The sequence below is a fragment of the Argentina silus genome, assembly GCF_951799395.1.
Source record: "Argentina silus genome assembly, chromosome: 6".
NCBI classification, from domain to species: domain Eukaryota; kingdom Metazoa; phylum Chordata; class Actinopteri; order Argentiniformes; family Argentinidae; genus Argentina; species Argentina silus.
Window position 1 is genome coordinate 7,032,351 of NC_139660.1, and position 70,490 is coordinate 7,102,840.

The 70,490-nt window shown below is 41.5% G+C and overlaps 7 protein-coding genes across 13 annotated transcripts in view; 3 read left to right on the forward strand and 4 right to left on the reverse strand.

Annotated features, from left to right (window-relative positions):
• ccl44 (chemokine (C-C motif) ligand 44) overlaps nt 1-889 on the reverse strand; it is a 4,277-nt gene extending 3,388 nt beyond the window's left edge. The window contains exon 1 of the mRNA XM_083671440.1: nt 757-889. Within this exon, the coding sequence (XP_083527566.1) occupies nt 757-817 (61 nt within the window). The 5' untranslated portion in view covers nt 818-889. The remainder of the gene's footprint in view (nt 1-756) is intronic.
• A 3,726-nt stretch (nt 890-4,615) lies between these two features.
• Nucleotides 4,616-6,301, reverse strand: pole4 (polymerase (DNA-directed), epsilon 4, accessory subunit). Its single transcript, XM_083671032.1, has 4 exons — nt 5,929-6,301; nt 5,562-5,646; nt 5,030-5,071; nt 4,616-4,891 (listed from the first exon to the last, which is right to left on the reverse strand). The coding sequence occupies exons 1-4, from the start codon at nt 6,178-6,180 to the stop codon at nt 4,878-4,880; spliced, it is 393 nt and encodes a 130-aa protein (XP_083527158.1). The 5' UTR covers nt 6,181-6,301; the 3' UTR covers nt 4,616-4,877.
• Nucleotides 6,302-9,587: 3,286 nt separating this feature from the next.
• On the forward strand, nt 9,588-12,000 carry LOC310805766 (serine/threonine-protein kinase NIM1; the record flags this gene model as incomplete). The annotated part of the gene is made up of 3 exons (XM_083671567.1): nt 9,588-9,897; nt 10,687-10,955; nt 11,248-12,000. The coding sequence occupies 3 exons, from the start codon at nt 9,588-9,590 to the stop codon at nt 11,998-12,000; spliced, it is 1,332 nt and encodes a 443-aa protein (XP_083527693.1).
• Nucleotides 12,001-17,960: 5,960 nt separating this feature from the next.
• ccl25b (chemokine (C-C motif) ligand 25b) lies at nt 17,961-20,433 on the reverse strand. 2 transcript variants are annotated; one of them, XM_083671762.1, is made up of 5 exons: nt 20,296-20,433; nt 19,741-19,831; nt 19,090-19,207; nt 18,552-18,648; nt 17,961-18,414 (listed from the first exon to the last, which is right to left on the reverse strand). In XM_083671762.1, the coding sequence occupies exons 2-4, from the start codon at nt 19,802-19,804 to the stop codon at nt 18,552-18,554; spliced, it is 279 nt and encodes a 92-aa protein (XP_083527888.1). In that variant the 5' UTR covers nt 19,805-19,831; nt 20,296-20,433; the 3' UTR covers nt 17,961-18,414. The 2 variants fall into 2 exon arrangements, with proteins under 2 accessions (XP_083527888.1, XP_083527889.1); XM_083671763.1 differs by having other exon boundaries at nt 19,741-19,828; nt 20,296-20,360.
• A 2,441-nt stretch (nt 20,434-22,874) lies between these two features.
• ctns (cystinosin, lysosomal cystine transporter) lies at nt 22,875-26,698 on the forward strand. 6 transcript variants are annotated; one of them, XM_083671370.1, is made up of 11 exons: nt 22,875-22,981; nt 23,146-23,281; nt 23,403-23,481; nt 23,670-23,757; nt 24,235-24,338; nt 24,535-24,672; nt 24,778-24,877; nt 25,083-25,202; nt 25,381-25,551; nt 25,840-25,957; nt 26,109-26,698. In XM_083671370.1, exons 2-11 carry the CDS (start codon nt 23,224-23,226, stop codon nt 26,249-26,251), a joined length of 1,119 nt encoding a protein of 372 aa, XP_083527496.1. In that variant the 5' UTR covers nt 22,875-22,981; nt 23,146-23,223; the 3' UTR covers nt 26,252-26,698. The 6 variants fall into 6 exon arrangements, with proteins under 6 accessions (XP_083527496.1, XP_083527494.1, XP_083527497.1 ...); XM_083671368.1 differs by having other exon boundaries at nt 22,936-22,981; nt 23,199-23,281; XM_083671371.1 differs by having other exon boundaries at nt 22,973-23,040; nt 23,199-23,281.
• A 151-nt stretch (nt 26,699-26,849) lies between these two features.
• On the forward strand, nt 26,850-40,336 carry ranbp3a (RAN binding protein 3a). Its single transcript, XM_083672195.1, has 17 exons — nt 26,850-26,892; nt 30,480-30,535; nt 30,922-30,958; nt 31,073-31,156; nt 31,262-31,336; nt 31,551-31,616; nt 31,802-31,882; nt 32,046-32,155; nt 32,275-32,388; nt 32,595-32,701; nt 32,886-32,961; nt 33,174-33,273; nt 33,419-33,543; nt 33,935-34,055; nt 34,337-34,479; nt 34,841-35,042; nt 36,031-40,336. Exons 1-17 carry the CDS (start codon nt 26,871-26,873, stop codon nt 36,090-36,092), a joined length of 1,581 nt encoding a protein of 526 aa, XP_083528321.1. The 5' UTR covers nt 26,850-26,870; the 3' UTR covers nt 36,093-40,336.
• Nucleotides 40,337-53,544: 13,208 nt separating this feature from the next.
• Nucleotides 53,545-67,618, reverse strand: nrtn (neurturin). The gene is made up of 3 exons (XM_083672498.1): nt 67,469-67,618; nt 59,209-59,479; nt 53,545-56,895 (listed from the first exon to the last, which is right to left on the reverse strand). The coding sequence occupies exons 2-3, from the start codon at nt 59,450-59,452 to the stop codon at nt 56,486-56,488; spliced, it is 654 nt and encodes a 217-aa protein (XP_083528624.1). The 5' UTR covers nt 59,453-59,479; nt 67,469-67,618; the 3' UTR covers nt 53,545-56,485.
• Nucleotides 67,619-70,490: the final 2,872 nt, after the last annotated feature.

Genomic DNA, 70,490 nt, shown 5'->3' on the forward strand with positions numbered 1-70,490 from the left:
GGCTGCCTTTGTTGACAGGGTAATGCTATCAGATGAGCAGAGACTGCAAGCTGCTGTACACGCCCACTACGCTCACAAGAATGTCAGAGGAATTAGAACAACATCTCCTAATCCTCCATGATGTGTTGTTATGCCAAAGTCTGCAGGGGGGGAAGACTGATAACATAATGTTGCCTTTTTAGCACACTAGATTGAGTGATGAGAAACATTCACATCGTTTTCATTGAAGTGGCAAGTGGAGGCATAACTAAACCAGTTACATAAACACAGTCGCTAATATTCAGTGAGATGTTGCATGAACATGAAAACTTGTGCCACATGAAAGAACTGTTCCCTCTGAATGTGCTCATTTTTCATCCTTGACATAAACAAACATGTTTCCCCCAGAACAGTGCTGACAGATCTGATGTACAGCACAGTTACAGTAGATTCTAATCAGCATTCGGTAGTGTCAGTTAAAATGCTTCTCTTCCTGCGATGTTACCCTTCTGTTTACATCAATCTCTCTCTCTCTCTCTGTCTCTCGCTCTCTCTCTCTCTCTCTCTCTCTCTCTCTCTCTCTCTCTCTCTCTCTCTCTCTCTCTGCTGCTCCAGTATTGGCTCTCTCCTCCCTTCTCCTCCCTCTCTCCTCTCCTCTCTTCTACTGTAGCTCCAGGCTGCCTTTCTTCGCCATCGCTCTCATGCAGAACCAGGCACCAGCAGGGTGCATGCTAGCGGTAGCCTGGATACAGTACAGTAGGTGTAATCTTGTCTTACCTTCCACTGAGGCCAGGAGGACAGCAGAGAGAGCAATAACAGTCAGTGTCTGGAGAAACATGGTGAGGCTGGCAGGGAAGGAATGGAAGTAATCCGCTCTGTTACCTCTCTCTCTATTGCTCTGTCTCTTATATTTCTCCCTCCCTCCCTCCCTCCTTCCCTTTAACTCTCACTCACTCACTCACCCTCCCTCCCTCCCTCCCTTTTCACTCTCTCTCCCTTCCTCCCTTTTTCTCTCCCTCTCCCCCCCCTCTCACTCTCTCGCTATCCCTCGAGCACACACACACACACACACACACACACACACACACACACACACACACACACAGACACACAGACACACACCCCCACACACTCCCAAACCCTCACTTCCCCTCCCTCTCCAGCTCTCTCTCTCCCTCTCTGTCTACTCTGAGTGCCACACTCGCTCGGTTCATTTTTGTGTCTTTGCCCTCTTCAAAGGTACTTTCCAAAAAACAGCACTTAAAATAATCCTGATTTATGGCAACCTACGACAGTCATGGAAAGTGCACGCTACCTAGTTAACGGCGTAGCCCATTAGTCTTGCAGCTATGTTATGATTGTCTTTAAAAAAAATAAACACCACAAAGCCTATGGCAGTACATTTATTGGACAGATTACAACAATGTAATGACAATGCCATTACAATGTTATAACAATGCAGTATGCAAACCGTCTGTTTTGTATTCCTGTAATGGTCTAAAAGGCATTTTTCATACCAGAATGATTCAAAGAAAAAATATTCAGTTTGTTTCCCAAAAAACAATCACCACAAAAATATGCTGGAGGCTTTATCTGCGGTTCAGGCATCAACAAGTAACATTAAAGGGATACTTCAACAAACAGCAGCAGGATCTGATTACTAGGAGAAAACAACAGTATACTACTACAGTATTGAGCATGATTCCTCCTTCATGATTCGACCCAAGTGGTGCTGAGATGAAAGAGGTACATGACTATTGTTAGGCACGGGCTACCAGCTCTGCACTAGTAGGCTTATCAAAGACACATCATAAGATTATCCTAAATGTTATGGTACAAAAAGAACAACTGCTATCAATGTGATTATACAGTAGTATGACGATACATCATTACTGTGTGTCCTGAGGGCCCTAAGAAGGCGTGGGGGGGGGGGGGGGGGACTGGGCCCAGGAGCCCTGAGTGACAGAGAGAGAGGCGGTGTGGAGAGTGTGGAGGGTTTGCTTTGGCAGGCTGGGTGTTACTAAAACCCATCTGATGCTCCCCATTGGGTAGGAAACCACCGCTCTACCTTGCAGAGGAACTGTAACTGGATTACAGCATCCCCTCCCTCACTAAGGGCTTTAGTAATGCAGCTGGTGTTCTGTTAAATAAACATTTACAAGAATGGTAAGAATGCAAACAAAAATAAACATTGCACCTATGAACATAGTCTAAAACACTCAGCTACTCATATGATGCTGGAAAATGTCCCCTCATCGTTCTTGTTTGTACTTGTTTGTACAAGTACCTGTATCTATCGTTGTATTCCTGTAGTCACTGTAACTGGTGGATACAGGGTTGTAATAGTGTGTATACCCAATTAATGTATGATGTCCAAGAGGAGAACACACACTGAGAGCGAAATGCATGAACAGACTATATTGAGGGTTTAATATAGGGCAAATCTCCCATGAATGGTGGGGCTTATGACTGGAAGCTTTTAGACGACAAGAACACAATAAAAATCCCTATCTGACTCCTTGCATACCTGAGTCCTGGAAGTAAAAATATGCAGTCTGTGTATTGAGGGAGGTGAGGAGGGGGGAGGTAGAGGGGGTGGGTGGGGGGGTGTGGTGGGGGGTCGGGGGGAGCGTGCAAGAATTCAACCCTTAAGAAATCAGGTTGGAATCTTTCAGCTGCGAAAACATACCTTCCCTATGACTTCAGGTCTGCTTGTGAGCCAAACACATTTCCTGCATTTCTCAGAGGCGATTAAGAGATCACTGTAGTATACAGACAGCAAACACAGCCAAACAAAGGTTGAAAATACAAACAATGGAATTCATAACCACCTATAAATGCCTTAAAGACCTGTCTTCCTCGTTGAGGGGGTAAAGGCCCGGAGGAGAGGTTTGGTAGGCTATGGCCTCCTAGAAATGGTATGGGGCATGACCTGCTATACATGTGGTCCACGACAGCTTACCCAAAATGGTCTCTGTGTTCAGTTCCATGGGGCAACACTTTGTCCAGTGTTGAGATGGAAAAGGTACAGTCTACAACATACTTGTTTTTGGTTGTGTAACTGGTGAGTTGTGGGAAGAATTTCCTCTTGACAATAAACTTCATCATCATCATCATACTGTACAGATTGAATCCAGCAAACGTATTGGTGATTACTTTAGGATCTTTAGGAATTGTCTGTAGCTTCACCTTGTTCAGCTTAATAGTGAGTCTACAATTCAGGAGTTAGTTAGTTCTAGAATTAGCAATTGGTAATAGAACTAGATCCAGCGCTAACTATACCAGTTAGTTCTTTGTCCATGTTCTGCTCGAGAAGACAAAAGGCATTGCTGAACCATCTAACTTTACATAAAGCACTTAATTACCCTAATGGAACTTCTTTATTGACTGTGGAAATACAGTTCCATCCATCCATGCAACATGCTGTGATTATGTTTTATGATAGTTAGGGCACTGTATGTTCCACACTGCCCGATTCGCCTGGCATTCTTTTAATGGGAGTAGACTAGAACTGTTCTGTGCAGGCAGTCATCTCAAACCAACATCTGTGGGTTCTCACAGGTTTGTTTCTTTGCTCAGTGTAACACTAAACCAGAACATGTTTGGTTAAATACACTAAGGCAATTATTTAGAATTATTGCAAAACCCAATGGTCTTGAGTGCGAAAGGGAACCCTTTACAGGAATGGATGTGTTTAACAAAAGCTGTGAAAGGAAAACACACATTTCTGTCAATCCAGACGGCAGAAAAGACATTTTCATACAGTACATCCTCTGGCTTGAAATTATTTTCTTAAAGTCTTTGAAAAGTTAGCAAAGTATGCAACAACATTTATCGGTTTATTTAAATGTTTGCATCATTAGTAAGATGTAAATGAGTCATGATTGAAAAGGGGGAATGAAAAGCATAGGTCACATTAACATTAACTTGCTTGCAACAGTAATGCTGTAGTTAATTAAATATCAAAAATGCACAGGACATTATTCTGCTGACACTGCACACTAGATCTAGGTGACTCTGTTCAGGAATGCACCAGCAGCACATCAAAATGTTGTTGTGTATTTTTAGTCTAGCCTTGATTTCCTCCAGATACATTTCAGGTGCCATAGCAAGAACAGACCACCAGCACAGGCTGAGGCTAACCCTGGCATGTGTGTCTGCCCTGGCGTGGGGCACTCTAATCTGAACTAAAGCTCATATCATGCTTGTTTGATTATGGACCTGCAGTTCAAGTCAAAGTCCCTCTCTCTCTCTCTGGTTTGATAATTTATAGAAAAGTAAAAGTAAACAGGATATAATGGCATGATGCGTAAATATGGGCTCTAAGCTCGGAGCCGGCAGACAGAGTTAGAGGCATTTGGAAAGGAAATGCCCAAAGTCTTTGTCCTTAGTCTGCAGACAGTAGGCCTGGTCATTTGCAAGACCCCCTGTTAAGCATTGTGTCTGCATGAGGTTTTAAGTTTTTCTTAGGTAGATAGATTTGTATCTCATGATTTTCATTATATTAAAATTGAAAATCTATATCTTCCTCCCTTTGGAAAATGGTGCACACAAACAGTAATTGTTGCCTGGACAGGACACCAAGCAAACAGATAACTGTTAATAATCATACAATACTTCCAAATGAATAGGGTTAAACATATTTGTATGATTTATTTCAACATTATATCTCACAATATTTACAAATTACAAATGGTAGACTCCATGTATACAAGACTGGCTGAGGGAGGTTTATCATCAGATGTATTTACAGTTATTACATGTTCAGTAGCAAAAGCCTTTACAATGTCCACTTGATGAAAAAAAACAAAAAACAGATCAATGTGTCTGTGTCAGTGCGCGTCCCAGAAATGCATCCCATCCTTAAACAACTCTCTGCTGTCCTCCAATTGTAATATTTAGTCCAGAGTACCTTTACAGAAAGAAAAAAATTCAGTCATTAAATTTGGCCAATGGCAATGGCTACAGCATCACATCCAAAGATGTCAATGTGATACAGAATCTAGTTAGTAGAGGCTTTGCTAAGAAGCGTACTTCAAGCAACACTTACCTTCTAGGAAAGCAAACTCATCAATGGCCTCTATTGCATTGTCTGTCAGGTCAGACAAAACACACGGTTAGAGACAACTAGTCACAAATTAAAGCAGTTGTCATTAATCCTGGTCCCGGGGGGCCACAAGGGTGGTTCTTTTGTTCCAACCCAGCACCAACACAGATTAATCAACTCATCAACTGCTCATCAGTTGTTAGTTGTTTCAGTGGTACTGGGCTAGAACAAAAGCATGCACACCCTTTAGCTCTCCAGCACCAGGGTTGGTGACCTCTGAACTGAGCATTGGTTAAGGTATGGGTTCAATGACTGATGTGTGGTAGGTAATGTTTGGGTAAAAAAAAAAAAAAAAAAAAAAGGGACATGACTAACCAGCAAACTTATGTTGGATTTCCAAATTGGTTAACATTTGGTTTAGAGTTAAGGGTTAAGGTTAGGGTCAGTTTTCGGTTTTGACCCCAGGCTGTCAATGTGATGCTGGTCAGGACGGTCCCTTTAGTCACTCCCGAAATGTTTGCTTGTCAGGTCTTACCCAAATCTTTCCTTTGCAAAGTTTTCCTCTTTCCTTGCTGGGCATACACCAGGGCATCTTTGGCAATCATCTCAACAAAGAGTTCCTATAAGACAAGATGTTTGACAGTCAGTATGGGCCTATAATATCACAGACATTGGTGGGTGGATTACAACTGGGTTGCTGTCATCATCACTTCTGATAGCTACAGTACTCCTCGATAGAGAGTTGCCCAGCATCAATTACTGGTCAGGCAGTTGTCACATTGATACTAGACGAGTGCTGGGCTGGAACAAAAGCCTGCTGCACACCAGTAGCTATAGCCAGCTATGGGAAGTTAGCTGAATATACTGTTAGCTCTTTGTTTCAAGGAATACTTTTGACTTACTGTGGCTTTAGCTATAATGAACACAGACTCTTGACTGGCGAGGGACACGTCAGGGTCGGCTTTCATCAATGATTTGATGCGGGACAGCGGTAACTTCGCGAGGCGGTTTTGCGGAGCTGCAGCGGGCCCCGTCTGTTGGTTGTTCTCTTCCTCCGCATCGTTCCCCGGTCGGCCCTCTTCCTCGCTCCCGCACCGGTCTGGTTCTGACTCTATGGGTACGACAGGTTGTACGACTGCCACCGTTGCCGCCATTCTCTAGACAACAAAGCGGTTGTCAGGACAAAAAGTAGATTTCAGCGATTGTTCAAGGTATAAACACAGCTGTCATTTGGCATGTGCTCGTAGCGCGGAGCTGAAAAACGTGTTCTGATTCGTGAATAACACATTCGAAAGTCCCTCCCCTTCCCCTCCCGCCAACTATCCCTTGTGTGCGGTTGGCAGAGTGACCGACTGCGAGAGCTGGTGATTGGCTTCAACCAAAGCCAACCAAACGCCCCCGTATCATGGGTGAATGTTCAAAACACCTAAGCCACCAAATGTTGCAAACAGTGGGGAAGATGCTGACAAGAAAACACAATTGTAGGCCTAAAACAACTGTCAGATCAAATTGTCATCAAGCTGTTTTACGTAAAAGCCATTTCATTACAAATAGTTTCAAACATTAAATCTTCAGATTATACAATATGTTATAATATGTGATACGGTTTAATTTAACACATTGATTTGGTAGCCAATGCCATACATAGATAAGATTCATGAGCTGTAAATTGTCATAGAAAAGTGCCTGTGCAGCATTTCCAGGGCCTCTAGTCTGTCAGGCTGAGGGCCTAATGGATATTAATACAGGCCGTTAATAGGATTGGCAGAAGGCAGATTTAGTGATAGGACAGCATTCACATGCAAGGGTCAGTCTACTGATGGGCTTGAGGGAGAGAGATGAAGGATCTGCAGCTACCAGGTAATACATTATTATTTTATGAGTAGTTGTTTATTCGTAAATACAAAACAGATGAATATCCCTCATTTTGAATACGTATTGTAAACCTTTTGCTATTTAGTTTTAGACACAAATTAAAAGTCAATTTTTGAAGAGATTGCTGGCCTATGTTTTTACAATGGCAGTAATATACAATTGTGACTGCCTATGGCCCCTGGTCTGAGCATTGATAACTTTATCTTATGATAACTGATGGATAGATGATTCACTTACTTAAACAAATGTATTTGTTGCAAGTCGCTTTGGATAAAGGCGTCTGCTAAATGCCATAAATGTAAATGTAAATGTAAATGCAAATAATCTGTAATGGTGGTTTTTGCCAGAAAATTCAGTGCCTAACTCAGGAGGTGTTTTGAAACTCCAATTCAATTCAAAATTTTATTTTCAATTTAGAGTAGAATGTAAAGAGCCCACACAATTGAGTTGCTGACCATTGGAACATACTGTACAGTATACCCAGATACTCTGATTTTTACTTTTTAAAAATAATTGAAAATCAATGCTCTTTTTTCAATTACCTAATTTAATTTAATTCACTACCGAAATGTATGGAATTCAAAAGGAATTTGCCCCAACCCTGGTGTCTGATTACATTTCTATCATTGCATTGGGACATTCAGTTACTGCTTGTCTTAGATTTTCTCATTTTGTTGCCAACAACATGCCAACATGACTCTACACTACATTACAGTAGATAGAGAGTAGGCCACCAAACAGAAGAATTTATCAGTTTATCAGAGAGAGAGAGAGCAGGAATTATATTGCATTCTCTGACAACAACATATTATCTAATCACAGCACAGAGGGGTCCTGATCACTGACCTGTATACGGTATATATACATCAGCGCTCCTGATCCTTCTGTGTCTAACTATTGTTTGGGAAATAGTTCAACCCAAGATCTCCTGTATCCAGTCTGCTGCCCCTATACTGAATGTAGCCCAGTGTTTTCCCCTGTGTATTAGAACACAGTGACCAGGTCTAAACCACTAATACTGTGCCAAAAGCAGGGCTCTAATCCTGACCTGCATGACCTGACCGGTAACAGTTACATTTAAATCAGATTGAAGATGATGAAAACTGCCAGGATTACACATTTTTATAGGGATAGCTAAACCAGCTGTATTATTTGACCTGTTGAATTAACCAACTCCCACACATCTGACATGTTAATCTCGACCTACAGAAAAATTCAATGTACGTACAGCACAACTGTTCACTCTATTCATTTGGCAAAATCTCCTCTCTAGACAGATTCACAGGGATGCAGGTAGTACCAAAAACTACTAAAACAACTGCAACCTCTCTTTTAACAGGATTAATACATTTGAATAATTTCAGTTTATAAAACATGCATTTTTCAATGTAGTGTGGAAACACTTTGAAAAAGATAGGAGGATATTACAGCAACCCAGGAAACATAGCCTCCCTATTCCGGGAATAAGCCATAAAGAGATGCTGTGACCTCATTGCTTAATCCTCCAAACATTTATAGAGGTTTGACCTGTGACCTGTCTGGCCTATCTCCATTTAGCCCCCTTGACCCTTTTCGTGTCCGCTGGATAAACTTATGGTGATGTCATCTGGTGAGTTCAATGCCACGGTCATCTTATTCAATTAATCACAGTTTTGATTGAAGTCTGATTGGTTTATCTGAAGGACTGTATGACGTTATAGTACATTGCTAGAAACAACACCAAATCCATATCATACCATGGTGAGTTATTGGTGTCAACACTGCAGTGATATATACAGTAGATATGAAATAGTAATAATAATACGGATTTTGCACTTTTTGGCACTTTTCATTGTTTATAGGATATTGGATGTTGTAATATATATAGGATACTGGATGTCTCCTCAAAAGATGTGTTATTAGGTTACATATAAATATGATATAATATTAACTATTTCTAAGTGTATTGCTCCCTCCTTTTCATGCACATGTAACCTTCAGTATGATGTTAAGCTGGTTGAGATTAACGTTTAGTGAGTCGGCTACTCTGCCCTGCGACTACTGGAGTCTCCGTGCAGATTAATGTACGGTACAATAGACTGATCTCATTATGAACGTCCTGCAGTGCAGACTCACTGTACTCTCCATTGGTCCAGGTGCAGAGTCTGCAGCTAAATGCTAAATCACCTGTTCATTGACCTCTAGTAAGTGTGCTTCAGACAGAAGGACAGACAGTTGTTCTACAGTTTGAAAGCCAGTCAGAGTACGAGTAGAGCTGTGATCCACCACATACTGTAGTACCACAAAGACATGCTGAAAACCTGAACATTTATATCAATGCATACAGTAGTATTTGAGGATGGATTGGATTTGTTATTGTTTCTTTGTGTGCAGCCTACAGCAGATGCAGGAGCAGGTGGCTACATGTTGACAGACACAACTGGCTATGATATACCATGCTAACAAAATGTAACCTTAAATAGACAGTAAATCTCCACAGACAGAATACATCACATGGAACCATGAATCTCATCCAAACTGCCCTCTTATTCTCAACCTTTCCCCCTCCATGGTCCTCTATGGCTCAGTTGGTAGACCATGGCGCTAACAAAGCTTGGGGGTTCGTTTCCCGCTGGGACCATATATACTGAAAAATGTATGCTTTGGATAAAAACGTCAGCTAAATGGCATATGTTATATATTATCCATGTCTCTAGGCATCAAATCCAGACTAGCATGGCCAAGACACAAGGAGGTTAAGAAAGCCAAGAGTGTGACTGTGGTGGACAAGACCCCCAAACCCCGGCCTGTCCCTGCCCGTCAGATATCAGAGCTGACTGCCGATGAGAGGATGAAGCAGACGCCGCTCGAGAGGGTCGTCTACGACATGGCTCACAATCAGAAGGTGGTCAACGACCTCATCCTGGGCAGACGGATCGCCTTTTATGACCTGAGGGGGGACGTAGGGACAGGAAACTTCTCTCACGTCAGACTGGGGATCCACGCACTGACCAAAGGTAAGGTTGACTTACCTTAATTTATTAGTTTGTTCATTCATTTGTTCATTCAATCATTTGTTCATTGGATGCAGTTTCTTCACGTTACTCAGTTTTAAACGACATGCTATATCCAGAAGGACATTAGATGGCTGGGGTCTGGCAGTAGTATGCCTATATAGACATAGCTCACTGATATTACCTACTGACCAGTTCATTATGAGCTGACCCTGTCTCTAGACTCATTAACAGTGCCACACACAGTCTGTCCCTCCAGGAGGGGCATTACAACTGGGTGAATACTGTGTGTGTGTTTGTTTGTGTGTGTGTGTGTGTGTGTGTGTGTGTGTGTGTGTGTGTGTGTGTGTGTGTGTGTGTGTGTCTCTGGAGAGATGGGGGGTCTTCATAGGGGAATTAAGACTGGATGAATACCTGGTGAATACAGATGCCAGAGGACAAGGGGTGGTCGCCTGAACTAAGCACCTCCTGATCGCCTCAGATCCCCCCTCACCCCCTGTGGTGAATTCATGTCATGTTTTATACATTTCTTTAATTTCTGTAGCGGACAGTTAGAGATGCCCCCAGGGAAATAACACAGAAGAGATGGGGGGTCTTCATAGTCTTCATACAGTAGTTTACCTGCATTCTCCTGCAGGCGCATATTTTTGTTGGACTTTAATAAGACTTGGGGAAATTCAATTTAATTTAATTACACCACCCTGCCCACTCTCTCTCTCTCTCTCTCTCTCTCTCTCTCTCTCTCTCTCTCTCTCTCTCTCTCTTCTCTCTCCCCTCTTTCTCCCCCTTCAGAGAGAGTTGCCATCAAGATCATGGACAAACTTCGTGTGGATAAGAAGTCTCAGTTTATGTTTACCTCAGAGATCTCCTGTATGGAGAAGCTGTCTCACCCCAACATCGTCCGCCTGTACGAGGTGATGGAGACCAGCAAGCGCCTCTACCTCGTGATGGAGTACGGCAATGGAGGAGACCTGTACTCACGTATCACCACCAGGGGGCATCTGTCTGACATGGAGGCCAAGCTCATCTTTGCCCAGATCATCTCTGCTATAAAACACATGGTGAGCTTAATGATTGAGCCCAGAATAACAATCAAATCAATTGATCTGTAGATGACAAAGAGACATCATTCAACTCCATTGCACTGTATATTCTTAACTTGGGAAAAGTGGTTTTAAACGTTGCATAATTCATTCATTGATGTCAATGGGATGTTGAGTATACATTTGTGCAAAAGTGTTTCATCAGTTTGTACTTTACCTTGAGGTATGATTTGCAGATTCACTTCAGTAAGACAGTACATACACATTTTCTATCAACATTCAACTTTCCTATGTTTTGCCATCATTCCAGCATGAGAACAACATCGTCCACCGAGACCTGAAAGCGGAGAACATCTTCTACACAACCAGTTACTGCATCAAGGTGGGAGACTTCGGCTTCAGCACCGTCAGCGATCCTAGCGAAGTCCTCACCACCTTCTGCGGCTCCCCGCCCTACGCCGCGCCAGAGCTCTTCAAGGACAAGGGCTACTTGGGTCGCTACGTGGACATCTGGGCCTTGGGCGTCCTCCTCTACTTTATGGTGACAACCACCACGCCATTCCATGCAGACAACCTGAGCAAGCTAAAGCGTTTTATACTCCAGGGGTCATACGCCATCCCCTCATACGTGCCCAACGCCTGCCAGCTGGTTATAAAGGGCATGCTGAGGCCCGTACCGCCTGACCGCTCCTCCATCTCTCAGATCATGACCAGCACCTGGCTGAAGGGGATAGAGTACCCACAAGCGTACGCCCCTCTGCCTTTGACCCCTGTCCACCTGGGGGAGTCCACACAGGGTCTGTGTGTGGTGGAGCAAGAGACAAAGTCCTCTCTGGCGGACATGGGCATCACAGGGATACATCTGCAGAACAACGCCTGTGCGGACAGTCGGAGCCCCATAACGGGGACCTACCGGATCATCCTCCACCGTGTGCAGAAGAGGCGGTCTGTAGAAGCGGTGGGGTACTCAGCACTCTACCCGGAGGATTACCCATCGAAGCAGAACTGGGTTGTAGCTTCTATGGTGAAGCATCATCCTACTGCTGTGTGTGCTATTCTATAGACAGACAGGCCTACAGGGTGGATGTTGCCCAAGACGGTGCCCAGCCAATGCCAGACAAACAAGGACCATGGCAAATAATTGATAAGGGTGATGATATATTCTTGAGCCGTTATGTGAAGGACAGCAAAATGATGGTAATAGAACACAAACAATCGTATTTTTACCCTCAGGGATCTACTGGGTTTTTTTCCTCTTACATTATAAAATAGATATCTCATATCTCAGGAAGATGAATAACACCATATTGTGCTCATGTGAATGTACAATGTATTATGGCTATATGATTCAAGAATCTGAGACTCTCTCAGAGAGAGAGAGAGAGAGAGAGAGAGAGAGAGAGAGAGAGAGACACAGACAGACAGAGAGAGACAGAGAGAAACAACGAAAACGGTTCAGTTCAGTTCAGGGTCAGGGTCAGTGAGGCCTCTCACTAACTGTGTTGGTCTGTGGTACATTAAACCTATAGTTTACTGGCTTGGCTAACACTTCTTCTAACACGTTAACTGACTGTGACTTGTTGTGTCTGTTATGTCATTCAGCGTGTTCCTCACAATAGGCTTACAGTTAGAGGGCTGACTGACGCAAATGACTAATCACTCTGGCACTCAATTAGTATCAGCATCTTGTAATCTAACTTAGCCAGGTTACAGAGTTGTCAAACAAAGCCATGGACAAGCTGTCTTTACTGTGGATGGGGGATAGGTACAGCAGGGAAAGTGCTTTTGTTAGATGTGAACAGTACAACTGTTAGAATTGTCCAACTACTAACACTTTCATGCCTTCGGAATGTAAATATAACTATTCCAATCTTCAATTCATTCAAGATTTATGAGTATATTGTCAATTTTTTGAGATTTCTTGTTTCTGTTACTTGTGCATACAGTGTAGCCGCATAATACAAAGATCTTTGTTTTGATCATTTAAATGCTTTGATTTGGAATAAGCACAATGTTTTAAGGTTTTCTTTATTTTGTTAAAAGAAAAATGCCCTTAAGCTGCTAAAATACATTGCTCAAAGATGAAAAGCATGAACAAGCATTTTATAAATGCTTATGATATATTTCAGTTTTAAATGTATAGTTATTGAATGTGTGCACTAATGTTCAAGGAGAACATATAATTTAAACTCAGGAGTATGAAATGCATGAATTGTTTTTATTGCACTGCATATTGTTTTGCTGATTCAATGTAAATTGTTTGAATGAAACATTATTCTGAAACTAAGGATTTATTGTTTTGCTCTGGAGGTTATATTGTTAATTCTGTTGCATTTTGAATGCTACTTTTATCCAGCAGGGAGCAGCACAGCACAGAAGGAGACAGCACTTGTATATACCATACACCATGTGGCTTATTTTATGATATAAAATGAGCCTTAGTTTAGTACTTTAGTACTCACTACCAATCTTCCACCGTCCCTCCTAATGACCTCTTCACCCCTTCTACAAGTTTCTTTCCTGTTAATCATTTTTAAAAAAGCATTGTGGTCCTCTGTGGCTAAGTTGGTAGAGCATGGTGCTAAGCTAACGCTTAGGTTGTGGGTTTGATTCCCGCTGGGACCATATATACTGAATGCACTCACTGCAATGTAAGTCGCTTTGGATAAAAGCGTCAGCTAAATGGCATATATTATTATATATTGACTGCCTGTGGCCCCTGTTCTGAGCATTGATTACTTTATCTTATGATGACTGATGGATAGATGATTCACTTACTTAAACAAATGTATTTGTTGTAAGTCGCTTTGGATAAAGGCGTCTGCTAAATGCCATAAATGTAAATTTAAAATGTAAATGTACTTTTAACATACCATTGAAAGAGTATTGACAGGTTGTTGTTTTTAATCGAGTGTATCAACATACGTCTGTGATTTGCGGATTCAAACAACCCATTTACTATTTCTTTCACACTATGGACATCTCTGAGGAAAAGAAACATACAAACATTGTTGGTCCTCTATTGGTCACCATCAGTGGAGTACTGGGTGAGAGTTCCTCCAGTGTGTATGTGAAATTAAGACTATGTAAACACAAGCTGGTGCCACTATCCGCCTCCCATCTCACTCAACATATAAACCACTGGTTGTCCCCCAGGGCTACCACCAGCCTCTGTCAACTCCACCCTAATTCAGAAACTCAAGGGATTTTTCCTTTTTTCCATGTACTTTAGTGTCAGTTTCTGCCAGTTGGTGCACGCATCTACTATGTTCTCCTTTGTTGACTGCCGGTGTGACAAGGCAATAGATTTTGCAATCATGGGATGAACTTTCACTGTGCCTGCATCCTGTTAAGACAAGCTTGTGTGTGGGTAGGCAGTGAACGGGAGATCACATTACCGTAGCTTCTGTCAAAGAGGAGTCCTGACTTGATTTAAACACCGTGATTTGTGGTATTGCTCTACCATTACCTTGAACATTTCCTTTCAGCTTTAGGAGAATTTTAATGGAAAACTAATTATTAATAACAGAAGAAGAAGAAGCAATCAGTCATGTTTTATGATGAGAGCGTTTTGGTGGTATCGTGTTGTATCCTCGTGTTGGACTGCAATGAAGCGTGCAATGCAGTGGAAGCAAGTGTCAATAAACATTCAGAATTGTATAATTTCAATTTCACTTGGCGTGCAGATTGGCTTTTAGGCTCTCCTACAAGGCACATTTCTAGGGATTGTGACTATGCCTACCTTGAGTTGGTTGTTAACTGGTTTCACTTTGGTCTTGGCAGTTTAACAACCTTGTTGTACACATGTACACATGTCCTAAAGACCTCTTCACCCCCACTACCCCCCTGTACAAGTTTCTCTCCTGTTAATAAAAAAAATAAAATAATAATAATTCCTTCTTCTAGCATTGTGACTGCCGATGGCCCCTGGTCCTAGCATTGATTACTTTGTCTTATGATGACTGATGGATAGATGATTCACTTACTTAAACAAATGTATCTGTTGTAAGTCGCTTTGGATAAAGGCGTCTGCTAAATGCCATATATGTGATAAGTAATAACTACTACTGCACACCCAGCTTGAACTTTCTAAAGGTGAATAGCCATTAGGGAATTGGTTATCTAGAGGCTGTTCTTGGTATTATATGGCTGTATTCAAATATACATACAATGTATGGCCAATATGTTGCTTTATTAGTGGTATACTATGCTAGTGTGGATTTTGGAATACAAGCCACGTCTTTGCTACCGGCTCAGTAACCCTGAGGTGATACGTCATTGATGCCATCGTTGACAAGTAACCGCTGAATATAATCTTTATAATCTACCCAATAAAATGTCTCTACGGAATCTGTGCCAAAGAAACATCAAAAGAGCGGAACATGATAATACCAATGATTACAGGTTATTGCTGGGTGAACTCACACAGATCATTGCACAATTTACACAGTCAATTTCAGCTTTTTCCAGTATTTCTGATTGGATTTGACAGTTTAATATTCACCAGAACTTGATGAGAAGATGGTGATTTGAGCAAGAATGTATGAAGAGGCAAATACTAGCCCTAAAAAATCTGTGCATGCAACAGATTACCATTTATGGCTGTGATCATGTTGAGTTACTTCATTTCATTTTCCCACCATTGAAATAAAAAGTTGTTGTATGAATCATGACTGAGTCAACAGCAGTGACTGTTTCCTGTCACTGTTACAACACCAACTTCATATTCACTGCCCTTATGGATATGTCATGAGAGGGCCAAACATCTGGCCCAAAAACAAGCTTGTAGACGTTTCTGAGGGCGTTTGCCAAGCCCGTTCTGGAACACTGTTCAGGAAAGTTCTGGAACACTGATAAACCCTATCATTTCAATATTTACTCATGTGTACAGTATGTTTTGTTCTTTTCAAGGTAGGTACAATATAACAAGAAGCAAAGATTCAAAGATGTTTCTCTTGATTCTGAAAGGAGATCGCATAGAGATTAAAACCTATTCATCTAAAGGAGACCTGCAGCAAACAACATGAACAAGGCTACATCTTAACAGTCCCTTCTAAAGACCCCTTCACCCTCACTACCCCCCCTATACTAACCCTAACCCCAACCCTAAAGACCCCTTCATCCCCGCTACCCCCCCTATACTAACCCTAACCCCAACCCTAGAGACCCCTTCATCCCCGCTACCCCCCCTATACTAACCCTAACCCCAACCCTAGAGACCCCTTCATCCTCACTACCCCCCCTATACTAACCCTAACCCCAACCCTAGAGACCTCTTCATCCCCGCTACCCCCCCTATACTAACCCTAACCCCAACCCTAGAGACCTCTTCATCCCCGCTACCCCCCCTATACTAACCCTAACCCCAACCCTAGAGACCTCTTCATCCCCGCTACCCCCCCTATACTAACCCTAACCCCAACCCTAGAGACCTCTTCATCCCCGCTACCCCCCCTATACTATCCCTAACCCCAACCCTAGAGACCTCTTCACCCTCACTACCCCCCCTATACTAACCCTAACCCCAACCCTAGAGACCTCTTCATCCCCGCTACCCCCCCTATACTAACCCTAACCCCAACCCTAGAGACCTCTTCATCCCCGCTACCCCACTGTACAAGTTCTCTCCTGCTATAAAAATATAGCCTACTGGCATTACGACTGCCTATGGCCCCTGGTGTGAGCATTGATTACTTTGTCTTATGATGACTGTTGGATAGATGATTCACTTACTTAAACAAATGTATTGTTGTAAGTCGCTTTGGATAAAGGCGTCTGCTAAATGCCATAAATGTAAATGTAAAATGTAAACAATGTTTGTTTCTGATTTATAAACATATATCAAATAATACAATATTACAAACGCTTTACAAACCCTTTTTTGGGGCACTTTAAAGTTAAGTTGTGGCCTACCCCAAGCTCACATCAGTCACTTTCAGTGGTAGTACCTACTGCCTTCATAAATGCCAATGCAAGAGTTACAAATGTAAGTTTCACGTTGTAACTGGCGTTCTGTAAATGTTTTTTTTCAGCATTTCTAATAGTGTTCTTTTGTCTGAAAAAATATGATTTCTCTCCGGAGCAACATCTGTAGGCCTAGAGACAGAATCAACATCTGTAGGCCTAGAGACAGAATCAACATCTGTAGGCCTAGAGACAGAATCAACATCTGTAGGCCTAGAGACAGAATCAACATCTGTAGGTTATTTTACAATCTCAGCAAACTCGAAGTAGCCATTTTTATAATAATTATAAGGACCTATATGTTTAATTTCTTAGTCCCCTCATCATGGAAACAAGCTGTAGCCTAGTATAATTCAAGGCAAAAAGGGTACGTGATAATTAGAGATGGTTAATCTCAAAAAGGTTGAGAACCTCTGGTTTATAGTGAGCTTAGGATAGTGACAGGATAGTGAGCTTTCATTGGAAAACAGTCAAATGAATAATAATTAGATTAGTACTTCACGGTTTAGTCTTACAGTGTCTCTTACCATTGGGAACCAATCCCCTGCAGCACTGTGGGCCAGCTACTGTCATAAAACAAGAGACTTCTCCTTAGGGCATCACACACACACACACACACACACACACACACACACACACACACACACACACACACACACACACACACACACACACACACACACACACACACACACAGTAAAAATCTGAGACGGATTAGAGCATGAATGAGCATGTCTGTGTGATTGTGATTGATGTTCTGCCTATCATATCATATTTCAGGTACGGAGCATCACAACTGGAGCTGCTTCAAAGGCCGTAAATGCTGGCAAATGCTTTGCAAGAAGTATAACAAAAGCCTTAGGAGGGGATTTAGCAACGGCCTTGGTTGAAGCCGACACGATTTGTGTTTTTCTTTCTTCAAATCAAATGTGAGCAGTTCATGTAGTGGCAGTGAGGTGCGCTCTGAATCCTAACAACAGATGATGGTCTCGGTCAGCTGAGTACATCAGTTGAATTTCTCCCAGTTCCCCACATTGACATGTTTGTTGCTCATAAACATCATGTGGAATGCATTTATTTTTGTTTTATTGGACATTTGCAGTTATATATTGTACATTTCGCATTTTTTACATGGTATAAAAAATATAGAAATTTGATCGGATAAAAAAAGCTCTCTCTCACACACACACACACACACACACACACACACACACACACACACACACACACACACACACACACACACACACACAAACACAAACACAATGCAAAGCTGCCAAGCAGTGGCTCAATACTAGCAGGCACCAGAAACTAGATACTTCACTTCAGTGTTGTACTGAGCAGTGAATGATACAGAACTATGCATTGTATACTGTCACCTGAACCATTTGAAGAAACCTCCTAAAAGCATATGATATTGTATGATCATCTTAGGCGAACCAGTACATTTAGTGGTAGAAAGGTCCTCCAATAAGGCTCTGCTACATTCCCATGTTCCTCTCTTCTCAGGAGGCTAAGGAGACAAAAAGGACATGTTTGAGATAAAGTTAATAGCTTAACATGCACCTACATCACTATATATGGTGGGATAGAATCAAATCAAATCTTAATAATGGTATTAAGGTGCATTATTAGAGTGAAACTAAATACCTAGATTACTTGTCGCTTGTCGACATCAAGCATCAGGCGCTGGACCCAATGGAGACTGGGGTTAGCACAGACAGTGTTCCCTCTTTTCATTGTGAACCTGCAGGGATGAGCAACACGGTGTGAGAGAGACGGTTATAGTAAGGTGGACCATCTCCTTCCTGTTCCTGTTAGAGATACACATTTCTCATGCAGTTATGATTATCAAAGGAGAAAAAAATAAAATTCCATTTTGGAAAATACTGGACTACTGTACACTTCTCTGTACAACAGAAATATAAGTATTATATGCATTCATTGCTTGCAGCGTAAGGTGCTATTCAACATTTCCGCCACGATGCCAATTTAGAATACAAAAGTTTATTGTCCACAAGGGAAATTATTTATTACAGGCTCGCACATACTGTAGCAAAGAAAACCATCAAACCACTTCCCAAGGTGCAGACAATACAAAGCAATAAAATATAACTTCCTTTGTCCTTCCGTTTGGGGACTATGACTAGAATAAGGGTTGAATAAAGATAATATGTTTTCTACTCACACAACGGCCTTGAGGTTGCAATCTCCATCTGTTTCCTGCATCCTGTAGTTATCTATCCTCTTCTTCACGTTCTTCTTCATGCCACTCACGTGCCCCAGACAGCAGTTGCCATAGGAGCCTGGTGGGCGAGCCAAAGGGAATAGCACAGTTAATCATAAAGGAGTTAAACTGGTGTTCTGACGCATAACATACTCCTATGCAGTGCAGTTTCAGTAACAAATGGTTTGAATCAGTGCAGCATTTGCCTTTCTTTCTTTTTTTGGGTGATGAGTTGAAAAATAGGAGATGTCAGATGTGATGACAGATGTGATTCTTTATATAATTACACTGTTTAGTTAAAGCTGCCTGTGGTTACATCAATCAAATCTGGTACAATAGTGATTACAGGTAATGCTTTGAAATGAGAGGTGTCCCATGTCTAGACAGATCCCAACTGCCCAACAGTATGGAATTATTTTTAATAGTTTTATATAAATTAACAAATGTATGTCCACACTGAAGTGGTTGGAATAAACAAGTCAAGACATGCAACACGCTTGAATCTATATTTATCCAATTGCAATAAGCATATATTTGATAATAATCAATCTGCAGTATAAAATACTACATTAAAATAGATTACATGTTGAACAATAGCTAAATGGTGCTTACCTTGAGCCAGACTGAGATACATGCAGGCCAAGAGCAAGAGGAAAAACAGTGCCTGGAACCTCATGGTTTCACTGCTTAACTGTCTGATCTACTGCAAGGAACAGGAAAGGAGAGAATACAGAATCTGTGAAGCTCTCTCCCTTTAACACAGTGTTGGACTGTCAACAATGTGACGATTTCCCGGCAAAGGCAAAGACCTCCATCTGTGTTCATGTAGACTATTACAGTGACCCCGTTGATTACAAATACTCTCTATTGCGTCCAGATGTTTGCAGCTAATTTATCTAACTTAACCATGTAGAGTTTGGCAGAAGCTCTGACTGTGTTCTTATGAGGTTATTAGCATAAATGAAACTCTCTCTTGGGCCACCAGCATCTTGTTAATGTCAAACATTTGAAAAGCACTTGGCAATGAACAGAATGTTTGCGCATAGAGCTGACACTGTTTCAGCCTATGAATACAAGTTAGACAAGCATATAAGCAACCAGATAATCTGTTTATCAGCACACAATCTAGCCAGAGAATGATGCAAAGCAAAAAAACTCCAAACTTACCAAATGTCTCTGTAGAAGGATACTTGGTCTTGTTTCAAGTTCTCTCTCCCTCTCAGTGCCTGTGCTCTTTTATACCATAGCCCCCACTCTCCACCAACCCTGTTACCTTATTAACACACCTCCTTTCACATGAGAGACTTAAGTGCTGGGAAGAGGTGTCATTTGAGGTGTCATACTGAAAAAAATTAATAAACCAGTATTTTTCTTGGCTCTGTCCAAGTCTGAGATGAGTGATAAACTTCTCCCCTCAGGAGAGCACTCAGTGGCCCCTCTCCATTTGAGTGTCTGCAAGCTTGTCAACTGCATGCGTGAGCATGCGGGATAGAGGTATCTTTTAGTCATTTGTCAACTGTAAAGTTACATGATCTATGACCATGTTAAAGATTTATTTTCAAGATGGCGCTAAATCTATTTTCAAAATAGCGCATTTGATATTTTAGGGATTTCTGTATGAAGTTGCTTCAGCAGTATTTGCTTATCTAAGCTCAAATGCCAGATTTTTATCCAGGCAATTATGTCAAAAGGAGGTTCTTTTCTTATTGAAGCTGGTAGACTTTATTACTAGCTAATGGGAATTAAAGTATCCAATCGCATTTAATCAAATGTCTTTTGACAGGGGAAAAAATACATATTTTTGGCAGTATCTCGAGATTTGATTTTCACCTGGAGCAAAAGCAGATCCCTCTATTTATTACTATCTACACAACATGTCTTCTATGTTCTGAGGCTGTCATCACTCCTGATCTCTGTATCAGCACATGATGGGATAACAAGTGTACACAAGTATTAGCACATACTAGCACATATTAATCCAATAAACCAAGATATTTAGGCCTATTCATGAGCCCATTGAGGCCTATTCACAAAAGATGCTGGAATGACTCCATCCCCAAGGAGTATTTACAACAAGTGTGTAACAATGTGTGAAAGGGGTAAAGGCAAGGCTTCATTAATATTATTGATACCTTTGGATGTGCTGTTTGTTTCTTGGTGTAGGCTACATTATGTAAACAACAATCATCTCTTAGGACTTGAAAGGATTTACATAATGTTCCTTTAACCGTACTGAAATTAAATTGTCCGTCAGAAAGGGGTTTAAATCAGACATGTTTCCTTTTAAAAACCCTGCACTAGGCACCCAGACTCAATGTTAAGCCCTTGAACTTGATGCATGTTTCATTTTAATATCTTCCACTCCTGGCAAATTAACTTTTTGGACCCTAAACATTAGAACATATTTTTGATAAGTGGTATTGATACCAGGTGCTATGAGTCAACACGATTTCTTCATCTCTATAACATGATTTTCTGCCAATTGCTCATAAAAGGCCTGGGCTGTTATTCCCCCATGATTATGTTTATATTCTTCCTCAAGGCTTTCTGCCCTATTTCATAATCTAGTGAAGAAGTCAACTCTTGTCTGCATGTTATGCAATGAGTGAAAAATGGCCAGTTGAAACAAGAAAGGAAATACGTTTGTTAAATAAACATTGTACTTGTCTAGATCTGTGTTTTTATCTCAAATCGGGAGGCCTAAAAATAAGCTTACTGTCTAGGAAAAGAAATTCAATAATCAGTTTTCTGTCTGTTTGTTGATAATAAAACTGAATGTCTTTGTGAGAACAATTGGTAAATGTTTGAATACTGCTGTATTTCTACCTCCATCTTAAAAGTTGGCAGTAACTGGAGGTCTGTTTATTGTGAAAGCAAATGGAAAGTAAGGTAAGACATTAGCAACCCAAGGCCGGCTGAAAACTGATGAGATAAGTGAACATGATCTTTTAACGCTTCTGGGAATTGATTCATGTTGTTGTCAAGCGGGTAAGGGTCACTGTCATGCATAAATCATTGACAATTTAGTCACCATTTATAGAACATGACTACTGTACAGTATGGATGATGTACTGTATGCCATTGGCCATTGCTTTGTTGACTTTGTTGACTGTTACTCCATGAGAGAGAAGAGCAGAGAAATGCATTTTAATGAATTATATATCCTCATTGTTCTTCTTCTGCAGTTCTCCTCTGAATGTGTCGGCAGTCATTCTCTTCAACTCAGTCATTCTCTTCAACTTCACTTACTTAAAAAAAAAATGTAACCGAAGATACTTCAACTTCCTGAGGAGGTATGTTTTCTATTCCATCATCAAAACTGAAAGAGCAGAGAAATGCCTTATTTAAATTTTTAGAAATGTTTGATGATTTATTATCATGCCGTAAGCAGCAATGATTTTGACACCACTATAATTTATGGAGAGACTGTTCTTGGCAGAAAGGTTTTATTGGTTTTATACTACCTACTGGCAGTTGAAGAACCAATTAAGCAGATACATGTGTTGATATATTTAATGATATCTACAGTATAAGAGATTACATAATAATAATAATAATAATAATAATAATAATAATAATAATAATAATAATAATAATGATAATAACGATAATAATAATAATAATAATAACGATAATGATAATAATAATAATAATAATAATAATAATAATAATAATAATAATAATAATAATAATAATTGGATTACACTTTATTGTGCAGTTTTTCATTAGTTGGGTGTTTCTAGCTGCGTGTTTCAGGTGTTTAACATTGACGGTGTTGAACGCAGCTTAGCACAGACAGCGTTTCCTGTTCCGTCAGCTGAGACGGTCATATGACCAAGCTGATGCCACGGAAGTAAGTGAAAACAAAGCACAACACAGTCATCGGTGTTGTATAATTTGTTGATTATATAGGTAGATTGTGTGTTTATTAAGGTTGTTTAGCATAAATCACGTAGCAGGCTATACAGTTCATTGATTGAATGTAGCATATTTTGATTGTAATGCCTGTTTTTATAGTAGGCTACTGTTGCTGAACTCGGACAACATTCCGTATGTTCTCTTCCCCTCAGCACTGGTGAGGTGCTTCCAATCAACATGTCAATGACCTGGCTTCTATCAATCTTGGTCATAACACTCTGTTCAGTCATATGTGGTGAGTTCTCCCTTGTTCTCTCATCAAGCCATCTCCTATCAAGATCTGATTTAATTTGATGGAAAATACATGCCTATTATGAAAGCTGTCATGGTTGAATAATCTCATATTCCCTCAACAGATGGAAGTATATCTCTGTCTGCACCTTCTACTGTAGACTTGGAGGAGACAGGCTCAACCAATATCACCATAACGCCAAGGTACAGTATGCACTGTTAAATCATCTGTTGCCAATTTAATCTCATTAACGATAAGTGACTAAATGATATCTTTAGACTCATAATGGTATGCAGCCCAGGGCCATATCTGGTTGTTGTTCAGTTTGTAGTCTCTTGGTTGAGAGATTATTCAGTGTCTAATTCGGTCCTAATTTGTTCTTCTTTTGCAGTTCTCCTCTGAATGTGTCGGCAGTCATTCTCTTCAACTTCACTTATTCTTCTAAAAATGTAACCACGATACTTCAACTTCCTGAGGAGGTATGTTTTCTATTCCATCATCAAAACTGAAAACAACCGCTGAGGCGCCATCATGAACTGAGACTATTGCAATCCGTTCTCCTTAACCAGTTCAGCAGTATTTAGACCATGAATCTATCTATCATATAACTATACATATGTTCTGTTTGTGGTTTACCATTTGGCACCAGTTCTACTATACAGTCAGCCTATGTCCTTAAATTAGAAGTCACTTGGTTCTTCACACATACACTCACTGATCACTTTATTAGGTACACCTGTTCAACTGCTCGGTAACGCAAATATCTAATCAGCCAATCACATGGCAGCAACTCAATGCATTTAGGCATGTAGACATGGTCAAGACGACCTGCTGTTGTTTAAACCGAGCCTCAGAATGGGGAAGAAAGGTGATTTAAGTGACTTTGAAAGTGGCTGGTGAGTGTATATGAATACTGTATTCACACACATAACCACAACTGTATTTCTCTTGTAAAGGTTGTGTTGCCAGCAGAGGCCTCATCAACTAGTTTTGTGGTCCGTGCAGAACATGTGGGGCAGGTGACATTGTATTTATACAGCAACAATACTCGCATAGAAAGGTGAGCTCTTCTCCTTGTCTGTCTCTCTGTCAGCTGTTGAATATATTGATTCCCTCCACCATCATAGCTCATAGGCCTACCATACATACAGGAGGTTTTGATGTCTAAATCAGCCTTGTGATTAATTGTACAAAGATATGACTTGAATTGACAAGTGTTTAACTCTATGAAAGCTCTCTCATGTTATGTCTTCCAGCTTCACCACCAGGATCCGTTTCTTGGTTGTCAGGAGCAACATCCTTGTGATCATTAACCAAGTTATTGGATGGATTTACTTTGTAGCGTGGTCTGTGTCATTCTACCCCCAGGCCTTTTCGAACTGGAAAAGAAAAAGGTATGTAATTAAACTTCACAATTTCAACAGTTTTATAGCTGCAGCACAAGTAGAAGTAAATTACATTTGTATGTGATTTATAATAAAGTTTGTCTTTTTTGACAGTGTGGTGGGGTTGAATTTTGATTTCCTGGCACTCAACTTGACAGGCTTCATTGCCTACAGTGTCTTCAACGTAGGCCTCTTCTGGGTGCCCTACATGAAGGTAAAAGTTCTGTTGGCTTTCACAACTATTTGTCAAGTCCTAATTATCATTAGCTTTTGTCTCTGTGAAAGACTAGGATACATAGTACTATTCTCAACCTTCTATAGTCCTATAAATGCATCTTCCTTACCAGTCTGTACAGTGTTAGGGACTTTGCTAGCGTTCTATTGTTACAGCGTTGTTGTAATTGATGTTTCATTTTCAGGAAGAGTTCTTGAAGAAGAATCCTAATGGTGTGAACCCTGTGGATGCCAATGATGTGTTTTTTAGCCTTCATGCTGTGGTGCTGACTCTAGTCTATATCTGTCAGTGTGCCATGTACGAGGTGAGCTAGACAATGACTTCCTTCTCTAGATGACCCCTCTGGGTTAAGACAGGAGACACATGTTACAGTAACTGGCAAAACAATGATGGAACTATATTTAAAAATTTGGCAAAAACAGACATTGGCGTTGTTTTCAACATTAAAGTGATGAGTGTTTTCCGGTGTGCTTGTGTTGTAGAGAGGAGGGCAGAAGGTGTCCAAGGTGGCAATTGGTCTTCTGGTCATTGGCTGGACTTTTTCCCTGGTCACCCTTTTTGTTGCAGTCGCCAATAAGATCACCTGGTTGGAGTATCTTTACTGTTTCTCCTACATTAAGCTAGGTGTCACCCTGGTGAAGTACATTCCTCAGGTATGGAACTCACAGGATCGTTTTCATCTATGGCAAATACATCCAATCATTGATGCATAACCTACAGGATTTGAAGTCCATTACTTGATTGTTAGCTTGATTAAGAATACTTGTGCTTAGCAAAAGAAAATGAGCGAATGTCTTTGCATTTTAGCCTGGAGTAAATGTTTTTCTCAAACCTCAACAGCACACATTATTGTTGGGCATTAGATTCAGTAGAATTGCTGTAAAGAGTCGGATTCTCACTGTCTGATGTTTATTGCCATTTATTATCATGTGTGTTGTCAGGTCTACATGAACTATCAGAGACAGAGCACAGAGGGATGGAGCATCGGTAACGTGTTGCTAGACTTCATAGGAGGCAGCTTCAGTCTCATCCAGATGTTTCTGGAGTCCTACAACAACGGTAAGCCTCACCATTGAATTCTCATGGCTAAAATGATGTGAAGACAAAATGGGATACTTTATACTGTATGAGCCTGAACATTGTATGTGTTGATCTTGTACTCTACAGTACATTCATGGGTATTTGTGTTAATGTGTTTTTATGTTCCTAGATGAATGGAAGCTCATCTTCGGGGACCCTACTAAGTTTGGACTTGGATTGTTGTCCATATTCTTTGATGTGCTGTTCATCATTCAGCATTATTGCCTGTACAATCATGCATGTCAGTACCAGAGAGTAGATGGTACAGAGTAGGTTTATGACCTCTCAACCTCACTACCTCTGCCTGTGAGGCTGGTCCAATACGATCTGAGGTTGGGGCCAATACAACTGAGCGACTAATAAGGGCAGAACAATTCTATTGTTCTCAACATGTGAACAGAGCTAAGGTGGACACTATGGCCTTTGTTTGAATAACACTTTCTTTTCTTGGATAATTATCACGTAGGATAATAGGGAATTATTTTGTTTATTAAATTGTGAAAATATATGGATTAATACCACTAAGGGGAGGAACTCTCTTTTTAAACTAACTGTGGGATAGGCTTAAAATGTTAGCAATTTTCCATGTTTTGCTATTTATTAAATGATGTCTATTTTTGCTATTGTCATTGTTGAATGACCTATATAATCACTATTTTGAGTGTGTAAAAAACATTATATTGTTTAAATTAATAAAGCAACATTTTGTTTTTAATATGATTTGTCTGTTTGTGACAGTGTTTGGGGTAAATCAAGGCGCTAAATCATAGGGGATAAGTTATCAATGTGAAATGATTGAGTGAAGGGCTCCATCTAGTGGTGGTGGGTTTGCTTCTCTACCATACCACGCATGTCGACCGCGGAGTATTCTGGGTGTCAGTGAGGAAGTAAAATGGCGGACCTGGCAAACGAAGGTAAGGAACCGCTGAGTGGGAAAGATAAACAAATGTAATGAATGAACCACAACAGCGAGTGAATGTTGCCTAGACAGTGACAGTACTCTCAGCTGGCATGCAAGGAACCGGTAGTTACGCCAATAGTTCGACCTGAAGGGAGCCGTTTGAGTTAACATTAGAATACGTTAGAGCTCCCGGCCTTTGCTATATTTTACAGGGGGGAGGAGTAGTGACAGGCCGGACCGTGTGGCACACAACCGGGGGATGGGAGGGGCAGATGTCAGATGTCAAATGTTATGTCTGTAGCTACGTTCTTGTATTGCATGTTTACCCATGTATCTAAATGCATGCTCGTTTAACAAAGCAAGTCAATAACGCACGAATGAACAATAGAATCTGGGTCACACATGCCATGGGCACTTCGACCGGGTGGATTTGTTTCTCTTCTCGAAGAGCCTCTGTCTCGCACCCTCCATCCCTTCGCCAGCTAGATTACGGTATATACCCGTATAGTCACAAGTCACAACACAGACACTACAGGCTTTGATTTACATACTATCATTAGGTGTTTGGCACATCTCCTGGAGATTATAACGCTAGTGAAAAGTGACAGCTAGGGAGTCCTGTCTACAGGTGTCTGTCCCTTGCCCTTTGTTGACAAGTTTGTTCCCAGATTTAACGTCAATGCTGCGGTCACAAATGGGGCTTTGGGACAAGCATTATAGCTCCTCTGTAAGATAGCAGAGCTCAATATGGGCACACAGAGACTGTTGTATGTGAAATGAAGTGACATGCTGTCTACCTGTTCTACTGGTATTCATGGAAGAGTAACACAAATGATTTGCTGTGACATTTCCTCCTTCAGACTGCATATTGTGGACCTGCCTGTCATTCAAATGTGTGTGATATTCAATCAAGACAGGATGTAAAATCAAAGGTTGTTCTGCTGTCCCAGTCGTAAGAGGCTTAGACGCTGGGCTAACTATGTGAATCGAAGACTAATGGGATTAATGCCTGTTGTAGGCTGCAGCCCCTCTAGTGCTCCATAATGTCACTCTAGAGGTGTCTGGACTATGGAGTTGTCTATGGAGGCTAGTCTATGGTTGCATTCCTGTTCAGCTCAGCAGATTGCTGTATCATATTGGTATGGTTCCTGATACTGTATGGTAAACATTTCTCCAGGCGTTGTGAAGATCTGGTGGGCCGCACAGCGGCCCGACTGCAATGTAGATGACCTGGAGTACCACCTATCTTAGGCTATATCTGACAGCTGCACCCCTTAAAGACACTGGAACCCCATTCCGAACCCCTCTCTTCTGTTACTCAGATTCCATTTTCATTTCATCGCCTGTACTTTATGATGTATGAGGTCACGGTGGGCATTGATCCTGTTTGAAACTGAGATGTGAAACTGTTTTGGGATTAGAAGCCTAGCACACATCCTTCATCCACGCCAGTGTCCTACTTCAATCTAACAGGGAGGCCAACCACAATATTGTGCTTGACTAGTTCTATTTGTGTTTGCCAATTGACAAAAATGTTCATGATTGTCTTGTTTGTTTCAAACAGGGGGAGAGTGAAGTGTTCAGCTGTTGAGGGTTAGAGAGCCAGAGAGTTAGGGGTCAGAGTTGACAGCATGGAAGACGATCGGGGTGAGTGGACAGTAGAGATGGGGTGCTCAATAGCTCTGTTCTAAGTTGAGTCGAGTGGGTCATTGAACTGCCTTTAATGAGACAATGTTGCATCTTTGTTCGGTTTCAACCAAAGGGAGTAGGTTAGTATTATTGCATGTAGTTAGGGAGCAATCTAGGATGCATCCTCCTTCTGTCTCTCTCCATGCTATAGTCTCAACCAGCACAGGTGTGAGTGTGCAGTCATGTATGCGTCACCACACTGATATCTATGTAAAGCCTGTAAAGAGCTCACTCATTATGAAGAGATAACAACAATAGGCAAGGCTAAGAATAGGCTCCAGCTTAATGAATAGACATAGCCTTGGCGGTACCTTAACAATACACACACTTCTGTTCTGTCAACCGAACTTGAAATAGCCTTACTATTCAGAAAGGCCACATCTCAGATGTGCTCAGTGTAGAAGACTGAAGACCAGAGTGTGACTAAAACTCAACATTGGGACGATTTTAGATCAAATCAAGGAAGTGGAGTCTGTTTGATCCACTTCCTTAATTTGATAAAGTGCAAATGTCAAAAAGCGTCTTTTGATCTCAATCTCTTGGCCTTATGATTTGTTTTAGGTAAGACTGTGGAGACTAGTTGTTTAGGTTGTTGTTTGGTATTCAAACATACACTTTTTCTAGTCAAAGCCCTCATAGGCTATCCCCCCCCCCCATCTTGGCCAGCATTCATGCATGTGTTGTTTCACCCCTCGAGGGCACAGTGGGCAATGCCAAGCCATTACAAAGCCCTGTGTCTCTGCATGGGACTGACCACGTAGACCCTCCATACTGAAAACCTTTCATTTCAATCCGTTAGTTCTAAATTCGACGGCGTGTTCTTTAAAGCCTTTGTTCTATTGCTATTTTGTCCCATACAGTAACTAAAATGAACCTGCTATCTCTGATCACCTTCAACCTAACCCTATATCATTTCATGCCTCTTTTTTTAATGATTATGCTCTCTCTGTTTTTATACAATATGTATTTTTATCCAGTCCAGCCAGCCAGTGTAGCTAGTTGCATCATATTGCCCTGGATTCCTAGAAATGCGAAGACCGTAGGCAGACCACACATGGTTGGTGGTGAAATTATAGAAAGTAAGTCATACACATCCTTGGAATCAGAGCCAATCCACGTGGCTCTCCCTATAAATAGGCAAGGGCAAATTATAGCAGGCATGCAGGGAGGTAGCAGTAACTCTGTTAGGAGGTTGATATCATCCTTTAAATCCATCTGTTGGCCCTCCTGGTGTTGATCCTACATCACCCCTCCCTCCAATGCCTTCACACGGCTCCCTCCTTAGCTGTGTTAGGTAGTAGGTTACTCCAGCTTTGTGTGTGTGTGTGTGTGTGTGTGTGGGGGGGGGGGGGGGGGAGAGGGGGAGAGGGGGAGAGACTGACTGACCAGAGCCTATTCAGGGCAGTAAGTGTTATGACTGTGGTAGTCCAGTTATAAGCCTGTGCAATCTGATTTACGGTCCTATCTCCAGTACAGTACTATCAAAGCTGTGTGTGTGTATGTGTGTGCACACCCACGCACTGACAGAGACAGTGACAGCAAACTCCACTTACACAAGGATGCCTGAGGTGGTTTGTGTTCCCAGGAAGCAAGTGCACACTTGTCCCAAATCTACACAGACTACAGTAGAGTAGTCTGGTAGACTCTTGGTAGAGTTGACTCATTGTTGGTGTTGGTGGATGGTCAGAACAGTGCAATTGAATGATACGTTTGTTTGTTGTCAAGACAGATTGGATTACTGTAGATTAGGCTAGGACTAGGCTATATTATCCACTCATATGGATTATGAGTGGAGAAGGGGTGTTTAAGAGCCGTATGAATAGATAACGCTGGTCATATAACTGAAGTTTTGGCTCCAAGTTAGGTAACATGGAATCCTCAACAATGACCCGTGTATCGTTTGTGTTGCAGAGAAGCCTGCCATAGCCCCACCAGTCTTTGTGTTCCAGAAAGACAAAGCACAGAAGGTGAGACTGACAGACACCTCTCACACGTTGACATGGAGAGAAACAGTGACAGCACACGATGGGACAGACTTGGCTTTACACTGACTGACTTAACTGACTCTGTTTATCTTTATCTCTCTCTCTCTCCCCTTCTCTTTCTCTATTTCACGCTCTCCCTTTCTCTCTCTTTCCCCCCCCCCCTCTCTCTCTTTCTCTCCCCTTCTCTTTCTCTTTCTCTTTCTCTATTTCACGCTCTCCCTTTCTCTCTCTTTTTCTCCCCCCCCTCTCTCTCTTTCTCTCCTCTTCTCTTTCTCTTTCTCTATTTCACGCTCTCCCTTTCTCTCTCTTTTTCTCCCCCCCCCCTCTCTCTCTCTTTCCCTCTCTGTCCTTTTCAACCCCCTTCTCAGAGATCAGCCGAAGGGTCCAGTGCAGAGGATGGAGAGGGTGAGGATAGGGATAGCTAAACTGGATACAGTTCATTGTGATGTCACACATTCTACTAAGATTTTAGTCTATTCAATCATTTTGCTTCAACTGTGGTGTGTTTGTCTCCTCCAGACTCAGATAAAGATGACAGTTATTGCCCCCCGGTCAAGAGAGAAAGAACGTCGTCGTTAACACAGTTTCCACCCTCACACTCAGGTAATTGTACATTTTGCACGTTAAATTACAGGTTTTGCTTGTAGGAATATGAATGTTTCACTGCGTGGTGAAAGGTCAGTGTACTCAGTGTTTCTTCTGTTACAGTTACAAAGAACAACGTTTTCATGCCCTCCAGTTTCTGTCAGTCTCCAACAGGAAATAACTCAGATTCAGAACCTGGTAAGGTCATCGGTAGATCTCGTTCCTAGTCAGCTTGAAAGTCACATAGCAAATAGCTACTGCCTTTGAAGTGGTTGAACTTTGAACAATATGTTTCACATATTTGAACAATATGTTTCACTTTCTCTATGCCTCAATCTCTGCCTCTTTCTCTCTCTCCTTTCCCTCACTCTCCCTCCCTTCTTTCCCTCTCCCTCCCTCCCTCCCTCCACAGAGGAGAAGACAGTTGGGTTTCGTCTGAAGCCTCCTACTCTGATCCATGGACAGGCTCCCAGTACAGGTGGGGGGGTCACGCCTGCACACTTCAAATATGTTCATTTAGAGTGAAACTTTATAGTTCATTTCGACTTCTATCGCACAAGCTCAGATGCAAACACAATACACAAAACATCATTATGTGCATAAGATTAGTCTCTAGGATAGGGGGAATAGTATTTAGTAGTACTTTATCAAGTTGTGTTGCAGGTGTCCCAAGTCAGAAGCCCAAGGAGCAGCAGCGCAGTGTACTACGCCCTGCCGTACTACAGGCCCCATCAGCCAAGTCTAGTAAGTACTACAAACAAGCCAGCCAAACCAAGACTTCTAGATAGAAACATTGTCTACTGTCTCTCTGTTCTGTCATGTCTATTGTCCTCCATCTTGTCTGGTGCTGAGATGAGAGCAGACACCACGAGTTGAATTTCCCTCAGAATATCTTTCTCTGCTGTAGGTTTGAACAGCGGTACTAATGGAGTGAACAGGTCATCAGAAGGCCTGCCGGTGTCTCAGAACAACACAGCTAACTGTGATGGATCCACAGAAGACACAGCAAAGTCACCGGTAATCTAACAGTCTCCCCACCACACGCTACATGTTCACTTACGTTAATGGCTTTAACAATGGTGGTTGGGACATTTTGACGAATGCTCTTCTCTTCTCTTCTTTCTTATATCTTTCAGGAGAATAAAAGAGAGAGAGATGAGAGCAGGAAAGCAGGAGAGAAAATAGAGGGAAAAGATCCACCAGTGGAATCAACGTTTGTGTTTGGGCAGAACGTCAAAGACAGAGCCAAGGTGACTGGAATCAGCCTCACTGGATGAATGTACACTACTGTCTGCACCAGCACTTCCATGTGATGTGGAATAGTTGTCAAATGCTCTCTCTGCTTCACCTCAGATTTTACTATAGCCTTTAGTTTTGATAGGAAGTAATCACAATATAGCACATCATATTATAGGATTCTTATGTATTCCTTCCTTTATTATTATTTGTTTGATAGGTGGATGAAAGCAGTCAAGTCTCAGAATTGAAAAAGAGAGGATGTCCGTCAGCAGAATCAAAAAAGGGGGAAACCAACTATTTCTTACAGTACATCAGCACGCCCAGGTATAGTACGCTTCCAATAGAAACTGTCCAATCAACAATCATCAGTCAGCAGTTTTAATGAGACAACCTCTTGCTTCATCTCCCCAGCAGGGATGGGGTCCATTTGCATTTCAGTTTACAACACGAAGTTGAAGTTGAAATATGTATCTGACTAAGAACCTGTCCCCTGTTTGTTTCCTTCCAGCTTACAGAAACCTGTGAACAATGCTGACACTGGGGCCAAGTTTGTGTTTGGACAAAACATGTGTGATCGTGTCCTGGTGAGACATGCTCTTCTACGTAAACTGTCTGTCTGTCATGTACTAAGATGGTTATCTGGTTCATATCTTTGTTATCTCTGAGCCATCTCTATGACTCGGTTTGGCCCGGCAAGCAATACAAGCTACGCTGTATAGTTAAAGTGCGTGTAATAGAATGTGTATAGAATGAATGTGGAATAGAATTTGTCATTCCATTTCATCCCTGTTTCCAGAGTCCGCCGAAGTGCAGTGAGCAGCCAGCAGAGAGCAGCAGAGAGCCGCCAGCCGACCCGCCAAGTGAGCCCCCCTCACAGGACAGCAGCCCAGAGAAAGGTGGGAGAAATACAGCTTTGGACTAGTCTGTTTGCTTTATTGACTTATTGTTGTCTTGTTGGATAAGGCAACAGTGTAGTTTTGTTTGAATGCAAAAGTAGTCAGGTACCCGTGTTCACAAGATTGATGGTCCGTCTAATTTCAGACAACAATGCAACAGAGTCGTTGGAGGAGTCGGCTGCGGCGTACACCAAAGCCACAGCCAAGAGGTGTCTGTTGGAGAAGGTGGAGGTCCGGACGGGAGAGGAGTCAGAGAGCAACGTACTACAGGTGTGGGTGGAGGAGCTCTCGTTATGTGATGTCTCTGTCTGTTTCAACTGTGAGCGTGCCAGAACTCTCCTCAGGCGATACGCTCTGTATATTTACTGTACATACACAAGTGTCCCATTGTGTTTCTGTTGTTGCCCAACAAGTTGATTTAGGTCTCAAGAGAACGTAAGCTGAAACATTCAATTTTCTATTTCACCATGACATTTAAAGTGAGTCAGAGCATTGCTAGCTTTCCCTCTCTCACTCAGACCGACAGAGTTGTAAACATGGTGAAACCCTCAGTAGTAATCATTCATCTGGCTGTGGTTTGTGAATGTTTGTGTGCCCTCTGAAAACAATGCCTGCCGTTGCACTGTTGTGTCTGACCGTGTCATGTTTTCTGTCTGTCCAGATCCAGGGGAAGCTGTTTGTGTTTGAGAAGGCGTCCCAGTCTTGGGTGGAGAGAGGGAGAGGATTACTGAGGCTCAACGACATGGCTTCTACAGAAGACGGATCATTACAGTCCAGACTAGGTAATTCTCTTGCCATAATACACCTGCTGTCATTCTGGGGGGATTGATCGATGATTGAATTGACCTCAAACCCTGCTAGAACCCTGACCTCAAACCCTGCTCTAAAGTTAGTTTAGACTGTGAGAGTGCCTTCATATACAGTTTTAAACCATAAACCACCGTATGGAGTCATTTTTGCAACTCTTATACATTAGAGTGTATTGTAGCCTCAGTTTACAAGTGGTATGATGAAAGAGAATGGACTTGTTTTGTTTGAGCTGATTGTGGATGTGATGTGACAGTGATGAGGACCCAGGGCAGCCTGCGTCTGATCCTCAACACCAAGCTATGGCCTCAGATGCAGACAGACAAGGCCAGTGAGAAAAGCATCCGCATCACAGCCATGGACACAGAGGACCAGGGGGTCAAGGTCTTCCTCATATCGGTAGGTTAACACACACACCCATCCCCTTCTCTCTCTTCATGATTCAGTCAGGACATTCACATCAGTTTAACCATTAATAAAATTAAAACACACAAACACACACACACACACACACACACACACACACACACACACACACACACACACACACACCACCAAGCTGTCTCTGTTGTTGGTGCTGGGAATACAGGCGCCACAAATAAACTTACGTTCAAATAAATACTCTGCACACACGATTTTACCTCTGATTATTTATTGTGTCTATCAATGTTTGGGTCTAAAGGTCATACAGTTCACAGTGCCCCATGACAATAATAAACCCTGCCAGTGATAAACAACGCTCTTCCTTGTCCTGTCTCAGGCGAGCTCCAAGGACACGGGCCAGCTGTATGCAGCTCTGCACCACCGTATCCTGGCCCTGCGGAGTCGTACGGACCAGGAGCCTGAGCCCGGCAGCAACCCCATCCCCGAGGGCCCCATCCCCCAGTCCAACGAGGAGGACAGCGATGAGGACGAGCCACTCAACACCACGGCTAACGCTGGTGCTACAGCCACGGCCAGCAGTAAGGAACCTTACTACTCATCTAACGCTAACGGCGCCTATACGATAAGCCACACTCGCTGGGCTCAACGCGAGGTCCGCCGCAGCTCGTGCCCAGAGTTCAATATATTCGCGGCCCACGACGCCACTTAGGGAGCTGGTTAGGAAGCGCACCATTGAAAAACAACCGCTGGTCCAGCGCAATGCCGTCCTTGCGCTTGTGATCATGTGACTGCTGCTTAAAGAGCCGTGTTTTTGAATCTGGGAAGGACAGGTTTTGTTGTGCACTCCTCCACCAAAGCAGTTTGTTTCTTTTACAGTGCCTTGAAAAGTATTCACCCTCATGCACAATTTTTGCATGACCCCCCACCTCCACATTTTATTTCTTCATAGTCTGAATTTGAAATACAATCAATTAGGATTTCTTTCACTCCACAGCCTCCTGGACACTTTCAAGGCAAAACAAAAAATATTTCATGAATTGATTAAAAATGTAAACTTATAGAGAAGCTGATTGCTTAAGTGGTATTCATTCTGAATCTTGTGAACTATTATTATTGTACTAACCCTAACCCTAAGAAACCTTTTGCATTAGAGCTAGTTTAGTGGTGCCAAATCTAAATAAGTGTTTTTTGTTTTTACTTCTATATGAGCTTAGAATTCTTGTATAATTTTTCTTTTGGATTGAGAGTGTCCAATAGGCTGTGTTGATCATTGGAGGAAAATCCTGATTCAATGTATTACAATTTCAGACGATGCATCGATAATTCCCCAAATTCCGGTAAATTACCAATCTTCTGAATGTTTCCAGCAATGTTTTAACATTTACCGGGAACATTCCTGTCCTTTGCAACCCTAATCCTTACCCGTGTCTTGTCCTTACCCTATTTACCCAAGTGTTAAATAGCGCCTATTATCTCATATCCCTTTAAAGTGGATTTGTGGCCTGCAGATTGCTTGATAAAGACTTGATGGTGTATCATTCATAGTCTCTGTCTCTTCCCTACCAGGCAGCCCAGAGTGCTCTGAGGCCCAGCCCAGTGGGAGTGGGAGTGGGTCTGGCAGCACATAGCGCCAGCCCCCCTCCCTCCCCTCCTCTGCCTGCTCAGACTCTGCAGTCAGGACCACGACAGGCATCTCGGCAGACACCTCAGGCCAGCGTCTCGTCTCACCAGTACCAGGGGTCAGGGGTCAGGGGTCAACCAGCAAGGGGAGCTTCAGAAAGGATCCTATGCAGGCGTAACTAACTCAGATATGTGCAGTTCAGTTCACTCTCTCTGCAGTTACAGTATACTTATCCAGGATGGATGTTCTTATAGTTGTTTTGTTTTGTTCTTTTTTTCCTTTTCAACCTGTAAAACAGAAAAACGTTTTGGTTTTTGGTTTGTGACTTGGACACTCATCATATTGATGAGTGAGAGGGTGTGAGAAGAATTGAGAGAAAATAGTTTTTCGTCTTTCTGATGTAAGATACATTCTAAGAGATTGCAGTTAAACGTGGGACGTCTTTGTCCACCTTGCAAGAATACAGACCGTTGGCACTTAAAAATCCAGGGGGGACTCGTATTCACTCCTGATAGGTAAAGATCTAGTTGCCTAGCAAATAATCATTTATAAAGTATTTTTTTTTATTTCACTGAGTTGTCTGTCATTGAAGAGTTCTGAACTCTTATTTCAAGTTTTATTTTTCTAAGATGAAATGCTTGCACACACACACGCTAGCTTGGATTAGTCTGTCGGTAGATACCTCCTTTGTCCATGTGTAGTTTCTAGTCTTTAGTTCACACATTGTAATTTATTTCTGACCACAAAATCAGTTCAAATATAACCTATGAGAAGTCCCTGCTTCAATGTTGTTGGTAGCCATAACGGATTTAATAAAGGGTTCCATTTAATAATGGAATTTACCTGTGCTTATTTTTGTTACTATTATTATCATTGGTACATAAGAAGTTTGTTTCTTTTAATAGTTATTTGAGCTTAATTTGTGAGTACAAGTACCCATTTTCCAAATAGCTTAAGTACAGTAATCTTGTTGTATTTGAAAGTTTTCCCTGAATATAGCAATTCGATTTGTCCTTTCAGAAAGATTGACTCAACATGTTTGACATTGGTCTTCCCAAATATATTAGCATTGTTATGCTTGAGTTAACAATTATTTAGCTGGTTTGTTCTTGTTAAGTTACCAACCAATCACAACTCATCATTTACATCACCTGACCATAATGTCAGATCAGATTAGACCATTGTTGACCTGTTGACATCTGTATGCCCAGAGAGAGTACAGTTAAGAGTGTGGGCTCATTTCTAGTCTTTCTAGCTGAAAGGGTGTTTCCCTAAACATTGTGTTTCCCTAACATGTCATCGTTTGCATCCATCCCAGCGAGTTTTGACATCCAAAACCTCTGAAATGCACATTCTCTCAGAACAACTTACTAATGCTGCCATTTTATTCAAAGAGCTATAGAGTATGGAACAGGGGGCACTACGCACACAGGAAGGTAACAGTACAATATAGTGCGGTACAATGCCGCACTGCACATTGTTTTTCACCAATAGGTTGGTGGGTGCTGCTGAGCCATCTATTTATGACTCTGTAAATAGAATGCTCTGATGTTGGTGTATAAAAAACAAACAGATTCTTAAAAAGAAGTTGATGAAAGTGGTATTTCCTTCAGTGAAGTGTAGCTCCTCTTGTTTTAAGCCTTTTCTTCCTCATAGCAGTGGAACGAGTTCTATCTCTCTAAGCTGTTGTATTATAGTGTGCTCCTTTTTCATGTACTACAAGCCTTTGATGTGAAAATATGTATTTTTAACACAAAAAAACATACTAAGAAAACGTTTGGAAAAAAAAAAAGGCAAGTAGAAATATTGTTGGTTAAAAATGTATAAATCCCGTAATATGTATATTATTGAACAAGCAGCCTTTAAGTGTAAAAATAGGATTTTGTACTATTCACTGCAGTCTGTAGAATCCTCACCGTTAAGTGTGTTCTGTATACAGTATGTTTGTGTTCTACATTCTATGTTCTACGTTCTTCACTGCTTATGTAGCGACATACATAGGACCAGAGCCATAGATATACAGTGTTTGGCTAACTCTGTTTGAGATATCGAATTTTCATGGGCGCCATGTTGGCATGAATAGTTCCATGACAATAGCATTGTAACATTAGACACGTTATTGTCATGGAATGCTTGGTGCCAAGGTGAGGATAGATGACCAAACTCTGTGTATTTATGTGGCTCTGCATAGGACTTATTCCTCTGGACACAGGACTCCGATATGAATGTATGCCATCTTGTCTTTGTTAAAGGGGCCGTCGTTACTCAGCACTTTCCCTACTCCGTGACTCTCGATCCCATCAATATGAATCTAAAAAATGTTGTTAAATGCAAAACCAACTGGGGCTGTCTGTCCATTGATCAAATGGCAAAGTGGTCAAGGATAAGGTGTTGAATGTTTACAGTAGAGGTTGCTGGTGGTTTTCTGTTGGGGAGTGACTGTGACACACACTTATGTTCATGTTTTTTTTTTATGTTGTTGTTGCTGAATTTTCTTTAACGTCTCTCTTACCTAGCTAGGTCCCTCCAAAATGTTTTCTTTTGTTGATTTTGCTGTCTTTGCTCCATAACCCGGTGCTATTTTCGTTGCTGTTCCTATCACCGTACTATGAGTCCAGTCATTGATTCATTGCTTTAGACGAGACCCAAACAGTCTTTGATTAGAAGTAATGAGCATTGAACTTATTGACACTGAGTTGACATGGACAAGCCCTTGCTGCTATAGTACAAGAGCATCTGTCTCATACTGTATCTGTGACTGGAATATATGTTTTTATAACATGTCTTCTGTGTTCTGTTGGCCTCTCAACATGCCACCCAGCATCACATACATTAGACCATTTCAAACCTTAACACACAGTAGTCTATCCTTGCTCATCAACCAGACTACCTACTTCAGATGAGAGAAATGCTAACTAAGGGTAACTTGACACCACCTCTTTCCAATGGGCATCAACTGCCACAGAGGGGAGCATGAATGGCGGAGAAGTGTATATATGGACCACCTCAACTAGAGATAAAGATGCTATTCACTGAATGCCCTATTCATGCCCAGTCATTTTGCTCAGTGGGCCCAAACGGTGTGGATTGAAGGCATAAATACAGTCATATAGCAATAGACAGAAATAGTATTGTCCTAACTAGCATATCTACACACTCAGGCAACACATTCAGAGAGTGTGTTAGAAGTTGCAGACCCATTTTGCCCTGTTGAATTTCATATATATATAATTCCCCAACAGAAAGACCACTTTGAATCTCCCCAGAAGATCCTCCAGTTTGAGATCTTGTATGGAAGGCTGCCAGGTTGTCCACTGTGTTTGTCACCAGTTTGTAATGTGTTAATGTAACTAAAGGTCTATGAATACATGTGGTAGTTTACAGTTAAATGTTGCTGCTGCTGACCCATTTCAGCCAGTCCACAGCTTTTTCATTGAAGGTTTTGAGGGTGTCAAGGGGCATGTTCCGTTGAAATTGTCAAGGTGCCAGCGTGTCCCTCCCTTCCACTACCCTCACAGACACAATAAGAGTTTGAACTAGAATGTGGCCTAGCCTGTACAGTACGAGGGACCAGGGCGTTACATGCTAGCTATGATTGCCAAGAGATTGAGGTGTAAACATTGAGACTGGGGAGCCACTGCCGTGAGTCATAGTGGAGGTCTGGGCTTCCTCAAAGGAAGGAAACTGGAGCGTGTCTAGAGTAGACTCACCCTCCACCCCACAGATGTCTGTCGGTCCAGGAGAGACTAGTTCCAGTGCGTGGCATGGAAGTGTTTATCACGCTATTGCAACGTCAGCAAACGAGCGCTTTCGCTCTCTTTCAGTCAGTCCAAACAAACCACAGCCATGGTGGGGGAATTATTTTTCCTCCTCCATTCCAGGGGTGGACAACTCTGGTTCTAGAGAGCAGCAGGGTGTTCTAGGCTTTTGTTCCAGCCTAGCACTAGAAACACCTGATTCCACTCATGGTCTCAATTCAATTCATACTTTATTGCAAATCAAGAATGATTGGAATTAGTTTGAGGTGAATTGTTGCAATAGAGGCTAGATGTGTAAGTGCTGGGGTGGAACAAAACACGCCTGCCAGCTCTGTGGCTCTCCAATACCAGAGTTGCCTACCACTGCCCCTGCCGCAGTCCCTTAATCCCGTCATATTCATTGTTGAGCCTAACTGTCTTACCAGGTCAAACAATCATTGTTACCTTTTTTTGCTTTGAGCTTTAGTATAAAATGACAAGAAAAAATCAAAAACATGGAAACAATAAAAAAAAAAAAAAACTGTAATATAAAAATCACTTGTGTTATGAAAAAAGTTTATGTAAAATTGTCATATCAACTGTATTTCAGAATTACATTAAAACTTTTAACAGAAAGCTGAAATCTGTTGTTGCGTTGTTTGTGTTTGTGTTAATTATTCTAAGTAAACTGGTTTGAATTATGTTATTGCAGAGTCAAGTTTAGCCAGTCAACAGTGCAGTCTAGTTTTGCCAGTTTAGTCTTTTTTCTGTGGTAGTGACTTGCCACAGGAGGGCGTTCTAGACTGTTGTATTCTGCAGTAAATGCATGAACAGACCACGTAACACGACCAAAGTCGATTTTTTAGAGTTTGATAAAAAAAAATATTTGTCTTATTAGATGATTCCTAATTTTGCAGTTACTGAATGAATAAATAGCGTCTGTCTAGGCTATAACAATAATGGATACTGTACAATAAAATGATAGGCTTAGTACAGATTGTCTCTCTCTTTCTCTCTCTTCTCCCTCTCTCTTTCTCTCTCTCACCACCCCCCCCCCCCCCCCACACACACACACACACACACACACACACATACACACACAGTTATAGCAATACCATTGCTGATATATTGGACCAGTGATTGAGCCCAGCGTGGCTGTAACAAAGGTTGTAATTGCTTGCACCTGCAGACACAGTTTTAGTCTGGGAGGCCTGATACAGACACGGGTTTGGTATGGCTGGTAGGATGATGACAGAATGTGGATTCAGGGTTCATCTGAGACACAACTCCCTGGTAACGCATAATTCAGAGTGTGGTACTGATGTTACACTCTCTCAGCACCATGGTTCACCCAGCCCTCCTCTCTACCGCTGCCCCAATGGAATCTACCAGCTGCAGCAGGCACACAGATGCGACCGTGGTTGGGTTCGATCCACCGTGGATGGAAGACATGCGCAAACGTGTAAAATGTTACGCATGTCTTTAGGTCTCAGGCAAGGTAACTCATCACGCAAGCTTGGTCACTGGGCTGACTTCGCTACACACGCCCCAGACACACAGACATCCTTACACACAGTGATGTCCTGTTGGGGTGCAGCAGTTGTATGTCTCAACACAAGAACAGTGTGTTACATTGGGTACAGTGAGTTGGAGGGAGGGCTCATCAGCATCACACCCGAACATTCCATTCTTGTGGGAAACCCAGATGGAAGTGGAAAACAGTTTTCCCTTTTTACATTAACATAGGTCTATTAATTCCATATTGACATTTCATTGTGGTCTGGTAACACTTAAAATGTTTACAAAACACATTGATTAAGCTTTAGCGTGAATTGGCAAGAAGATACGTAAAAAAAAATATGGTTTTGATTTTTGAATATTAATCTAATGAATACGTGTCTTTGAACTTGAGTCTGCTATTTGAGAAACCCTTCAAAAGTGCTAGTCATATAGCTGTCTATCAATATGCCAATATAACAATACAGTTTTAAAGCCCAATTGTGTGAACATTCAAGTGACCAAATTGCTGTAGTAAAATGTGTTACAACATAATCATGAAATGTCTGAAAAGTTATGTTTTAATATGAATATTACAGCTTGGTGTGTTTCAATCCCTGCATCTTCAAAGCGTGTGTGGGCCACCAACTTATTTTTCCTCATGACAGTTTTATTCACTTCTGTGAATTCTTAAATACTTCACTTAGTATCAGTAGCTTTGTCTCTCAGCAAGAAAGCTATTATTATAATATTTTATAGCCAGGTTAGCCAGGTGGTAATTGTATCAATGCTACTTGCTAAAGGTTTCTTGGTCTGTTCACTCACTCATTCAAATGTCTTTTTACATTGTACTAAACACACTAAAACCCTCACATTATGGCGAGGCAAATCACCCTTTAAATGTAACAATCATAGTGGGAATGTAAATTGTGTCTGACTCAAACACCAAACACTGACTCAAACACCAAACGCTGACTCAAACACCAACTGAACATAGTAAATGTTAGTGGTGAATACAGTTTCAGCTCATGTCTCAATTTCCCCACCTGCTTTCGTTTTCACCCTGCTCTCCACTCTCTTTTTTCACTGACTGGTTAAGTGACACGGTAGATATTTTACACGGTATACCTTGGTTTGTTTTAACAAGAAATACAAGTACTGTGCTTTTCAGTTGGCCGGCTTAGAGTCAATTAACTCACGCAGTCCATTTGCTCTCTGTCTGGCGCGTTGGCATTTTGATTCATATCAACCCAGAAGTGTGTGTGGCCACCCCGTAGGTGAAGTGAGTGTGTGTGTGTGTGTGTGTGTGTGTGTGTGTGTGTGTGTGTGTGTGTGTGTGTGTGTGTGCGTGTGCGTGTGCGTATGATGCGCGTGTGCAACAGAGCCAGAAGCATATGTTTGTGTGTGTGGCAAGGCCAGAGGTGTTATTTTCAGGAAGTCAGAGATCAGTGAGGAATTTGAGGGAGAGTGAAAGGTTCAACCTCCACTGAACTTGCAGGCTGCACGTTGAGAAGTCCCAGATTCCTGTCCGGATAAGGAGCTGAGACCTTCAGTACCTCTACTGCTCTCCCTGTCTCTGTTTACACCAGCTGGGTGAGAAGTACCAGATCTTAGAGCTGATATGAAGGCCTCCACCCAAAAAGACTTCCACTGTTTTACAGCTTCCTGGCATACCGTACAGCACATTTAGATTGGAGATTTTCTGAAACACAGGTGACAGTATCATTAAAGTAAAAAAATACATTGCTTATGTCTGTAGCACACAGTTTGCTGTTTTGTACTTGTATCACATTGAATCACAGACTATGCTAAATTTGTGTTCCACTTAATGTGTTTTTGCTGATGTTTGGCTGCTTCAGTCAGCTATTCAAGTCTTGAAGCTACATTGTATGGGATGTATTAGGAAATCAACAGATGGATTTGAGTAAGATCTCTAAATGAACAATTTTAGCGTGGCCCCGAGAAGCACAGACAAGCAATTGTCATTGACCTGTGTAATGGTTTACAAATTTCCCTTGTCATAGCAAACTTTGTTCTCTCTTGAAGCTTCTAAAGTATATCCCAACAACAACATGTCTTTCCACTTACCCCAGACCAGCTCTGCCCTGTAGGACCAATAGAGACCAGGTGTCGTGAAGGCTGGCTTGAGTTAGAAGCATCATAAAACACAGAATGATCTCTATTACCTCAATCAGACTTGATCCACTGGATGTGTTGTTAGGGAGACTTAGTAGACAGGTGGTTATTTCTGGGCTGAGGTCATGCCTGTTATTGCCACTTATCAGGAACAGTTATGGGAGACTAGGAGATCCTGCTTTGAGGACTAATGGTGTATGACCCCAAAGTAGAGCCACGACCGTGTCATTTAGTACTCATCCCTTTAATTACGTTGTTATTACACAATAATAAACACGGAACAAAGTGTTAAATACATTGACAGGCTTGATGAAAGCTGGTTGCTGGAAAGCATCTTTGATTAAATTTTCTTCATCAAATCTGACGTTCGATTATACATGAAAGCACCTTCGGTTAAAAACAGTTGAGTTTCAATTTACTATGGCTACAGACAGACAGACAGACCATTTTCTACCACATAGTCATAATGGCGGAGATCTATTCCAAGCAGCGCTTTCGTTAAACTCAGCCCTTAATTGGCCATGCAACATTCTCATCATGGCATGAAACCCAACTCCCCTCCTCCTATCAATTGATGTCATTTCTCAGAAGTCAGACTAGCCCTCATACAGTGCTGTCGGCTGCCTAACAGTGGTTTGGCCAAGTATTTGGCCAAGTGTGAGGCATGAAACCTAAATCCTGTATAGATGTCTTCCATGTGTGTCTACATCCCTCCATCTCTTGACAGAGCTGAGCTGTAAACACAGGAGTGTTCTCAAAGGGGAGTGTGAGAGAGTGTGGAGCACAGGGGAGAGTACGAGGGAGAGTATGAGGGAGAGTATATACTGTACTGTATATATTATAATTGTGTATACTGCACTATTGTGTATACCTCTCCACTGTGAAATGTTAAGTAAAGGGCAGTAGTAGCAACAGAAATAGTGATGTAGATGTAATTAAGTGTGATTTGACTGAAATACGGCCTAGGTTGCCTTCGCCCTTGTGAAATCCAAATAGCCAATGAGTATTCCTCTTATGAAGTTTCTACAGTATTACATCTCTGGTGTCTAAATGTGACAGGTCACCCACCTAGTCAACCTACTGTCTGTTATCATAATGAGTCTGTTGTGAGTAATGTGAGTCTCGACCTCACTTGTGTGAAGTGTGCCATTAGCATCGTAGCTCAGACTGTTTCAAGTGGCCATAGCTGTGTTTACAGAACACATCTGTCTCTGAGAAGCTAACACTGTGCAGAGGTGGACTCAGTATAAATACGCTCCATCTTTTTTTTTACACACACGTAAATATACGTAGAACATATTTTGGGAGGTATAGACTATGTTCAGCTACTTTGCTCTGTTCACCCCTCCCTCAGTAAACTCAGCGTTATACAGCTTTGAGAGTTACAAGCGAGAAACTCAGAGAAAGGTGGGAGAAATACAGCTTTGGACTAGTCTGTTTGCTTTATTGACTTATTGTTGTCTTGTTGGATAAGGCAACAGTGTAGTTTTGTTTGAATGCAAAAGTAGTCAGGTACCCGTGTTCACAAGATTGATGGTCCGTCTAATGGTGGCTTGGCTCATATATCTAACCTTTGTATGAATATCATTAATTCTCTAGGTTCTAGAACCATCCCCCATACCGGTGTCAACGTATGGCCCTTAATTAGTACAACTCATACTGACAGGAAAGCACAAAACCCAAACTGAAATGGGGTCTCAACGTCAGCTAATGAGTCTGAGGCTATACAAGCACACCGAAAAGAGTCTGGATTATTGATGTCGCTCCTATTTGGCACACACACACACACACACACACACACACACACACACACACACACACACACACACACACACATGAATGTCTTTATTCCAAGCGTAGCCCAGACAGATACAACAGTAACACACAGCATGCCTGACTACTGCCCATCGACTTGAGAGAGAGAGACAATGGGTCTGTCCCAATATCCATGCCAGCAATCATATGGCAGACAATGTATTGTTTAAAACTAAGACGTATGCAAGCATGGATTTTGGAACACAATTCGTTAGTGACAGTGTTTGATGGACGTTATACTACAGTAGAGCAGCCTTTCCAACCTGCCACCATGTTTTTTGAAATGTCATCAACATAACGGCAGTCTGATGTGAGCCTGAACAGTAAGCTGTGGTCCTTGATGATAGCCTTTCACTGTGGTGGCTGGGTTTCCATTCAGACTGGACAGTTGGTTTAAGTTGTTCCGCAATCTGTGTTGTTGTTTTCAATTGCCATGCAATTTCCGATTACAAATCATGATTCTTCATTTTCCAACACACTTCATCCATTGTACAGTAAATGTTTAAACTAAGGAGTAGTCTGTTGTTGATTAGGGAGGTTGGAAAAATCATCATTTTCATTTTTCATCACTGGTTTATGATTTTTGATAGCTTCTCCCTGAGTGTTTTATACAGAGGTAATTATGACTAAAAAAGATAACAAATACATAACCACCGCTGTGGTTACAGGGATGCAAACAATAACACATCAGTGCAACAACAGCAGCAGCAGTGGTGGAGATATGAGTCACACAGTACTGTCCACAGACCCCTAGGGTTGGATTTATTTATCAATCCTGACCAACCCAGTTATTATACTTTTAGTACTTACACAATACCCACCTCTCCTCTCTCCCTCGTCTAGATACAGTACAGTACTATATATATATATATATAGGACCTATATAGGACATATATAGGACATATATAGGACATTTAAAGATGTTGATAAAGACTGTTTAGGTCTCCTCAGATACTGAACCTCCATACACACTTACACACATATATATATATATATATATATATATATATATATATATATATATATATATATATATATATATATATATATATAGGACATTTAAAGATGTTGATATAGACTGTTTAGGTCTCCTCAGATACTGAACCTCCATACACACTTACACACTAACAAATGATGAGGATGATTCAATTACCATCAGCTCAGTAATGACGTTTTAATGCATCCTTAACTGTTCGACTCACAAAGTAAGTGGTGACGACATTGGCTTTAAGAACGTCTATAAATCTCTTAATAGCACACAAGATTAATCTGAAATGAAAAGATCCATTATGTTGGTATGAGCAAATACAGCTGTTGGGTCTAATGTAATCCAACATGACCTCTCTTCTAAGACTTAATGAGAACATCTTACTTTCACAAATCAAATCAAATCAGACTTTATATTATAGCGCCTTTCGTGCAAAATTGCAACACAAGGTGCTTAACAATATAATGAAAATACAACAATAGTTAAATCAAAAGTTAATATAAGGAAATACAACAATACAGTGAAAATAAATGGTAATATAAGGAAATTATAGTATAGGAAATATGAGACATGGTAGAACAGAGAGACCAGTGTAGCGCAGTAGAAGAGGGTAGATTAAAATAAGATGGATTAAAAGAATGCTAAGATAAAAAGGTATGTGATTTCTTTTAAAGGTGTTTACAGATGGTGACGCCCTCAGCTCCTCTAGAAAGGCTATTCCAGTGGCGAGGACCATAGACGCTAAATGCCACCTCCCCGTAGTTCTTTGTCCTCACCCAGGGAACAACTAAAAGGCCAGTGCCAGAGGACCTGAGTGATCTAGAGGGAGCATATATTAGAAGCATGTCTGACAAGTATTCAGGCGCTATCCATTGAATGAGTTGAACACCAATAAAAGGATCTTAAAATCTATTCTAAAACTGACAGGCAACCAATGAAGGGACTTTAGGACAGGTGAGATATGTGCTCTCCTTCTGGTCTTGGTTAGTACACGTGCTGTTGCATCCTGAATGATCTGTAACTTATTTATAGCTTTCTTAGGTAGACCAGAAAGTGATAAAAACATGCATCAGTCTTTCAGTGTCATAACATTTAATTGCATTTCTTTATCAACAGCAGCAAAATCATTCATAGCAGTCTTAGGCAGAGGAAAAGTGTCCAAAGGCAGGGGCTCACGCACATTCAGTATAACATGATTTAGATCCAACCAGATTTTTGTAATCTTGTCTCAATAGTTGAGAAAAGCATTCTGGGATTATTATGATTTTTACAAATCAGCTTTGAGAAATAAGCTTGTCTTGCATTTGTAATTGCTTTATTGAAAATAGTGAGGTGTTTTTAAAAAAAATGTCATAATGCACTTGCAGTTTAGTTTTTCTTCATTGACGCTCAGCTTTTCTACATTACAGGTTAATACAAGTTAATAATATCCCCAGTTCTCCATGGTGGTTTCTGTTTAGATTTAACCTTCTAATGTTTGGCTGGTGCTATAGCATCAATGGTAGTCTTCAGCTTATTATTAAAATTGTTGACTAAATCATCACAAGAGGAAGGAAGAATCTGTGGGGGTATGTCATAAATATGATTTATGAAATTTTCAGCAACTTCAGAGGTAAGATTTCCTAACAACCTGCTCAGTAACAAAGCTAGATGATGATAAGAATTCAGAGAAAAAAATACAGTAGTGGATACATCAATTCTTAGACCATGAGTGATAATTAGATTCAACATATGACCGCGGTTGTGAGTCGGCCCATTAACATGTTGAATAAAATCCATAGAGCTCAACACATTTAGGAACTCAGTGGCTAATTGGTACTGACAATAGACAACATTTTGGTGATGTCATCTAAAAAGATAGGACACTCTTTGGGGGGTCTATATATTGTTATAACAAGCACAGGGGGTTGGGATTTTAACAGAATAGCAAGATGTTCAAAGGAGCAAAAATCATTAATAAGGATATTTCTACAGTTTAGGGCGTCAGCAAATATAGAGGCAGTCCCACCACCTTTTACCACGCCTTGTAGAATGCTCAAAGCTATAGCATGGAGGGGACGTCTCAATAAGAACAGCAGGTCCGTCGCTATTTAACCAGGTTTCTGTTAAAAACATGCAGTCAATGTTTATGTTCAGATATGAGTTTGTTTATAACAAAAGTCTTATTACTTAGTGATCGATCATTAAGAAGTGCCATATCCATTTTTTACTATCCCGTCTTTCTTATTGCAGGACGTGGAACATTTAATGGGATGGAGATCGGATTACTTGTAGTAATACCACGAGTAGTACGGTTTAACTGATCTCACATGTAGCCAGTTGTGACTGTTAACTGGGATGTAATTAGACTGAAAACAGACTGCCTGACTGGCAGAGTTTAGGGGGTATTTGTTTAGTAGTCCAGGCCCCTTGTAGTGACCATGACAGACTGTAGTAACCATACAAGGTAACTGATTTAACTGATTTAATTGACTTCCTTCTATTGGCATGGGTGGTGTGATTACCTTGTGGGGGCATGGACTTTCTCAGTCACCTATGACAGTGTGTAGGGGACCAAGTAAGGCACAAAGTAGGGGATCTGGAGGTTCAAACCGAACAGTTACAGTTCCTTGGTCTCCCATTATGAGAAACTGTTGAAGCATTCGTGATGTAAACTGTTAAAGACAGCTCACATTCCTAGTTCCCAGTTATTTCTATGGCCTTCCCAGGTTTGCCATAGTTCCTATACCGTTCACTGAGGCTACAGTACTTCTCTGTTGTCCTGTGGCTTGTCAACAAACAGAACCCTGTTTATTTGTTTTATCATACAGTACAACACATGCTTAAACCTACTGTACGGTCTCATGTTCTGTTGTCAAAATCATTTCGATGAACAATAGTTGTGAGCATTGTGGGAACATTCCGGAAGCCTTATGAGCTAGAACATTCCATATATAATGGGGCTCAAACTACACAGTCTGTTTATGAAAGCCAATCAAGGGTGAAATCACCATTTTGTGATCAAAATTGTCCCACTTGGTTACCTTACCATAAGATGATTATCTTAATGGAAATGTCGGCTACTCAATACCCACCATAATGTCTCTCGTCCAATGTAACCCCTGTATGTTAGAATGTTCTGATATATTGAAATGTGCGCCTATGGCCTGCTCTTTGTCTACAGATATCAGTCAACAGACATACAGCATCAGTCACTAACATGAGCTTATTTCCTCACCCCAGTGGTACAGTCTGAGCGTTCCAGAGCGTCCTTTAGTCTCTCTCTGTCTAAACATGTACAGTACAGTATGTGTACATAGAGTCCTGATTGGTTGGCCCTAGCTCAGAAGCAACTCTTCACGGTACAGTAAACATGGGACACAGCCAAGCAGCCTTATTTGTGTTCCCACAGATATGTAATAGTACATCAGATCATGACAGTTTGATTCAAGTTATTTATTTTCCACCATTGTCTATGACAACAGAAATTTCATTTTTTACTGTATATGACAAGAGGGTGTGGAAGCCTTTTCTCCTGAACCCTGTGTATTATACAGCAAAACGGATATTACAAAACATGCAGTGGTGTGGAACAACACTTCATTGGTGACTGTAAAGTCAGTTGGATTCTGCAAAATTCTCTCCGCTTCTCTCCCCAGAAACATCCCTGCTCTGCACCTGCTAGACTGATACAAAGGCTTTCTCTGGAATAGAGGTGGAGAGGAGAGGAGAGGAGGAGACTATTCAAGTGGGCTTTCTGTGGATGTCTTTAGTTTGAGTAGGGTTAAGCTACTGTCATATTTAATACATGAGTCATCCAGGTCAGTTCATCAACAGATTAGTATCTGTATCGGTTTACATAGAAAGGTACTGTGTCCTCTCTGTAAATTATTGCCCCAGGTGTGTTTCCTCTGCGTCTGTGTGTCTGTGTGTCTGTGTGTGTGTGTGTGTGTGTGTGTGTGTGTGTGTGTGTGTGTGTGTGTGCGTGTGTGTGAGTGTGTGTCTGTGTGTCTGTGTGCGTGTGTCTGTGTGTCTGTGTGAGTGTGTGTGTGTGTGTGTGTGTGTGTGTGTGTCTGTGTGTCTGTGTGTGTGTGTGTGTGTGTGTGTGTGTGTGTGTGTGTTTGTGTGTGTATCTATGATGGTTTCTGACGTCAGGACACACACACCTCTGAGACCAAATGATATTCATACCTCATCCTCAGATTGAATACACAGGGAAAATAAACATGGCTGGGGGACAATGATTGATTATGCTTCTGACGGAAGAAAGCATGATACAGCCGCAAGTCAGAGTGATTCGCCATCAAGCTCTCTTTGATCCATCCATAGAGAGGTGACTGACTGTGTCGTATAAGCACAAAGGGCTTGTTAGCAGACCGGGAGGTTCAGTATAAGGACAAGGCTTCAGGTCTCAGTACTAGAGAAGTCTGATCTATTGGGTTTCCTACTAATTTCTGTTTTAAGGTGCGTCTCTATTATTGCCATGGTCTGTTGACTGTAACACAATGACTATAGTGTTACTGCATCTGAGTGATGATATAATTGTTGTATGCAACATGATTTTCTAAGACATAGTTGACACTGCATGAATCAACATAACATCCTAGTAACATAGTAACATTCTCTTTGTAAAAAAGGATCAATACTAGTCATTCAGTCTTTTAGCTCTGTATTGTTAATTGCTCTTGTATTCAGTTAAACTTCTTGGGAACCTATGGATTGTTTATCAGTTGAGGGACTCAAAAAGGTGTTGGAATGCAGCTGCTTAGGATTTCAAACTGTTTTGTTTGTACAGAGCTTCAAAACATATTTATTCTAGAATTGGGGAAAAATGTCAGCAATCTGGAGCAGGTTTTCACATGTCCTCTTTTAAAACCCTCTAAACTTTATCTGTGGTTTAATACTGAAATATCTGGGTCACACATGGCCAGATGTCAATGCTCAGATATCCTGTAGCTATTATAGGCAAGTACACTTGAATTCCAATATGTCATACTTTTACAGTAGTTGACAGTGTAATCCATGATGCACTAGTGAGTGAACAGTAGATCATTGAGAATGTTTATGTCTGTTATGTGTGAATGTGAATTGTCAGTGAGGCCAATGACAGAGCTGCCAGTGACCAGCATTTTATATAAACCATTTTTCACTGAGTCAAAGTCCTTCTGACCCTTACACCTAGTACATGCAGAATAACATTACAACCCATGCAATCTCAGCTCACAGTCACAGCAAACTGTAGAGTCAACAATCAAATGAGGGACGCATTATTAAATGTACTAAAAAGAAGTGGAAATGGACCTGCTGCAAACAAGATGTTTCAAAATGGTGTTGTTTATTTGACTCACAACACGGGTGATAGGCTATTACTGGAGAATAGGCTGTAAGTGCTTGGACTGCTGTTGTTCACAGTTCACACTTGGCCACGGTGCACACCAGGGTAAAACAGTGGAAACAGAGCATTACCATTCGGTTGTGTTTAGAAACTGCTCCAGTAGCAGTGGTGTGTGGTACAGTGAGGCCCACACACATCAAACAAGCATGCAGCAATTTTGCCATTACCCTCAAAACAATGCAGCCACAGGAAACTGTTTAGCTATCACATTTCCCAATATGTGGTAGTAGGCTCTGCTGCATGCTATCTTGGTTGTCACCGAATGATATTCTATACAGAAAAGCTAATAAACCTGTAGAAGGCATCAACAGTGTGTATCTGAAAATCAAAGAGCAGAGACACCTTTTTTTGCCATCATGGCTAGATTTGCTGGTGGCAATGTAAGAGATTGTTTGATGATGATAAGGTGGTTTGCAATTTTGCTAGTGTTGCTAGCATCTGCCACTACTTGAAAGGCCTATGTCGAAGAAACAAGAAAACTGAACTGTTGAACTGTTGGTACAGCCAAAGTAGAAAACAAGGGAAGATCTTAGTAATACTGTAGCAGATAGCAGTTGCAGGCATAGGCATACTGTACTGTATGGTTGTCACCACCAACTGTCAAGCAAGAGAAGCATATCAATTTAATTTTTAGTGGAAATACAGGTTTGGATGATAAAGACATTCAGGCGTGAGTTCTGTAGATATCATCTCTTTATCAGTCTGTTCCAGTAAAAACCAGGAATGAGGAATTTAACACATGAGCCAAACAACACGCAACATAACTAAAGACATCAGGAAGACACCTTGATGGGTACATGACATGACATGCCCAGATCTACAGGTAGAAAGGTAAACCAATAAAAAACAGGTAAGGTAGATAGACATGTAGACATGCAGAGAGACATGGCATAGGCTATAGATTACTGTCAAAACATTATTCTTATCTGTTTAGTACAGTATGTGCAAACCTTGTGTGAACACTTTCGTTATTATGACATTTCAGAAACGCACCAACTAAATCAGTCGATAAGTTGATGATGACATCATTCCCTATAGATCTACAGGTTCCATTCATTCAAATTCAGTTTGTTTGACAACATGTGCAAATGGCATAACTTAACCATTCCCAATCAAACTTTAAACAAGAAAGATTGATGACTAGAGGAACCACAACAAATATTGAAGCCTTGTTCTACTGTTTATATTTTCAGAGTGAAATGTAGCCTAGTTGTCTAGCTTAATCCTTAGGATCCAGTTGTGGTTGTTGATTCATTTTTAGACAATAACATTGTTAATGAAGGGTGCGTATTTCATGTCAATGGATCGCATCTGTTTATTTTAGTTCCCAGTTGAATTAACATATTGCAAGGGGCAGAACGCCTAGTTCCATCGCTGCAAATATACAAGTCAAATGAGTGCATGCTTTCATTGCATTGTCCCATGCATGATTCTGGACTGGGATGAAGGTTCTTATCATGACCTTGTGATTGAAGTGTCCTACCTCATAGTCTGAGACATGGTCTATGGCTTTTACCTACTACAAATACACATAGCCTAGCCTGACTCCAAACTCACACTGAAGTGAACCTGTTTTAGGATGCTAAACAGAGTATGAGCAGATGAATGATTCAAGGGATGGTACTTCTTTGTAACAAAGTATGTAATCTTCAGGGAAAATCAACTTCTTGATGGACGTTTGTGCTCTGGTGAGTGATTCAGAACCATTTTTTTTTTTTACTCAAGAACAGACTCAAGGGATTATTGGATATAAATTAACCATTTGGGTAATGTTGTTCTATACCTTTGTAGTAACACTGTAGTAACACTGTAGTAACACTGACCATGACCGACCGCGCCAGTCTCATCTCCTTGTATTGCCAAGTTGCCAGTGCCAGTCAGACAAAAACAAACGTTATCTTTTGAAGCAGGTTAAGTTTATTCAACAGTCAGAATATGTAGAATAATATCATACATGTAAAGTCCACTTTGGCACCAATAGTTCAATAAATAAACATGTTCCTCTTTTTCAAATGATGTCATCTAAATAAATAAAGCATAACTTACTACAATAAATATACATTTTATATAATACAGATGCATTGCATCGAACTTATACTGCAGTTGGTCAACATAGTCCAACAATGCCAGAGGAGAAGGTTAGGTTACTGTTTGTAGTTTCTCATACATTTGCCCTCCTTTGGAGAGGAAGGTTATAGGGGAGGTCAACAGAGAATACCCCAGCGTCCCAATTCTCTACCCTTTTCCCTGAAGTGCACACTTGTTCACTACCCTACATGGATTTAAAAAGCATTTTGATTGGTAAGCATGGGCTTTCACACCAATCCTATTAGACCCATGTCAGGTAGTGGACACATCGGGATGTAATTCAATAGATATAATTCTGGGGAGTATTCATACTGTAACTGATGGAAAATATGGGGGTTATCAAAAATGAGCGATAAATACATACATATCATCAACTTTAAGATGGCAATTTGTTTTTTCTGACTTGTTCTTTTTTCAAAATTGCAGTCCCATCAGAACAGGCAAAAAATAAATTGCATTTACAGTTTTCGTTATTCAAACATACATAACTCCTTGACTGAGGTGTCTTCAACAATGTGGATCATTTGTACCATGCCAGAGATATTGTATTTTCTTCATGCAAGAGGAGCCAGTCCGTTTTCTAGTGCACAAATCAAATTCTTCTCTCTATTTATAGCCTCAAGTTTCCTCAAGCTTCAAGCTCTTAGTCCTAAGCCTTGCATGTACTGTGTCCGCGGCAGCTAAAGCTAACCTGGACCGCCATTCTGTCCTCATTGATAGGACAGTGTCTGTGGAATCCCTTGGTTTTTAAGCACATTTAGACTTCAGGCTATTACGGTCTTGGTGAGACCTGTTGTCTTGGCTTAAGGCCAGCCTGACTCTTTAACTCATTGCTCTAATTATTTGATTGGACTTAACCTAACCCCATTGGTTTCTGACTATGCAAGGTGTTCATGTCTGCAGGTAAAATATCTGATTTGTTTTTTAGGGGGAAAACAGCCCTCAGTCAGCAGTCTTGTTGTTTTTGCATCTTTCAGAATTGAGAGATTGTGGACCTCTTGTTTGAGGTTCTTTGGTCTTCCACTTGGTTACTCTCTGAAATGGGAAATCCTACAATTAGATGTTGTCATGTGTTTATTTGGCCACAATTAACCAAAGAGCTTATGATTTAAAAAAGTACAGATGAAATACACAGACAGATGAAATTTAACCGGTTATGTTTGCACTACATGTGTAGTTAATTCCAAATGGATCTGACTAAGTTGAATCTCCAGTGTTCTCCAATAATCTAGTGACTATAAATAGCTATTAGTGCTGCATGGTCGCTTGCATTTCTCTCTTTTGCACTCAGTGCATTTGGCCCAAGTGAGTTATAAAGGAGGTAAGTGGATTAGAGTAGTCTATTAGGGGATTTGCACAAATGGTATGGATTTGTGGCGGCTAAATCAGGGTAAAAGACTGAAGCACAATCCCTCTCGCAGTCACATTTACGATGCTACAGTCACTCGTTTAATAGATCACTCCAGTACCAGATGATCAAACAGCTCTGCATCACATTCATCTCAGTTCGATGTGAGGAGTGAAGAGTGAGCCATCTTGCTGTAAATGGACTTTGTTAAAATGTTGTTTTTTCATTTGGATTGTTCTCTCATGGAACAGGCGTATACAGTTAGCCTACAGTCATTGCGTTATGTCAGAGTAACTACTGTAGCTTCTGTTACTGAGCTGAAATCACAAATGCAATTTTTGTTTAGCATGCAACAAGCATGGTTTCAGATCTTTGTCCCTATAGGGTTTATATTGCCAATACAGGTCATTGATGTACAGTATATGCTATGGATGTATCTTTGTAGAATGGTTCTGGTGATAACCTCAGAGAAAGCAGCATCAAATTTTAGTGTCCTTTTGTATTGGGTGTTGTTGTCCATATCGGTCAACATACAATAAATGAGGTAGATTTTCATGGTTACTGGTGAAGGGCGGAGATTTTATTATTTAGTCCATTAATTGTAATGTAAGGTAATGCCTATACACTTGATATAATGTGTTAAGCTTGCTATAAATGTTTTTTCAAGCCTAGGCCTACCTTCTCACCGCCCTTTGTTGTTGCTCATCCAAAGACACCTTATGCCTTATAACTGTAGGAAGTAGAGTTACACGTTTTGGAGAAACACATTGCTTCATCTTGGTTTCAGTTCAATTTCATTATTTGCATTCACCACTATATTGTAGTATACTCCATGTACTTTGTATACCTCAACACACTGACTGCAGACATCTCTGAAATAAAGTGTGGTATAGGACCCATCTGGCATGGGGAGCATGCACTGTTCAGCTAGTTGTACCTTAGCTGATCTCTCATATACTGTACTGTACATTAGCCAGTGGAGCAATTGTTTGATAATGGAAACAATGAAAGCATTGCTGTGCCTGTGATGACCTATGATGATGACAAGCAGGTCAAAGGTCACACAATGTATCATTCTTACAGCAGACAGAAGTATCCCATGAAAGGCAAAGAAAGCAAAACAGAACGGTATTTGCTGTTGTCCAAAAAAAATAAAATATTTTCCAATATCCATACTCCCTCCAAGTGTCCTTCTGAAGGAATAATTTATGGTTTATTCCTGTTTTTTTTTTTGGGGGGGGGGGTTTGCAGTAGTTGTTGCATTTCCTGTGGCTTTAGCAAGTGTTTCCTCAACCCACACAGTACAGTATCTACGACCTCATAAAAATGGTTGCTGCCAGTGACCACCATTATACGCAGCCAGTGACCACCATTATACGCAGCCAGTGACCACCATTATACCAGCCAGTGACCACCATTATACACAGCCACAGTCCAGAGCCGACCACTCGTTTAGTGTCTTGTATTTATTATTGTTGTCCAGGAAGGATATGTCATCATCATACGCCGTGGGGCGACAACAGGGACTCCTCTCCCTCCGGGCGATGCCCTTATTCTGCCATTTCTTCAGGATGACGTCGTAGTTGCGTCGGCTGGCCTTGCAGGAGCCGCTACAGTACCTGAACAGTAGTGTCTCATCACTGTCATAGCCCAGGCCCAGCTGACTGACTGTCACCTCTGCCTTCCTCAGGGAACACGGCTTCATGGCCTTCTTGGCCCGTTTAGTCCTTTTGCTCTGCCTGGCCTCCCGCCTGGCCTTCCTCTCCACCAGTGTCCCGATCACCTGCTTCAGCTCGTCCTCTGTGAAGCTCTGGAACATATGCATCACTGGAACAAAACCGGAGGAGAGGAGGTTTTAGGGTCAAGGAAGACACAAACATCTGTATACTGTATGTGTAATACTAGGCCTGGGGAACAATTGACTCTTTTTCTGCCCTTTATGGAGTGTGACATTTGCTTATTAATCATTTGCAAAACATTTATGTACAGGGTGCTTTACAAAGGGTTATATGTGTATTCTCCTTTAAAACAAAACATCAAAGTAACTCCAAGATAACCTCTACCTTTCACCTTTGGAGGTTGGACATACTGTATGAATGGATGTAAAAGCTATCTAACACATCATGATATAGTGAAACCTTTCCCCAGCTGTGGAGAAGTGAGAGAAACAGTAAGGTGCATAGTACTGAAACATGTCCCAGGCATTTGAGCGCCTGACCCAGAACTTTATGTTAGAGTGATTACCAAATACCAAAACAATGTTGCCATTATATGAATTAGAACTTTATAGAACTTGTAAATGTATATAAGCATGACCAGTAAAGATTCCACTCCTGTGCTCTAGGAGCCTGTGGAGAAATCACACCATTAGTTATTTTATGTTCAGGGACGTGTGAATAAAACTCCATTATCACTGATCTCGAGTTCTACTGTAACTGTAGCAACATTCACACTGTCACATACAGTAACTTGTAAGTTTAAGATGATAAAAAAAAACTGTTCTCTGGTATTGGACAGGGTTGTATACAGTTAAAGCAGAGGAGTAATCACCAGACAGTCTATTCTCTCATTTCAGGACGTCACCTTTCCTTAAATGGCTCAGGGTCTTTTGCAACACCAGGGGGCATGTTAAATCCCACACACTCAGGCTCCTGCAACGTGTACAGTACTAAACAGTGTGTCATTCACCTGCTGCCTGGTATAACACCACTAACTGACACTTTATCATCCACGGTGATCCTGAAATAAAGACACTTTCATGCGGTTCTAAATGAAACCTTAAAGATTCTCTCTGAGTGTGGCCCCTATGGGAGGTTAATCTCCTTGTTTCGTGTGAAGATCACTGCGTCGCCTGGCAATAGCATGACAGATTAGCTGATTAGAGTATCTGAAGTTACGCTTGACCTTGCCTGGAAAATCTCTACTGGATGATCTGAATAACGGTCTGAGTTACATTTGCAGGCCGAGGCAGCAGAAGAGGACAGCGCATAGAAAAACAGATATATGAAAATGGCGGTTTGTTGAATTCAGCTAGAGTATGCACCCAGTTTTGAGGTCATTTGAGAATAGGCAGCAGTCAGAGGATGGGAGACAACAAGGACCTACATCAATACTGTACATACTCTCTCTCTCTCGCGCACACACACACACACACACACACACACACACACACACACACACACACACACACACACACACACGCACATTTTGATTTTGATTTTGATTTGATCCCCACCCTTGGGAGAGAGTCCCTATGCTACGTCTCAATTCTCTACCCGTTTCCTAAAGTGTACACTTCTTCACATGGATTTAAAAGCATGAGATTGATGCAAGTATGGACTTAAGGAAGTTTCTACCCTAAAGTCCGTTCCATGTAGGGAGTGCACACTTCACGAAAAGGTTAGAGAATTAGGACACAGCTTCTCCCTCTCTCTCTCTGACACTCATGTACCCGAAGAGACACTCTCAACACCATAACTAACATTTCACATTTCTAAATATTTTATGTTTTTCATTGTTTTGAATTTTTTTATGCATTTTCCTTTTTTTACACACTTTATCATTAGTTTATGCCAGTCTTTTTTTATGCCAGTCTTTTTTTTTTACCTATCGTTTTTGTCTATCACTCCATCCATGGATAATTAAGATGACGCTCCTGACTTTAACATGGACATTAATGCAGTTAGCTATCTGTTCTCTGAACGTCACACTGTTTGATTTGATTACCATGGCTATTGCTAATTACAGTAAGCTGCATTTGGCTGCTACTCCAACATGCTGTCTGTAAAGGTACACTAATGATGGCCTTCAGACCTTCCAACAAAGACTGCCCCACATTGACATTACATAAGAATTGAACTGTAAACATTGGACCAACCATTTTATACTTTATAGGCCTGTATAGTACCACAAGTTTATAGTTTTTATTTTTACAGTTGTCATTGGTTGTGAGTGAGGTGACAGGTGAGTTCCTCCCCATACAATGTAAAGAACTTTGAGAACTGCACAAATCCAATCAATATTTGATATACAGTATGCAATTGAATCAGAGCTTTGACGCAAGAGTCAATCAACCCCCCCCCCCCCCCCCCCCACACCTAATCAAGAGAGGTGCTAATTGGTGACAATGTTTCTACTTACATTCTGTCAGTATAGAACTGATTCCTTCCGTCGACCGGGCTCTGCGCTGTCGGCTTGTGATCAGTGAGGATGAGGAGGAGTTGGATGAAGAGACGGAGGATGAGGAGGAGGTGTGTGACGAAGAAGAGGAGTCCCATGTGGGGGAGTGATGAGGCAGGGTGGGGACCATGATTCTAGTGAGGAAGAGGGACAGTGCTGCACCACAGAGAGTCAAGACGATGGCGGCGCACTTCCATAACTTCATCTTAGAATGAGTAGGAGCATTGACACTCTGAAAGACAACAACAAACAAACAAACAAACAAACAAACAAACATATTTAGATGTACAGTAAGTACATTAGGAGAGAGAGTTGGAGAACCCTGGCTCAAACTCATCCCAGCACAGGATGGATGCTACAGTTCATTCAATCAACAACCCAACACTGTATGTGTCACTGCATTTACAGCTTTGGAAAACCCTCTCGTGGCATAGTGGCCTCGATTTCAACAGATCTTATTCTCAAATGTTACCACAACTGTTATAGCCATCGACAAATACTTTGTACCTCTGCTGAAGTCATTCCACCCAGTCTCTTTTACAGGTGTAGATCGTTTGATGTGCTAAGTGTGGTTTTTACCCTGATACTCCATGTACAGAATAGAAATATTTCAGTGTTGGCAACTCATGCATGAGGTCCCTGAACACTTTTATTTATTATTTTGATGTTTCAATATATCAACAGTGAACAGGGAATAGCAGTCAGCATAGGGTCTCTGTGTAAACTCTCCCTCAGAGGCCTATTGTACAGTATGTTAGCATAGGATCCTCCTTTGGCATGGCATCAACACACATGAAAAGTGTAATAGCAGGATGGCTAGCCTTCAGTGATCTCTCATTCCAGCTGAAGATTTATCTGGGCCAGCGTAGTGTAGTCTCTCCCTGCGCTGCACAGGACAGTCAGGGACTCCTCAGGTATGTCTGTCTGCGTTTCAGTAGGCAGCCATGTGGATTTACAGTCGTTAGTACTCTCTTCTCCCCCCCAAAGCCTGCGTTGCATCAGCCTACAGGAGGAGATACTCATCGTGAAGCAGTGAGCGTCACGACAAAAAGATAAACCTGTCAACTTTAAGCTCACATACTAAGAAAATAAATGATGGCAATTGTCTCAGAAGATCTTAGAGATGTTTCTGGTTATCCATGAGTGTCGACAGTTTGTCATTTTGCTCCAGGGATTGGCTGCATAATGTGGTATAAACAGAAATATGCAGTAGCAAGAGATTTCGCCTCAACTGTTTATTTTCCACTGTGGGTTTTTATTAGTTTCACATTTTGATTTAAACTTCCTATGATGTATCTCTCAGTGTTGGCTGTGAGCAATCACTTTTTTCTAGGTCTTCCCATTTTAAATTGTGTTCATGGATAATCTATGTTGAAATCTCTCTTCTGTTGTGTCTCTCAAATGCAACTATGATGTGTCTGTCTTGAGTTATTATCCTCCAGCCTCAGACCAAAGAATGTAGCTAAAGAAAGTATTTGAAAACACTACTCCTGTTCAGTGGTGTACACTGTATTTATTAAACAGCTTTGTACAATTGTCTCTTGGCCATACATGTTCATACCTGGTCACAAATATTTATGAAGACCCTGTTAATGTTCTAGACACCAAAGCCTCCATGACCTTTTCACTACTTTGTTGTTTACGTGCTAGTGTGTGTGTGTGAGAATGTGTGTGTGAGAGAGAGAGAGAGAGAGATAGAGATAGAGAGAGACATTCCCACACTCATCTATTCATCTATTGATTCTGATTCCTCCTATATTTGAAATGTGTGTTTGTTTATGCTTCTACAGGACAGGAGAGGGACAGTACATGGGAGGATGGCGGGGTGCAAACCACTTCTCCAGATCAGGAAACGGTAAACTGACAGTGGCTGAGGACATATCCAGACCAGCTCTGTCAAAGTGCTTTGCCAGACTGGAGGTGAGAGCTGTGTGCTCTGGCCTCCGCAGGCCCGCGGCAGGCAAAGGACAAACGTGGTTGGAGAAGAGAACGGCTCAGGGTTACAAGGTTACATGCCTCCTGGCAATACTCTGTGGTTGTTTATATTTAACTCAGACATACAACCACATACGTTACCACCAAAAGCTTTTGAAATGCCACTAATGGTTTACTGCCTTGTAAATAGAAGCATCCTGTTAAGGAATGGTCTTTTTTTTTGTTGTTTGAGTCAAATGTTAACAGTCCCATGTATCCTGCCCCCGTCATCTCTCCAGTGAGCTCAGGATCCACAGCTTACTCAGGTCCAAAGAATTGCTCATGGATACATACTGTACTGCCTGCCAGCTTGGCATTACTGATATCCATTGGCACAAACAGTAGATGCCAGGGCATGGAGTGGGGTCATAGAAAAATTCCCTTGGCACTCAAACCATGAAAAACGTTCATAGTCATTTTCATCATTACTACACAATGGGCCTCAAATATGCTGATCTATGATTCTCAATATCTCAAATATGCTGCATTGACTTCCTGAGTAGTATCATTTCAGAGAGCCGCAAGGCATATCTATTTCCAATAGTTCTGTGAATTGTCAAGTCCAAATAATGATAATAATGAAATGTTAGTAAATGTTTCCTGCCACATCATAGCTACATCCTCCTTTTCAAATTTGTCATGATTACAATATCCATCTTTCTACAGCACAGATACTAAGGCTTGACATTTCCTCTTGTCCATCCATAAGCCTACAGTATAAAAGAGGAATTACCTCCCTACCCTCTTAGAAAAAAGGCTTCCAAAAGGGTTCTTTGGGTGGTTCCGGTGGAGAACTCTTTCAACAACCATTTTAGGTTCCTTGTAGAACCCTTTTGGGTTCCATTTAGAACCTTATGTGGAAAGGGTTCCACTGTACATGAAACCAAAAAGAGTTCTACAAAATGGTTTTCCCACAGGGACAGCCAAAGAACCCTTTTGGGTTCTATGTACAGTAGAACCTGTTTTTCAAAGATGGCTGTGTATGACCTACCTTCTAAGAGTGTACTGTGTATGACCTACCTTCTGAGAGTGTACTGTGTATGACATTGAATCATATCAGGTCTTTGTGCCTAAGTGAGGCAGTGCATTCAGCAGGGGTGCCGATGATAACAGAGAGGTAATAGTGTACCAGCCTGAAGCCTGAAGCTGTAAGCCACTCACAGTGTCTTCATAGAGAATGTTAAGAGCCTCTATTCTGCCTCAGCAAAATGTGATGTATGAACCTCACCACTGACTCACAGTCTGATTGTCCCATAGAACCTATTTATATTAAAGGTTGTGACCGCCAAACCTCTTATCAGATCCAATGTGAGGGTTCTTTTGTGTTTCTCTCTATTCCACAGCTTTTTCTCTTTTACTCCACGGGACACTATTTTAATCCCTCATTCACTTTTCAAAAGGGATTTAGCCACAGCAGAGAATTTCCTCAGGTAATATTTTGGTAAGGTCTTGGGTGGAATTGTGGAGGCCTTAATGAATGAGTTGCTTTGGAATAGCTTTTGTGTTTTTTTGTCAAGAAAAGTATAGTATGGATTCAAAAAACATCTCTTGCAATATTGTGTGTGTGGGGGGGGGCTGGTGTGTGTGTGTGTGTGTGTGTGTGTGTGTGTGTGTGTGTGTGTGTGTGTGTGCCTGTGTGTATGACTGAGCTCCTCAGCAGAAATATGACTAAAGCCATTATTTTCTCATGACGTCCATGTGTACAATGACTGGACTTCACACAGGAAAACAATAAGGAACGTTACTCACAGCCCACTTAGCCTAGCTCCCCTCAACAGGAGACAATTAAATTCTCACAGGAAGCTTTTGAGAAGCTGTAACTTTGAAATGTCAGGGTTTATACAGTATATTTGTATTCCCAACCCAAAGGAAATGGAATTATTCAAATTGATTGATGGTTATTTACAGACCATTCCAAACAAACACAAATAGACCAAATTGTTCCTATTGAGATAGTCAAGTAGGTCCTTCATTCACTTAAAGATCCACAATACACTCCCAGGGCCTCTCTTTCTCTGCTGGACTTTCTCAGGCTCGTAGAACAATAGAGAAACTAATTCAGCCCATCTGCCTGTTTCACAGCATGTCCATTGGTATTACTGTACACCAGAGCTAGAATACATGGAGACATTGCTGAAGTTCCCTGTAAACAAGTACAAGAGGGGGAAGTATTTCACTGAACAGAAGCAGACAGAGTCTCCATATGTAGAATATGTGATCTGCTCACATGCATTACAGCCAGCTATCTGATATTCAGTGTATTGCCAAATAAAATAAAGGCAAAATAATAGAATTCACACAATCAGGCACTATTCAGATTCTCTAGGCCACATGGAAATTGATGAGCACCTTCAACACATTCCTAGAGAGACAACCTCAGATAGGGAATAAGGGAGCAGTCAGGAAAGACCAGAGAGGAGAGAGGAGCATGCTCTCGAGATCAGGCCTGGATTAGTGCTAATGCTTCCCAGTTTATCTCTGTCACGTGGGACCAAGCTTTACACCGCCAGCTGATACACTTCACTGCCTGGAGGTGTGGAGACAGATTCACAGGGTAATCTGATCATCATCATCATTATCATCATTCCTACCATCATTATCTTCACCATCATCCTCATCCTTATCACCTTCACCACCGCCACCATCATCATCATCATCATCATCATCATCAACAACATCTGCTGTCTTGCTATGATTGTGACATGTGCATACACTCTCTTATTGACTTTTCTTATCAGTTGATTTTTTCCCCCATTTTGATGATATGTCCTACATACTGTACTTGTGCTTTGACATGAGCAAGAACCATGTTGTCATGATGACCTGCTGATACAATTGAATTACCACTTAGACATCAGTCTGTTGAGGTAATTGCATGTTCAGTCAGACAGAGAGGGTTAAACATTCTTGGTCAAAGTTATGAGGAATAACACATCCTTTCTGCTTTGAGGCAAGCCAGGCAAGAAAGAGGCCCCAGACTACACATAGACCACAGATTTGATTGTTGCAGATCAGGGTAAATACCTGGGTTGGGGAAAGTGTGTGTGACTACTGCACTCAGAACAGGTTTGTCGACCAAAATGTAACAGAACTTCAAAATAATGTAGGGGATCTGCTTGGGCTTCAGCTAGATATATGAACCAGTTGTTGCTCTGTACTTACCCTGAGTGGTTTAGTATACAGCGTTTATAATTTCTAAAACAAATCTCTATTCCTGCAAACAAAAGCTGTCAATGGTTGTATCCATGACATTTTAGCTCACTGGAGGGTGCATTGTCATTGATAATGACAAACAGATGTCTGATGTGAGGTTCTGAGATCTGAGAACATGTTGAAGAGTTTTTGTTGATGAGCAGAAGTAGCTTCTGCCCTGAGCTAAGGGGTCCCAGGGCTCTCTCGCCCCTGTCTATTACCTTGTCTGTTGTCTTGCAGTGATGACCTCACAGATGAGAGCCAGGCTATGTCCTCTGGGGTCGCAGTGTAATAGGGGTGGTTCAGGGAGCTACACTTGTATGATGAGTAACCTTGCCTGAGACTTGAAGACTTGTGTTGACCTAGTTCTCCCTTTAAACAATACGTCTTGTGTAAGACATGTCTTGGGTTTGAAGCCAGTGATGATATTTCATGTTTCGATGAAAGTTAATGTTTCACAACTCCTCTCACGTTGTACAGTAGGTGTGGACGCGTTGGTCAACAAACTCAAGACTCGAGAGGCAAAATTATTACAGATGTCTGAAATACATTCTAGCATTTGCCTTGTGTGCTTCAGAGAATGTTTTGTTGCTATGCTGGAGGAATTCCCATTTATACATAATTCTTACAGAATGATGTAGTAGTTTATATTGTGCAATATTTAAAAGCCTTGTCTTTCTGCTTGTTTTCCCTTTCAGCAAATTCTAAATGCTTTGGGAATGGCCGGAATTGTTTGATAACAGATTTAAGGGAAATGTTTTATATCTGTGTAACAACACTGTAATTACTATAGGAGCTTTAGGAACAGCATCGTATGAACATGTTGTAATTACAGCATTACTACACAGCTACAACTTAAAGTCTTACCATGTAAAAAGAGTGCCGACACTGTAAGTGTATCTCCCACTCAGAGCTCCACCAACATGCTCCACCACTGGATAACGTATGTAAATTGAACACCTTTTCACACATTTATCATTGCTTTTTAGAGTAGTTCTGATGGGATGTCCAGCCTCCATTGACAAAACTGTTCAATCTACCATGATAAAGCTGCCATAGTTAGTATTATACTACTGTAGCTGTAGCCCTATGTTCTCCGTAGTGTCCTGAATGAATGGTAACATAACCCATGCCATCTTGAAAGCAGCAGACACAAGAAGATGTTTTCATTTCAGATGGGAGAGGCCCGTTGGGCGTGAGACTATTTTGTCGCTCCATTTAGCCTCAGGTAACCTTGAATAAAATAGCGTGACATCTGGGGCGCTCAGTGGCGTAGCACACTGAGGCGCATACCATATCATCGCAAGGTCCCTCGTTCGATTCCGGCCATTGACATATCCTGCATGTCATCCCTCCTCTCTCTCACCCATCCTTCCTGTCAATCTCTACTGTCTCTGTCCCAATAAAGCAGAAATGCCCTAAAAACATATTTAAAAATAAATAAATAAATAAAAATAGCGTGACATCGATATTTTTTCTGTTTGTTTATCTCAGCCAAAGAGGCTAGCATCGTCTCACTGGTACCCAATGGTACCCAATCACACTCGTGTTCATTCAGTGAATGTTGTTTGTTTGTGGTTCACAAACCATATTCTTCCGCATCATAAAACATAATAGCATATACAACTATAGAATATCAAAACAACACAACATATGGTTAGGAGGACCCAAGTAATTTTTCAGCAAGAGTGATCACTTATTGAAGGAGCTTCCGCTTTCAGCCACAGAAGTGGAAAAGATGGGAAAACGTTTATTTTCTCTGTAAATTATCACAGCTGGAAGATACATTTGAGAGACACTAGCGAACAGATCTCTATTTGTCGCATATCCAACAAACAAACCATTAAAACCATGCCGACCATCCACTAGTCCTACACACGAACAAACAATGGCGCTAAAGGAAAGTTATGAAAGTTGACGGGTGACTTCACAACATAGTTTATAGCATCAGATGCTTTTATGTAATGTGTATGGGCTTGACTGTTCCTTACTGGTTTTGCATGGATGGGTTTCAGCTATGTTGGTGCTTCCTACACACGGTGCGCTTCCCCACTTCCCCCGCACAGCATACTGTTGGAACACGTGTTGAAGACTTTGGGGGCTCCCCACTGACTGGTTATTGGGTTAGTGGCCTACTTAATAAACACGTAGAGGTGCTAGCCAGCTTGTAAAAACCAAAGTCCTGGAATTGCTGTACTGTACTATTACATCACATGACAGTGATGTGGCCTAATACATTTAGAAGGAAGCTCATCCAATCATGTACAGTTGACTGATAAATGCAATGTCTTGGGTCTGTCGTAATAGAGTGCACAAAACCAGAACATGCTGTTAAATCTAGAGCAATTAAAAAAGAGTGTAATTGGTTAAACTAAACCTAAACTGTTTTGCACTTTAACATGCACGAGTCTGCATTTATCCAAAGTGCACTAATCAGAAGTGATCTGTACTTAAGCTGTATACTGTGTGGTCCTCACACAGACTTGAGGAGTTAGACCTTTGACACCCCTGCGAGACTGCAGTGGAGTTAAATCACCATTTTCCTGAAAGTTAGCAGCTGCCTTGTGCTCTAATCCGGATTGTTACCAAGGTTATGGCAGTTAATAAGCTCAGAGATGGCAGGTTTTGCCTGCCATAACCTAGACTCTCTCTGTAGACAGCGCTTAATTCAACCAACACCTCAGTCCCTACATGTTGATTTCTACCATATGTTGGCTAGACTATCTACTTTGTGATTTTCCTTGTATCTCTAGCAAAGAAACTATAGGTTCTATAGGTACGAGTTCCTTAGTGATTTTTTACTGTATGTGATATGCTTCACAAAGTCATAAACAATCTGTAAAGAATGAAACTAACAACCACCCAAAAAACATGAGAGCACTACTAACATTATCTCCAGGGGGCTGAATCAGACATTACCACAGCTACGAGCCCCTTATGTACTTTGGTCTCTGTTGGTCCATGTTTAATTTAAGCCGGCCTTTAACAGTGATTACTGTCCTGTCTCTTAAGCCCCTGGCTTACACAGACCAAAGAGGATACACCGTGTCCTTACCGTTCGCCCGGCTTATCCAGACTCCTCTGTGTGTCTCTTCTGTTGACCTCCAGGTGGGACTGGGAACCGCATGGATCAATAACCAAACACTTCTCCGTTCCACACTCCTCCACTCCACCTAGACCAGAACAAACACTCCTCCACTCCAAAACAGGGTTGTGATTCAGCCTTCTCTTCCCACTGTCCTCCACTCAGATCAGGCAGAGAGAAGAGGAGAGGTGGGTAACAGTTCTCCCTTCACCCTGAACTTAAAGAACCACCCAGAGGGTGAACTGCACAGTGAGTCAGCTGTAGGTCAGCTCTCTCTATCCAGCTGGTCAACCGTGCATCAAGCAGTCAAACAGTCCAACCACCCAGTGATCAGAAAGCGTTGCTGGGGTCCTGAGCCCTGAGAACCTGGCTGCTGCTGCTGCTGCTGCTGCTGCTGCTGCTGCTCTGTCTGTTCATCTGCTGAAGACCGTCACACGTCCAGACGCTCCGCTGGTGCAGAGAGAATCTCAGAATCCCCATAGTCTTACTTCCAGGTGCCCATGGTCCATTAGCTAAGCCCAGGTGGACAGAGTTAGCTATAGGGCTTCTCTTGTAAAAGGAAGAACACAATAGCCTTTAATACGGTTCAGTCCTTCACAAACAAGCTGACTGCCAGGTATGCCCAAGGAGACCTGCCAGACTCAGAGAACGAGCCTTGGAAATCCAGCACCACTTAAGGCAATAAACATTCAGTCCCGCTCCTTGAAACCAACACTGGACTGAAATGACAAAAAAAAAATTTTTTGTTTATATACACAAATTGACAACATACATTGTTTTTGAAAATTGAGTTAGCTGAAAGTTATTATTACGCAGGACTGAAAAATGGTAACATTTCATGAGAGAATGTTTTCAAGTCCAAGATTCCGATGAGGAAGATCACTCTGTCCATTTTCGATCTCTAACAACACAGTAAACTCCAGGACAGCTTGTGAGAGTATTTCACCCTTCAGAATCTCTCAACAGAGTTGTGAGGAATATGATGAAAGCTGATTAATGACAGACTCTTACAAACAGACAATGTCTGTACAGGTCTTTCAGATAGACACCAATAGTTTCCAGTTAAAATGAACAAAGTAAATAAGCACTTTTTTAGAGATTATATCAATGTGCGTCACTCAAGGTGTATTCTCCTGCGGCTCCTCTTGAGTTAACTCCAGATCAGTCCTCACAGAGAGAGAGAGAGAGAGAGAGAGAGAGAGAGCGACTGAGAGAGTGTCACAGAGAGAGAGAGAGAGAGAGAGAGAGAGAGAGAGAGAGAGAGAGAGAGAGTCACAGAGAGAGAGAGAGAAACCCCAGCCTCGTTCTTACTTACACAAGTAAAACCAACGGTGAGAATCCCGCTCCAAAGATAGAAACTTGAATGTTCCAACAAAGTAGCAATTATGTGATTGTAATTGTGACAGCTGCTACAGTACCTGTCATACGCAGAGAGAGAGAGAAGCAGACTGAAAGATCACTGAAGTAATGCTCCCCTCTGGAGAAGTTCAATGTATCCTCCTCTGTTAGTTTAGAGTTGAACAGTGTATTATCCTCATCTGTTTAGTGAGTGCTGTGTATAGTCTCCTGCTTGGACGAACCTCCCCTGTCAGAGAGACTTGCTGTAGACTGCTTAGGTACAGAGGGATGGAAGCGAGGGATGACAGAAGGGGTGGAGGTGGGGGGAGGAGGGGTGAGGAGGACGGGAGGCAGGGGGTGGGGTTGAATTGTATAGCTTCATCACTCTTTATACATACACGGGCACACACACACATGCAAATACAGAGACATACAGACACACACACAGACACAGACACAGACACACACACACACACACACACACACACACACACACACACAGATGCTCCACCTCTCCTCTCAGGCTAGTGGTAGACTCGGGTTACTGTTAACATCCTAATCAGAGGAGGCTGGCTTGGACAAAACTCTGGACTGCTGCTGATTCACTTAGCCATCTCTCTCTCTCTCTCTCTCTCTCTCTCTCTCTCTCTCTCTCTCTCTCTCTCTCTCTCTCTCTCTCGCTCTCTCTCTCTCTCTCACTCTCTCTGTGTATGTGTGTGTGTTTGCGTGTGTGTGTGTGTGTGTGTGTGTGTGTGTGTGTGACAGCCTGCACTGACCTCTGCACCAAGGATAAAGATGCATTATGTATGTACATTAGCCGAGCCAAAAGAATCAGTGACATAATGCATTCCCTCTTGTCCTGCTGCAGAGGGCTGGTCTTCATTGCTTCTCTTGTATAATGTTTTCAATCAATGGGCAAGCTCATTTATATACCGTTTTTTCTTTGGTTTGCCTGTGTTTCTCTACAATCTCAGGCTGAAATTACCCATAATCTAAAGCTTGGTATGAGAGGCATTGTGAGCATTGTTATGTGTACACACGCACGCACGCACGCACGCACGCACGCACGCACGCACGCACGCACGCACGCACAGACGCACACACACACACACACACACACACACACACACACACACACACACACACACACACACACACACACACACACACACTCAAAGCACCCCCTTCCTCCGTTTACCTTCTGCCTCCTTTTGACCATCCCCATGACTGTGGCCCACCACAAAGACCCAATACGCCCACACAGGCCCCACCCAGCTACTGAAGGGTAAAAGAGGAGACTTGTGACAGTGTTGTTTCAGTGCTAATCTATAGAATACATTTGAATTTAATGGTCCATTTGATATGCCCAACCCCTAACATTTGTTGGCATAACAATTCACTCCTCCCATTCACATCAATGGCTTCTTTGATGAAAGCCCTGCAGTACAGAATCTGTATGTATCTATGTATTTTCTTAACTTCTTTTGTATATTCTCATACAGTTAAGTTATTATAATCAAAGTCATATTCGACCTTGGGACGTAATAACCCTGTGTTTACAAGTATACATTCCTCCTCGAATCCGAGCGTGATGAAAAAATGTGCTGAGTTTATGTACGTGTCGATTTAAGAACAATCAATGCAATGGTTCTGT

What these genes read in the sequence shown, in the direction of transcription:
- ctns (XM_083671368.1), top strand. Translation starts at nt 22,959, where the DNA reads ATGACCAAGCTGATGCCACGGAA. An exon ending in ACCAAGCTGATGCCACGGAA is followed by an intron (nt 22,982 to 23,198) that starts GTAAGTGAAAAC and finishes TCTTCCCCTCAG; the next exon opens with CACTGGTGAGGTGCTTCCAA. An exon ending in TCGAACTGGAAAAGAAAAAG is followed by an intron (nt 24,673 to 24,777) that starts GTATGTAATTAA and finishes CTTTTTTGACAG; the next exon opens with TGTGGTGGGGTTGAATTTTG.
- ranbp3a (XM_083672195.1), top strand. Translation starts at nt 26,871, where the DNA reads ATGGCGGACCTGGCAAACGAAG. An exon ending in GGCGGACCTGGCAAACGAAG is followed by an intron (nt 26,893 to 30,479) that starts GTAAGGAACCGC and finishes TTTGTGTTGCAG; the next exon opens with AGAAGCCTGCCATAGCCCCA. An exon ending in TAACTCAGATTCAGAACCTG is followed by an intron (nt 31,337 to 31,550) that starts GTAAGGTCATCG and finishes CTCCCTCCACAG; the next exon opens with AGGAGAAGACAGTTGGGTTT.
- pole4 (XM_083671032.1), bottom strand. Translation starts at nt 6,180, where the DNA reads ATGGCGGCAACGGTGGCAGTCGTACAACCTGTCGTACCCATAGAGTCA. An exon ending in TCATTATAGCTAAAGCCACA is followed by an intron (nt 5,647 to 5,928) that starts GTAAGTCAAAAG and finishes CTTGTCTTATAG; the next exon opens with GAACTCTTTGTTGAGATGAT. An exon ending in TTTGCAAAGGAAAGATTTGG is followed by an intron (nt 5,072 to 5,561) that starts GTAAGACCTGAC and finishes CTGACCTGACAG; the next exon opens with ACAATGCAATAGAGGCCATT.
- ccl25b (XM_083671762.1), bottom strand. Translation starts at nt 19,804, where the DNA reads ATGAGGTTCCAGGCACTGTTTTTCCTCTTGCTCTTGGCCTGCATGTAT. An exon ending in GTATCTCAGTCTGGCTCAAG is followed by an intron (nt 19,208 to 19,740) that starts GTAAGCACCATT and finishes CTCGCCCACCAG; the next exon opens with GCTCCTATGGCAACTGCTGT. An exon ending in TGCAACCTCAAGGCCGTTGT is followed by an intron (nt 18,649 to 19,089) that starts GTGAGTAGAAAA and finishes TCATCCCTGCAG; the next exon opens with GTTCACAATGAAAAGAGGGA.
- nrtn (XM_083672498.1), bottom strand. Translation starts at nt 59,452, where the DNA reads ATGAAGTTATGGAAGTGCGCCGCCATCGTCTTGACTCTCTGTGGTGCA. An exon ending in CAGTTCTATACTGACAGAAT is followed by an intron (nt 56,896 to 59,208) that starts GTAAGTAGAAAC and finishes GTTTTGTTCCAG; the next exon opens with TGATGCATATGTTCCAGAGC.